General features: G+C 45.5%; 2 protein-coding genes across 2 annotated transcripts in view; one reads left to right on the forward strand and one right to left on the reverse strand.

Moving 5' to 3' along the window:
• Window positions 1-12,214, forward strand: part of Atxn1 (ataxin 1) — a 402,543-nt gene extending 390,329 nt beyond the window's left edge. Inside the window, exon 10 of the mRNA XM_013030467.1 lies at window positions 11,079-12,214. Coding sequence (XP_012885921.1) covers window positions 11,079-11,609 — 531 coding nt within the window. The 3' untranslated portion in view covers window positions 11,610-12,214. The remainder of the gene's footprint in view (window positions 1-11,078) is intronic.
• Window positions 12,215-20,295: 8,081 nt separating this feature from the next.
• On the reverse strand, window positions 20,296-59,797 carry Gmpr (guanosine monophosphate reductase). The gene is made up of 9 exons (XM_013030443.1): window positions 59,621-59,797; window positions 52,018-52,137; window positions 49,431-49,514; window positions 47,121-47,294; window positions 34,758-34,839; window positions 32,126-32,232; window positions 27,855-27,897; window positions 24,989-25,148; window positions 20,296-22,039 (listed from the first exon to the last, which is right to left on the reverse strand). Exons 1-9 carry the CDS (start codon window positions 59,705-59,707, stop codon window positions 21,859-21,861), a joined length of 1,038 nt encoding a protein of 345 aa, XP_012885897.1. The 5' UTR covers window positions 59,708-59,797; the 3' UTR covers window positions 20,296-21,858.
• Between the last annotated feature and the right edge of the window lie 12,292 nt (window positions 59,798-72,089).

The raw sequence follows: 72,089 nt of genomic DNA on the forward strand, positions 1-72,089 counted from the left end.
CTGACCCAGACCTTTTCCCAGCCTAGGGTCTCTAGGAAAATCCAGCTCTACTTGTGTTTCCCCATGGCCACCTTTCTAAGGAATGAATCTATGTCTAAACGGGACTGGGTTTCCTCTAGAACTTTTTCCTCTCAGTGTCAGGAGTTGTTTGGTCTTCTCATTGGTGAGATGGAGCCCACCCTTGCACCCACAGAATAAATTGTTGAACTTCAGTAGCCAAATTAAAAATTGGATTGGAAACATTCCAGCAAAGGTTGTCACCATGATACACCCATCTTCTCAAATCTAGGTATAGACTGCCTAAACAGTTGACAACCCACTGGGCCTGAACCATACCTCCTTCCACCCCTGCCCACCATGGCAAGTCCCAGTGTGCACTGCAGGAGTGGTGGAGAGAAGGCCAGGTAGCTGTGGGGGGACAAGTTACTTGGCCTCTTTGATCTGTCCATTCTCTCATCTCTCAAACAGGTTCCATAATCTTTTAGGGGCCCTTCTGGTCTTTTATCCTTTGCTTCTCCATCTTCTAGAACAGATTATAAAATGTATTGGCATCAGCTAATCAAGCAAGAAAGGGGCACTTGGAGAAGTCTTTACTGACCTTTCTTGAGTGATCCTCAGATCTCAGACACTTGAATAGCTAGAATCAGTCTTAAGCCACTAGAGCCTAGAACTTTTTTTTTTTCCCATCCTGGGGCTTGAACTCGGCCTGGGCACTGTCATTGAGCCAACTCTTTGTATTCACGGCTAGTGCTCTACCACTTGAGCCACAGCGCCACTTCCTGCTCTTTTTGAGTAGTTTATTGGAGATAAGAGTCTCACAGACTTTCCTAGCTGGGCTGGCTTCAAACTGTGATCCTCAGAGCTCAGCCTCCTGAGTAGCTAGGATTACAGGCATGAACCACCAGTGCCTGGCTAGCACTGGGACTAAATTTCTAATTGCTATTGTGGGAGATGCCCCAGAGCTCTCTCCAGTGATACTCCAGGTGAGGTGGAGAAAAATGCTTTCACGTGTTTACTCCTGTGTCGGTGGCTTTGCAGTACACAGCATGGCTCTACATTGGCAGAACAATTTGCCTTCCTGTTCTTTCCATGCGAGTTTTTGTTTTGTTTTGTTGGCTTGGGGGAGGGATAATAGGAAAAGTAATAGGAAGGTGTTTCCCCTTGTGGCAAACCCCTTCCTTCCTTTTCAAGTGGAGGGTAAGTAGCACACTCAGAGTTGCTGCCCCCTTTAGGCTGTGGCTCTGGCTGAAAGCCCTAAAGGCTAAAAGATTGTTTCCCTTGGACCTCCTTCCCAAGTAACATTCTCCAGGAACAACTTCATGACTGGAAAGTCCTGGGACTCCCAGGCAATTGGCCTGCCTCAACAGGAGCCAATGGGACTCCAGAAAGAAACAGTGACATCACACCATGGCTTTAGGTCATAAGCAAATTAGCTAAAGGGAAAACACTGGAGCTGAAGCCAAAAAGGACCCAAGTCTGCATGTATCTTTCACTACAGGGCAGCACCCGGACCTAGACTTACATTTACTTAATCCCATGCTTCAATGTAGGATGCAGAGAGAGGTTTGCTTCCAAAAAACTAATCCTAAGACTTCACCCTCTAAAAAGGGATTATAGAAGGAGTGGCAGTCTATTAAAAACTGCTAGGAAGGCTGATCGTTTGCAGGAGGAGCACAATAAAACGCCCCTTGCGTGACCAAGAAACACCACTATCTGCATTTCTGACAAGTGTTTCTGGCAGGAGCTGAAGATGAATGAGGGATGGAGGGATGGCTTGGTGGGTGCCTCTCCAGAACATCCAGTGAGAGCTCATGAGCTCCCCCTGTCTGCAGAGAATTGGATAGCAATATGCCAACCCTGAGAGCCTGGGCTCAAGGCACCCTATCTCCCACAAGCCCTTGTCTTTCCTGTCCTTCTATCTTAAGTTCCTGAGGCTCAGCTTTTCTGAGGACCACGTGTCTGTAAAGGGTTCTGGGCTGACTGTTTCCTTTGGCTGCTGCTTTCCTGAATGTCGAGCTCCACATGATGTTAAGGTCGTCTGTCACCAAGGTGACTGCCTCTTTTATGACTTAATGGCTGCTTAATAGGGCCATGTTCTTCTCCTCGCTGTCATGGCGTGGGCATGATATGTGCGTGTATGGCAAGACAGAATGATGTCCTTACTGTGTGTCTGCCCGTGGCTTTGCTTCCATTCCACTCATTTTGAGTTTGACTGCGGTGGACTGAGTCACTGATAGTAGCTTCTATCTTGAATGGATGAGCTGGGGCCTAAAAATAGCCAAGGCACAAATAAGCCCATCCAGTCCCTCTGCTGCCAAAGCACGCTCACAGGCAGCATTCACCGTGCAAGGCTGGGGGAACATGCATCCTGACCAATCAGAAGTCAGCACCCTGAATGCACACGTGTGCACTGGGGGCTGCACTCCAGTTGTTGGGAATCAACTTCCTATCCGTTCTCACACCAGAGACAATCCCCTAAAGAAGCCAAATCAAACCATGCTTTTGTTCCTGAATCCGTGTACCCTCTGCCCCTCTCATGCACAGAAAACCAGGTCTGCATGCCTGTAATGCCAACTATTTGAAGATCACTTGAGCCCAGGAGTTTGAGACCAATGTGGGCAACACAGAAAAACCCCATCAGGGGGGAAAAAAAGGAAGGTGACCAGATGCTGGTGGGTCATGTCATGTCTGCAGCCAGGTACTGGTAGTTCACATCTGTAATCAGGGTTCAAAGCCAGCCTGGGCAGGGCAGTCCATGAGATTCCTATCTCCAATTAAACACACATACATAGACACACAAGCTGGAAGTGGAGGTATGGATGAAATGGTAGAGCACCAGCCTGAGCAAAGAATGCTAAGGGACGGTACCCAAGCTGTGAATTCAAGCCCCAAGACTGGCACCAGTGTTGTCTTTTTTTAAAAGTAGACTTTCATGTTTAATATCATTTTACATTTATAAAACATTGAACACAAATTAGAGTTCCTGCAGTTTCCTCCATTATGAAAACTGTGGTATAATGTGTGTCCCAATCGATGAGTTAGCACCGCTACATTGTGTTTAACTAAACACCATAATTTAACCTGGTAGGTTTACTCTGTGGTACCTTCTGTGAGTTTTGCTGTTTGGGGGAGGTAGAGCTGAAGTTTGAACTCAGGGTCTCCAGGGCCTGGTACTTGCTAGGCAGGCACTCTACCACTTGAACCTCTCTGCCAGTGCTCTTTGTGTTGTTTATTTTTAAGATATGGTCTCACTTTATGTCTCACCAGCCCAGAACGTGATCCCCCTATTTGTTTCCCCAAGTTGCTGGGATGACAGGTACCCATTACTACCATGCCTAGTCCTGTGCTTTGCCCTTAGCTTTGGATAACAGGTTCACACTGCTGCACCCAGCCACTGGTCAAGATGAAGTCTCTCAAACTTTTTTTCCTGGGCTGGCTTTGAAGTGTGCTCCCTTGATCTCCATCAAGTAGCTCATGTCACAGACTGGAGCCACCACAATTGTGACCACATCTGTGAGTTTTGATAAATGTGTGATTCCTTGCACAACCAGCATTCCACAGTCATCCTGAACCCCGCGACACATACAATCTCATGCCTTAAATCCCTAGCAACCACCAGTCTTTTTTTTTTAACTGCCTAGTTTTTTTGCCTTTTTTCTAGAATGTTAATTGTTGGAGTGACACAGGATGTAGCCTTTTTTTTTTTAGACTGGCTTTTTCACTTAGTATTATGCATTTTAAGTTTCTCTGTCTTTTTCTTTCCATGATACCTTCCTTCTTTTTAATGCTGATTTGTGTGTGTGCATGCACTACTATTTTGGGTGTAAGGGGCTCATGCTCTTACTATGTCTTTTGGTTCAAGGCTGGTTCTCTGCCACACCAACTTTTTGCTGGTTAATTGGAGATAAACATTTGTTAGATTTGTCTGCCCGGGCTAGCTCTGAACCATGAGCCTCAAATCTCAGCCTCCTGAGTAGCTAGCACTATAGGTGTGAGCTGCCGCCACCTGACTAATGCTGGTTGTTCTTTACTGATGTTGTCCTGTAAGGCACATATTTTAAGACCTCTGGACAAGGAGGGCTTTGGGGAGCTGTGTGGGGACTACACTGATGGCTGCCATGGTGGGCAGTGTCCCTCTTGGGGCTAGTCCTAAGCCTGTTAAAGGGACCATCTCCCAAGAAAGCCCTGTGAACCATGTAATGGGGTGTTGATGGTGTGGCAATGTGTGATGGGGTGTGAGCAGAGCCTCCTTTGTAGTTAAGGCATTTGTGTTCAGAGATATGACTGTGCTCGGACGTGGGTTTCCTAAACAACTCTTAAACACTTCCACCGAAGGCTGAGTCACACATAGCATTAACACGATCAAATGTTTTAAATAGAATACTCCCAGATATTCTTACACTCAAAGAGTTGTGACTGCTTTTATTAATGATGTTTAAACACTGAAGTAAATCAATTTTTCCCTGTACACCCCCCTATTCATCACCCCAGGATTTTCTGGTTTGCTCCATGCAGAGAACATAGGCGTGCAAACTGCTTTCCAATGGTTTAAAAAAAAAAAGCAGGTTAGCTTTCCGCTTTCCTCTACAGATATTGCAGAATCAAGAATTTTCATTTGCAGGCAGAGTCAAGAATTCCAAATTTAGTAACTTCAGCCAAAACAAGGCATAACTAAACATGTGACTTTTGAGAGATTTCATTGCACTTCAGCTCCAGGCAGAATTCGTGGGTTTGAGATGGTGTTACACTAGAAAATGGTGTTCTGTGAGGCAGATGCCCCTCACATTTGTGGAAACAGGGACCCTGGTGAAGAAGATGAGCCATATTTAAACAACAGACATTTTGTTTTCCTTCTGTCCTGCTTTTGGTGAAGTGTTACATATGTGTGTATTTAGACATAATGCCAATCTGAAATGGAAATATCCAATCAGACAGTACAACTGCATGTGCACATAGTGTTAAGATGCTGGAGTTATTGACTGAAGAGCTCTGTTTGAATTTTTTCCCTGTAGAAAAGCTTAAATGATTCTTAGAAGTTATCTGTCAGACTAGTGGCGGTGGGGCAAGCTTTGCTTGGATTCTGCCATCCACAATGGAACTTTGAAGGGTCATTCTTGGAGTTGGGTTAGGGAGCTGGAGGTAGCAGAGTAAACAGGTTTCGCTTAAGAGCGGTGGTGAAGCCAGGTGCTGGTGGCTCACCCCTCTAACCCTAGCTACTCAGGAGGCTGAGATCTGAGAATTGTGGTTCAAAGCCAGCCCAGGCAGGAAAGTCCATGAGACTCTTATCTCCAATAAACCACTGGGAAACCAGAAGTGGTGCTGTGGCTCAAGTGGTAGAGTGCTAGCCTTGAGCTGAAGAGCTGAGGGACAGCGCCCAGACCCAGAGTTCAAGCCCCACAACCGACAAAATACAAAAGGGCTATGGTGAGCTGCCAGAAGGTATGAAACCTGCTTTGGCTGGGTATGGTCCTGTGCCTGTGAATTTGTTAGCCTTGGGTGTTTGTATTGTGTGTGTGAGTGTGTGTGTGTGTGTGTGTTGCAATACGAGGGATTGAACTCACAGTCTCATTACCACTAGGCAAGTAGTATAACACCTTGACCTATACTCCTAGCCCTTTTGTTTTTAGGGTGGCTTTCAAATAGTGTCTCCTTAACTTAGTCCAGTCTGGCTTCAAACTCATGATCTTCCTGCCTCTGCCTGGAGTAGCCGGGATTATGTGTGTACACCACCATACTCAAATGCCATTGGGTTTCAAATCAGAGACTATCCTAGAGAATGTTTAGACCCTCTATAAGATCATGAATTTGTTATTATTAGCTGAAGGAACATTACAGAAAGAAAACTGAAGTGTAATTCCATGAGATGGTAAGGAACTCAGCATCTGGCAGAGGAATGCTGAGTGAATGAGGCAGCTTTGGCCCAGCCCAGAGAGCTGCCTTGGAGTGTGGAGAGAGGGGTTAGCTACCCCCCAGGGAAGACATGTGTGTAATAGGAGAGAAAGAATGGAAGAATTCTGTGAGCAGCTTGGAGGAATGTGGTGCCAGTTACAGAGATGGTGAATAACAGGCAACCATTATTGGTGTTGGCTGGTGAAAAAAATTAACACCAGGTCAAATCTTCCCTGTGTTTTCTAAATAGTGCCCTCTGCTGACCAGTTGTGACAATGCAGTATTTTCTATATGGAAGGCAAACACAATCTGTATTATTTCTATTTTATATTTATATTTCTTTATATTCTTTCATATTTTTCCTGGGCATCTATTATGCCAAGAAGTGTTTTAGATTCTGAAGAGAAAATAGGGAGTTCATGGAAGAGGTGAAAGAGACGATATGAATTGAATTAAAAGAAAAAAAAGACATTGGAAGAAAAGAAGTTCTAGGGGAAAAATAACACAGCACCAATAAGATATGGAAACCAGGGCTGGGAGCTTATGTTTTGGTAAGTAGGATGGTCAGAGAAGCTGTCTCTGAAGAGGAGAAGAGGAGGCAACATTGCAGGGATTCAAAAGGAGTCCAAGCAGAAGCTGGGGTAGAGGAGGTGCAAGGAAACTAGAGTTATTCCTGAGGGAGAGATGCAGGCCACACCAGGCTTGTTCATGGTAAAATGCTGGCTTGGTCAGCTACTTGTTGTGGATGTAATGAAAACGTTGTCCAGTCATACCTTGAAGTATTTGCTTCTGATTTTCGATGTGTGTAATATGAGAGAAAGAATGGAAGAATTCTGTGATTCCCAGACCTGAACAGCTTGGAGGAGTGTGGTACCAGTTACAGAGATGGTGAAGAACAGTGCTCTTTGCAGGTTTGATCCTACCATGTTCAGGTTAAGTTGCTGATTAGAAATCTAAAGGGACATCTTTAGCCAACGTGATATTCAGTAGCCAAACCTAACAAGCACTTATGAATTTGCTGTGATTGTTTTTTTTTTCCATCTCATCATGGGAGTCAAGACCCTGCATCTTCAATAATATAGTTTTCGTCTAGGGCCCCTAATACTGCACAGGTTCTCATTGTGTGCTTATTGAACTTTATTGAAACTAAAGACCACTGGAACCATTTTGTGACTCTGAATCCTAGGGAAAAGACCCACATGGCTTGCAAAGTTGAGGAATTCACAGACTCACGGTTCCAGTTCAGGGTGACATCATGTCACAGAATTGCGCTGAATTTGTTTAATTTCCAAAATAGTCCCTGTTGATGAACTCTTCTCTAAGAGAGTTTCAAATAATAAAACTGAACTGCTCACTGAAAAATCCTCCAATGGGATTTCTTTATTGTCAGTGATTAGCTAACCTTTAAGAATGGTTTATGGGGGCTGGGAAGGGGGCTCAGTGGTAGAGTGCTTACCTCGCATGCATGAGGCCTTGGGTTCAATTCCTCAGCACCTCATAAACAGAAAAGGCTGGACATGGTGCTGGGGCTCAAGTGGTAGAGTGCTAGTCTTGAGCAAAAGGAACTCAGAGACAGTGCCCAGGCCCCAGAGTTCAAGCCCCACGATTGACCAAAAAAAAAAAGAATGTTTTATGTTCTTGACAGGTACTGGTAGCTCATACCTGTAATCCTAGATTCAGGAGGCTGAGATCTGAGATCATGGTTCAAAACCAACTTAGGGAGAAAAGACCATGACGCTCTGACCTCTATCCAGCAAAAGCCATAGTGGAGTGTGGCTCAAGTGGTAGAGCCTTGGGTGAGCCTTGAGTAAAAAGCCAGTTGAATGAACGGCCAGTCCACTGCCCACAGTAATCAGGTCATTGGAAGAATCAGCTCTATCTTGAGTTGCAAAGATATGTCCGGCACAAAAAAAAATGTCTGGTGGTCATCATTCCCCAAGACCCTGAAAGCTGTTCTTTTGGAAGCTAGAGAGACCAAGACAAGCCTTTGAAGTAAGGAAGAAGAACCTCCCAAGTTAAAGACTTTCTTTTAGGGCACATTTCTAATATTTCTCTTTCATTACTTTCCTTTGATGAATTTTTTGGTAGGCTGTTCTAGCTGTGGACCACACCACAGCATTTAATGATGTACTTGGCAGGTAAGCAAAGGGAATAGTGAAAGATTTCCAAACTGTCCAAAACCATTACGGTATCTTTAATGATAAGCATATTCATTAGTATTACAGCTGTTGGTGGTAATCAATTTTAAAACCTATTATGAAGACCTTGAAGCTGTTTCTCCCCTGTGAGTCTACAGATAACTTTGTTAGCATATAGAAACCACCAGCTAGATCTATGCATCTAGAGTAGATGTTATTTTCAGAAAGTAAAGTTTGGGATTTTCCGAGGACTGATCATGATATATACTGGGGCTCTGTCTAGCAGTAAGTGTTGGGATGGCTACTAGCAAAGAGTCAGACAATGCCCAACACAGGAAATCAAGCCAGGAGCATGCAGAGCACAAGAGGAGGCCAGCATGTTTGCAAATAGTGCGTCCAGTATTGATGGACAACACATTACCCTTGACTGGTATTTTTTAGGCAGGAATAAACAGTGAGGCTGGTAGTTCTTACGAGATAGTTATACGTGAGAACATTGTTCTTATGACTTGCAAATGTAACAAAACAATCCTCACTTGAACTAGGATTTGCTCCTTCTGCTCATCTTGTATTGCTAATGGCTCTAGACTTTGGGAGAAGACCTCAGGGGCCCATTCCAGCTGAGTCTTTTCACTTAAGGACATCCGTATCTTGACACCATGCTCCATACATTTCATACAGGTATATGTACAAATACAAGATGAACACTGCTAACTCAACATCCAAAACTTTTTGAGGATCAACCAAGACTTCAAGTAGTTTCAGTTTGTGAAGTATTTCAGATTTTCAGATTAGGGATATGCAACCTGTAAAGGCTCTGCACATATTCCAAAATCCACAAAACTCAAAAAGGCATAAAACTCTAAAATCTGAAATTTCAGATAGTATTTCAGATAGTAGATATTGTGTGTGCATGAGAGAGAGATAAACGTAGTTTTGAGACTGAACAGCAATTATCAATCCTGCACACACTTGCAAAGGATGACTAAAGCTGGATACAAGATTCAAACTTCTGCACCATGAAACAAATCGGTGAGCTTAGTGATTGAATCTGCTTATCTGAAATCAAATTGGCCACTACTGGTAGTAATAAGAACATTAAGTCATCTCTTTGGTGTATTATAATGTCTTTGTTCACAGAGGCGAAGATCCAGACTCACAGGGAAAAGAAAATGTGTTTGGGTCCAGAAACATGGATTAAATCTCATTTCCATCAGTGAACCAGTATGATGCCAGGAAAATGATTTAATCCCTCTGAAATGATTTGTAAATTGTATTAAAATGGAATAGCAAGACATGTCTCCCCAAAACAGTGGGTTTACCCTGAACTCTAGCCCCATCCCTTACACTCGGGATTATCAGAAACCCACATGGTTTCAACAGCTCCATTTTTCAGTGTTCAAAACAGGCCCCCAACACAGTATGCTGAGCCTTCACTTTTTCCTTCTGTGACTCAGTAACTAAGTTTTTCTTCTTTTTGGTCCAGTACCATAAGAAGAAAAATAAACTAAAATTTTTTCGAGGGTTTTTTGTTGTTGTTGTTGTTTACATGGTTTTTGTTCAAAGCTCTTTGGTGTCCTCAACAAGGCAGCCCAAATTACCAAGCCCATCACATCTAGGAGGATCATTGATAACTGGCTTTCAAAATGACTTCATTGGAACAACTGTGGTGACTTCACACCTGTAATCCCAAGCTACCCTGGAGGCAGACATAGGAGTATAGCAGTCCTAGGCTGGCTGAGCAAAAGCTCAAGACCCTATATGAAAGATAAATGAACATAAGAATGGCTGAGACATGATTCAAGTGGTAGGAGACCTGCCAAGCAAGCGTCAGGTCCTGCATTGAAACACCACTAATAATAAAGGAGTTGGAGAAATTGGATTTCCATGAGAATCAAACTGTTACAAAGCCAAAGTACATGTCAGCCTAATCTAATGGCAACAATAAAGGTTGGCCTTAGAGTTTGTATACCCTACGCACCACTTTGCTCATACATCCCTGCTTCCAGGAATCTCCCTTGTTGGTGACCACAACAACCCAGAATAGCATATTCTTACCTAAGACTTCTTGCTTGCCACTGCCCTAAACTGCTGTCTTTCCTCTGCCTAGTACCTTTATACTGTGCGGAGACTCATAATCATACCTGCTGTACTAATGGACCATCCTTATACAGATGCCTCCCATCCACTTACTGTGAACTCCAAAGGGCCACAGTTACCTTCCCCTGACATCTTAGCACCAAACCCAAGCTATAGACAATGGGCAGCTATTGAGAGAGGATTCTGGACTTAGCCTGTGTCTGCTATTTTTCCAACACAGACTGGTTTGAGTACATAAGGCTTGATTTGTGATGGACCGTGTACTTAAGTCCTCTTTATCCCAATCGTGTCAGTCCCCACCCCGCAACTCCCACCTCTCCAAATCCTGTATGTCCTCCAGCATTGTGGGAAAATCTTCCCTGGTAACCCCAGCCCTTACAGACTCAGTAAATGTTCATCAGCTTACAACCTTATGCCAAGCCCCCTTTTAAGGGTTGGGGCACACCGCTATAAACACATAGGTACCTTCCTCATGGAGCCTTTGTCTCCTGGCTCATTCTGAGTCATTTCAGTCATATATAATAATAGCCGCTGTCCAGTGAGCTAGCACAAGGCCACAGCAGGGCCCCTGGGTCGCCTGCTGAGCCTGCCTCATGGCCAAACACTCAGTGGCCATCTGGTCTGGGTTGGAGGTCCATGTCTTGTTTTAACAGAGATTTTTCTGTACAGCTAAAAGTAAGATATTTTAAATGTTGAATGGACTTTTAGACTGGACAGATTTCTCATGGGCTTCCACTCAGCATCTATCTATGGTAAGTCCGGTTATGGCAGACCATTTGGGAGCTCCTTTTGGCCTGGGAGAGGTTTGTAAATCAAGTCCTTGCAGCCTCTGTGTGTGTGTGCGTGCGTGCACGCGTGTATGCGTGTTGTTGTTGTTATTATTAAACAGAACCAGAATAAATTATTTTCCTGCATTGCCTCCTTTCCCTCTCCCTGCCTCTGTTCCCACAGGTCAGCGTTGAAGTGTTGGTAGAGTATCCATTCTTCGTGTTTGGACAGGGCTGGTCATCCTGCTGTCCAGAGAGAACGAGCCAGCTCTTTGATTTACCATGTTCCAAACTCTCAGTTGGGGACGTCTGCATCTCGCTCACCCTCAAGAACCTGAAGAATGGCTCTGTTAAAAAGAGCCAGCCCGTGGATCCTGCCAGCGTTCTGCTGAAACACGCCAAGCCCGACAGCCTGGTGGGCAGTAGACACAGGTATGCCGAGCAGGAAAACGGAATTAATCCCGGAAGTACCCAGGTACTCTCTGAGAACGGTGAACTGAAGTTTCCAGAGAGAACAGGATTGCCTGCAGCATCCTTCCTCACCAAAACAGAACCCAGCAAGCCCACAGCCACGAGGAAGAGGAGGTGGTCAGCACCCGAGACCCGCAAACTGGAGAAGTCAGAAGATGAGCCACCTTTGACTCTTCCCAAGCCTTCTCTAATTCCTCAGGAGGTTAAGATCTGCATTGAAGGCCGCTCCAACGTGGGCAAGTAGAGGCCGAGGCCTGGCAGAGGAGGTGTGGCTCCCCTCTCCATTTGTATCCAGATTACTGTACTGTAGGTTAAATAACAGTATTTCCATGTTACTCTCTTCCTTTAGGTTTCTGTTCTAACCTTGTCATTAGAGTTACAGCAGGTGTGTTTGCAGGAGGCTAGTGCATATGGTTCATCTGCAGTGTCCGTGGGGAGAAGGTGGGTGGAGGGTCTGTCAGAGCAGAGGCCACCACGCTGGCATCCAAAGTGGCATTGCGTGTGACGTCACCTGTGCCTGCCTTCCCCAGCTGCATGGAGGCATCATCCTGTGTGTACCGCCTCCCGCTAGTCTCCAGAGCGAGTTCAGTGGGAAGACACCTGCGAAGGGTTGGTGGGGGGTGCACGATGCCACGGGCAGTGAGTGAGGGTCTCTCTCTTTTCTCTGCCTCCCTCTCAGAATAGGGATTGGGGGAGGTTCAGAGCAGTGTCCCCCTGGGGTTCCCATTGTGTAAAATCAACACCAAGAACCCAGCTTCAGGGCATGAAAGGGAAAGAGGCATCAGATGGCAAGATGGAAAGCTAGCCGGTTCAAAGAACATTTTTCTCTCCAACATATTTTACAATAAAAGCAAGTTTTAATCATCCTATAGATATATATATATATATATATATTTCCCCCTATGGGGCCTGACTGCACTGATACATATATATATTTTTTAAGAGCAACTGCCACACGTGGGATTTTGTTTCTAGTCCAGTGATGGTGAATGAGGAAGGCCTTGCTCTGGTCACTGGGAGTTGGGATGGGTAGGAGTTGGGGGTTGGGGGAACAGATGGAAACACCCACGCTGATTTCTGTGCAGTGTTATTTAGACAACCAATCAGGTTATTGTATCTACTTTGTTCCCAAGAGACAGGGGCAAGCTGCCTTTCAGAGAGAGCGAGGGGAGCTCTCTTGAGTTGAGTTTGCGAAAAACCTTTTTGTCTTTGAACTCTAGTACTGTTTCTAAGTTTATGACTGTGGGCAACTGGGGTGCCATGTTTTTTCAGATTCCAGTGTGACGTGAGGAAATTAGATTCTGAAGATGCGCATCTATTACTGTTCTCTAAGCACTTAACAATGCCGTGCACATTTATGGCCACGCATCTTGGTCTGTCATTTCAACGAGTACTGTATCTCACTTTAAACTCTTTGGGAAGAGAAAAAAAATCAAAAGGAAAAAAAAACAAACCTAAGTTGCTTTCTTTCAACACTGTAACTACATGTCAGCTGTTCGGAGTTGCTTACGAGCAAGCTATTGAAAGTTTTCCATGTGGCTTAAAGGGATGAACATGAATCGTGAACTAGAATGTGACAATAAATGACCGCCACGTTACTACCTGACAGGAGGCACTTGTCACTTTTGATGTTGGAGAAAGTGAAAGGCATATGCAGAGATTGGCAGAGAAACAGAGAGAGAAAAAGGCGTGGAGAAAAGAATTCTCTTTTTTTCTTTTTTTCTGTCCAGTGTTTTTTAAGATGAACTTTTTAAAGAATCTTGCGATTTGCACATCTTGAGTTTATAATTTGTGTGATATTCCTGCAGTTTTTAATCCAATGATATTGGTGGGAAAGGTTGGGAGGAGTGAACGAGCTTAAATAAATGTAGCAAACTTATTTTCTAACCTGCCTAAACTCTAGGCCATTTTATAAGGTTATGTTTCTTTCAGAATTCATTTGGGTCTTTCACATCTGTCATGCAAAACCAGTTCTTAGCAGGACAACTCTGACAATTTTTCTTCAGATTCATTGACGTGAGCAAGTTTTTTTCTTTTTTGAAAAAAAAATGCAATTGCTTTATTATTGTTATTCATGTTATTTTCAGAATGACCTTTTTTCCCTCTCTCTTGTTTAATTTGGAAACAAATCAACATTGAATGTTTGGTACAAACCCAGAAAGTGTATTTCATAAAGTTGAAAGCTTTCATTCCCAGAGATTCATTTGTGAGTTTTGACTGTATCTTAAAAGTGCTTAAAAAAAAAGTTTTCTGAGTAGGGAGACATTTTTTAATATTCTTACTTGGAAGGCTGCAACTAACCTAAATAAATACTTACCTTGGTTTCTCTTTTGCCATTTGGAAATAGTACTTTTATTTTCCAATTTTAAAAAATCAAAATAGCATAGCAAACTACATTGACTATCTAGTATTCATTTACATTGAGCTCTTATCAGGGCTAATGATTTTTATCAACCATTTTCTGGGTGTACCAAAATCATATGAATAGGTTGAGATGAGATAGATACTCCTCATTCAAGTGGCTTGAATTCATTACCTTCTCAGCGAGCTACCAGAGCTGGGTGGGTTCATTCTTAGGGTCACACTGCTCATTTAGTGCTATGTTGTTGTTTTGTTTTAACATTTCTGTCCAGAGAACTTGCTTAATCTTCCATATATTCTGCTCAGGGCACTTGCAGTTATTAGGTTTTGTTTTCCACCTCCCCTTGCTTCCCCCAAACCCCTTTTTTGTATTTTGTTTTTAACCTTTGATGGCAAAAGGAATAAGGCTGCCACATAGATTTCAACAATACCACTATTTATAACAGCTCGGGCGGGCTCAGAATGACAAACACACACACAAACACACACACACACACACACACACACACACTCACACACACACCACTTTGAGCTTACTTTAGTATTGAACTGACGATCCACTAAAACCAACACTAAAATGGGTGGGGTTGAGGGGAACACATGGTTTCAGAGCAATAGGAAAATCGTCATTTTTGTGGTTCTATTTCAGGTATAGGAATCATAAAATCATGGGTTGTTTGGAAACATGTCTCATTTCATTCTCTTGCTTTTTTTCCCCCTTAAAACACATGCAAGAGTCTGTGCCAATGGAGTATAACCAGTGTACTATAGAGGTATATAGGTACAGCTCACATCCTAACTACTGGTGTTTTCCATGTCTGGTCCATTTTATTTGTGCTGGTTAGAGAAGGATTGGTGGGAAAGGGTCAGGAGAGAGGGAGAGGGAGGGAGAGAGAGAGAGGGAGAGAGAGAAAGAGAGAGAGAGAGAGTGTGTGTGTGTGTGTGTGTGTGTGTGTGTGTGTGTGTTGGGGGCGGGCAGGGATCCTGCCTTTCGTCTTAGCTGTGGCTGCTGGGGTAGGAACTAGTAGGAGCTTGTGTCTCTGCTGGCATGTTACAAGAGCCACAGAGGCCCCCAAAATAGTGAATGCAGAGCGTGCAACCAGGAACGGAGGCAGGTGGATTTCTTACACACTCTGGAACAACGTAGCCTGCAAACAACCCAGGTTCCATGGTCTTTTTCTGCAAGTGGGCGGGCATCTCTGGGAGGGAGGATGGTCTGTGTCCTGGAGACTCTGAGGCCTGAGTTTCTGAGCCTGCGCAGCAGGAGTGGCCTGTTGGGCATGTGTTCTAAGCATGCGGCCAATGGTGGTGGAGGGAACCAACTGCCAGCCACAGCCACCACTCCCACCCTGTGTGGCAGCTTTCTCTTCAGACTGGAAGAACACGCAGAGGGCAGCAGTCTCTTCTTGTTGGCAGACATTGTCCAGCCCTGAGGCTGGGGGCAGCTGTGGTCACCACTTCTGAGGATGACAGGGGTAGAATTTCTTCAGTGCCGTTCAGTTCTGCGTTGGATGAGCAGCCACGTGCCTCTCTGTACTGTCTTCATTGCAATATCTAGCGACAACTGTCTTTTGTTCCTCTCTCCTTCCTGTTTTCCATTTTTAAAAACTAATAACAGCAGGCCTTTTGCGTTTACAATGGAACAATCACCAAGAAATTAGTCAGGGCGGAAAAAAAAGAAAATACAATAATATTATTCATCAGAAACCAACAAACAAGAACCTCTCTTTATAGGGAATTTCTCAATATATCCAATGACTGTTCCTTTGAATGTTTCACTTGAGAATTATTTTCGGTTTGTCTGAGCCACCTTGGGGACAGAGGGGAGAGGGAGGGACACACAGATGGATGCCACTTACCTCAATCTTTTCAAAGTGGAAATCCAGGTTGTATTTTCCTTTGGACTTGGAGGATCATTTTCTATGTTGGTCCAGTTTTTCTTTGGCCCCTCTCCCCAACTCAGCCAGTTTGGTTTGGGATGACTGGAGTGGGTGGCAGTTGATCCATTGAATACCTGAATTGTGACCCTGTGTGTTTGGTCAGGTGAGTGTGTTGGGTTTGCCTCCTTCCCCCACCCCCCCCTCACCCCCAGAAATGGCAGCACCCTTCTTCCTCCCCCTGCAAGGAACTCTGCGGAAACCTTCACACCTCTTACTCAGGGATGGGCTGGTGTGTTTGGAACACTGATGTGTCCAGCTGCAGCACTTTGACTGCTCTGGAGTAGGGTTGTACAACTTTAAGGAATGTTTGGATTTCCTGCATTGTGTGGATTACTTCCTTAGCTACTGCATAGATTGCAATATAACACTGCATGTTCCAGACCCACAGTAGCTCTTCGTAATCAGAGAATCCACCTTTGCACCTAGTTTGACCTTTTCTGAAATATGTTGCCAAAACTTCTATTTTTGTTGTTAGTGTAGTTTTGGATCTTTTGTTTTCTGTTGTTTTAAGGAAACAATAGATAATCCCCCTTTAAACATCTTATGACTACTAAGGAAACCTGTTTCGTCAAGGCTTCTGAAGACACTAATGCCATGCTATTTTAGACTTGGGTGAGGAAGCAGAGCTCTTGGGACAGGCAGAAAACCAGGCTTTTTGAGCTGTGTTGTCATGGCAACTGTTTACTGAGCCAGGAGCAGTTCAACAAACTGGTCTATTCTCTCCTGAAACCCCTTGTACTTCCAATTTCCTAGCCATCCTTGATGATTCCAGGTTTAAAAACAAAACAAAACAGGGCTGGCAGTCTCCGTGGCCTAGTGGTTTCTCTTTGGTGGTTAAAATAATAATAATAATAATTAATAATAATAATAAAGAATGCTACTTTTCTGTTGTTTTGCAAAGTGGAGTGGAGGCCTTTGCTTCCACATTTGTGTTTTATAACCCAGAATTTCTGAAATAGAGAAATTAAGAACATAAGTAATAACTACACAGAGAATATACTTTTTTATAAAGTACATGCATATGCTATATTGTCTTGGGTTGGTTTCCTCTCTTTTCCACGGACAGTGTTGTGTTTCTGTTGATAGGGAAAACTCCAAAACAACTTGCACAACCCTACTTCGGAGCTGAGATTTCTTTTACATAGATGACCTCGCTTAACTATGTTACCTTACTGATAGGGTCTTTCCTTGTAGCACTATATACCTTGTGGGAAGTTCTTTTTGTTTTCTTTCATGTACACCTAATTTGAGAAGCTGAAGAAAAACAAAAATTGAAGCACTCACTTTGAGGAGTACAGGTAATGTTTTTCTAGAAAAATAATTGCACAAAAGAAAAATGAATGTCAATGATTCAGTGTTTGAAAGAGACAGATCTGTTGAACAATGCATTTCATACTTTGTAGAAGACATAAAAGCAGAAGGGTTGAAAGTTACATGTTTTTCCCCCCCTTCTACTTTTTTTTTGTATATAGAAATTTGTCATGTCTTGATGACCAGATTTGTATGGCCTGGAAGAATTAGTACATGAAAGGCTCTGAAAACTATACCTATGCTTACCTTAGGTTTATTACTCAGAACCATAGTATAAGGGAGGGGAATTCTGCATTCTGCTCTTTGAGATGAAGTTTATTTGTAGGCTGAAAATACTTTTTGAAGCTCCCTTTTTAGTTTAAACTCTTAAGTCATTGCATCTTTCTTTTCTTCAGAGAATATGTTTTAGCATTTTTTTAGCACTTCCTGTTCCTGTGAACCCAAAGAATATTAATCCTGAACATGAAGTGTTTCTAAAAGGGATCCTAGCTACCAAGAAAATAGGACTCACTGTGGGGACAAAAATGATTAATCTTCCTTTCCACCCCCACTCCCCACACACACCTCATTTAAATGGGGGTGTAAAACATGAATTGCAATCGAAATGCCTCATCTTTAGTTTTATTTGGATTTTTTTTCTTTTCCCAGAAGCCAAAATAAATGTGGAACAATTTCTCAGCAGCAGTTATATTCCTGTCTGAAGATAAATAAATAAATACCAAGCTGAACAGTACCACTGGACAGCTATGGGTCTACTAAACACACCCCCACTCTTTTAAGAGTTCTTAAATTCATAATTCCATCCCCTCCCTTCTTCTCGTAGCTAATATGCACTCATATAAAAGGGAGGAAACATCAGACTTTGATTTTTCCTGTCTCCACCCCCATGACTTGCATACACATGGTTCAACTATATTAAAAATGAAGTGCATTTGGCCAATAGGAAGTATCTATACAAGAATTGTCTCTAAGAATTCCTATCTGAAAGGACTTCAGTCTTCCACTGCAGATCAATTGGAGGCTTTCTTTCCCTTTAGTTTGTTTGCTGTCTGGATGGCCAAGGAGCCTATCTCCCTTTCCGTGGCTAGTCTGAAGGCCTGCGTGGGAAGCGCTGTTTACAGTAGTCCTTACCAAGAAATCAAACATACTGTCCTCTGGAATACCAAGTCGTGGTGACACTGGCTTTAGAGTTTTTGTCTCTAAAGATGTTACCAAGAAGGCTGGTGCATAGATTTTTGCTTTCTTTATTCCCCACCCCACCCCCTTGGTTCTTAGATGAGCCACCTACTCATTAAGTTATTCTCTGGTCCAGGAGTGGGGTAAACTCTTTGTCAGTGAATCTTGAATTTGATACCTGTGCATCCAGTTCTGTGAATTCTGCCCTCTTTGGCTGGATTTCTTCCTACCCAGCCTGAACTGGTAAAGTGTCAACCCAGGTAGTGGCAACTGAAAGGTTTCAATAGAGTCCTATCAGTATTTGTGGTGGCCTTCGGATGAGATGGAGTCCCCAATTTTAATCAGTGGGGTGCTGGCCCTAAAGCATCTGAGATTTATGCCTCTCAGTGTTTTAACACCAGATTACCCACCAAACTTCCAATCCTATGCCTCCCACAGGCCAAGGGAGAACAGCTATAAAACTTGGGCTGAGGGCACTACTGGTATGGAGGAGAACTAGGGAAGGAATGATGTTTTTGCACCTTATTGAAAAGAAATAAAAATTTAAGTGCATACATAGTTAAGAGCTTTTTATTGTGACAGGAGAACCTTTTTTTTTCCATATGCGTGCATACTCTCTGTAATTCCAGTGTAAAATATTGTACTTGCACTAGCTTTTTTAAAAACAAATATTAAAAAATGGAAGAATTCATATTCTATTTTCTAATCGTGGTGTGTCTATTTGTAGGATACACTCGAGTCTGTTTATTGAATTTTATGGTCCCTTTCTTTGATGGTGCTTGCAGGTTTTCTAGGTAGAAATTATTTCATTATTATAATAAAACAATGTTTGATTCAAAATTTGAACAAAATTGTTTTAAATAAATTGTCTGTATACCAGTACAAGTTTATTGTTTCAGTATACTCGTACTAATAAAATAACAGTGCCAATTGCAAAGGTCTCCTCCCCTTCTTTTGGCTCTATAGTGCTACTTTTTCTCCTGATCTCCGGTGCAATTACGTGATCTTGCCCTGCAGAAGTCAGCGGGGAGAGACAGGAGACATTGGTTTCCTTGCTCATTTGGGAGGGTTGGGGGCAGAGCGGGATGTATGCTTGAAATGAGGTTCTAAAGATAAAAAGGCTGAGGTCCCCATCTGTTTAGTTCATGTTTGCATTTCCTGTGTGCTGAATAGGTTATGTCTGAGGGAATTTTGTTTTCAAAAATGTGGAAGCTTCATGGAGTCATGTGGTCTTACCAGTACATCCTGTAAACTGGTTAGTGGTTTGAACATGGGAAGAACATTGACATTCCCTCACTGAGCAGGGGTCTTCTGGTACAGGTATGGGCCTCATGTTTCGTTAAAGACTGTTGCATAAAAGACTGCAAAGGGCTCAATCAAGTCTTGGAAAGATGTGGCTTAGCAGTTACACAGAACTCCAGAGAATGGAGGTCCTGAGTTTGTCTTAGGAAGTAAATGAATGGGGGCATTAAGCCCAGTGGTAACTGGGTGAATCTCAAAGACCAGCCTAGAAGGGTCATTCAATGACATGCTGGCATGTTATGGGCAATCCTGGTTTAAACCTGCTGACTCTGTCCTATTTGCTTTCATTAGATGCTAAGGGATATGACAACTACTTTGGAGTTAAATGGCTGGGCTACCTCCAGGGAAACTCATTAGGGAAAATCCATAGCTCCACCAGCCACAGTGAGGCCAACCTTGAAAACATCAGAAGCATCACCTCAGCCAGTGAGTGGATGTCAGGGATGCCTGCCTGATCTCCATCCCTGTTCAGTGTCTGAGTTGAGGCATGCTCTGACGGTAGGGGAATCGGGGGGAGACAGGATCCTCACAGCCTGTTCCTATGGGGCAGAGATAACCCAGGTAAGCCAAGGAGACTAGAACATTAGTGCTTCCCCTTCTTATGAAGCCCCTGTCTTTGATGTGAATCCGATGGGCATCTGGCAATAACTCAGTCTTTACCTCTGTAGAAACTAGACTGCAATGGAACAGCCTTTGGTCACACAGAGCCAGTTTGTAAAATCCTTTCATGTCACTCTCCTTGGCCCATGCACAGGAAGCAGAAATGGGGAAGGGAACACTGGTGGCATCTGGCTGCAAACGTAGTCTGGAGGAAAACAGGATCCTAAAAGACCATTCATCCACTTTTAATAGATTTAAACTTTACTTCTCTCCTGTACTTTATAAATAGAGTCTCATAAGAACTAAGATGCTTCAGGACTTGATTGTAGAACACAACGTCCACAGGGAGAGGAAATGCTTGACCCCTTGGCACAGCCAAGCAGAGGAAAGGCCCCATTGTCCTGCTCTACACAGAACAACCCCTTCACTCACACAGACATCCAAAACACAGCCATTCATATTTCTAAAGGGACAAGAGCAATTTCCCCATTGGTTGTAGGTGGGAAGGGGAAAAAGGAAAGGAATATTACATTGGAGTGAAAACAACTTGGGTTTGCAGATGTGTTCCTGCCAGACTAGAAATGGACCTGTATTTCCTCCACATGGTAACGTGGAGGGTCGGGGTGACATCTGTCACTGGATGCCCAGGCAATGAATTCATCCTGACTCAGCTGCTCTGCATGCCCTGCTCCACTCAGAGGGGTTATGTGCAATGATTCAAAGAAACAACAAAAAACGAACTCCTGTACCTTAAGTAAAACTTCCTGAGTGGAAGGGAACTTTCCAGGCCTCGCCTCTTCTGCTTGAGTAGCAGCCCTCAGGGGCAGCTGTAGGACAGCAGCCGCAGGCGCAGATCCTTTCTCCAAGACCAGTCACCATCGCCAGCCAATTAGTGGAGCATTCTACAGAACAATATGGTCCTCCCTGGCAAGTATTCATCACCATGTCAAGGGAACAGCTCTTACGTGTGAAGCCGATGCCTTTTACGATACCACTGGGCAGAGCATTTGCTGGGTTACAGCAGGACTCAACCTGCTAATTGCTTCACAGATAACCTTTGGATACAACACCTTGCGCAACTTCACACTACTGTATAAATTCTTTGAGAGGGGCCAGCCTGACAGGGTGGGGTCAGAGAAGGGCAGGAGGAAAAGAAAAACCACAGGCCTGGTCTAGCTTGCCAGCAGCAGTTCCAAACAAGCAGTGGTAGATGACTTGCCCAGAAAGGTAGGTGCCCTGAAGGTTGAGGAAGATGTCAGCCAGAGCCACAACCATCTTAGGTGCAGCAGCCAAGAAAACCATTCTCCATGTTCCTCTGTCCCAACAATTGCCCTTGGTCTTTTCCGACCCAGAAAAGCTGAAGGCAGTGGGTGCCAATGCTGTGGCTCTGAGCTTCAGTGGCCTCCTGGGTGTATCATGCACCAACAGTACCACACACCTGGCAAGACAGCAGCAAAAACCCCAGCACCCCGATGCAACTGGTACAAGCCCTAGCAGTCAACTCTCAGGACAACAGCAATAAAGTGAAACCATTTCACTATAAAAGGAAGGAAAGATCAGGAAACAAAAAGGGTACAAAGTTGGATTGAAGAGTGGAGCTCTGACCGCTGGCCCCCTCAGTCCCTGGCTTCTAGGTCCCAAGAAGGCACCAGAAGAGCCCCATGGCCTCCAGGTGGCAGGAGGGGGAGGGAGGACGCAGTATTTCACCAGCTCCACTCAGCAGCAGCAGCAGCCACAGGGCTGGTGAACAGTCCAGTAGGGGCATGGAAAAAGCGGCATGTGAGGCGGCTTCCTTCCGTCGAGTTAACTGAATACAGTGTTGTGCTGTTGGGTTACCCGGATGAAGGTTGCCCTCCTACTGAGCTCTTTGAGTTTGGCAGCCCCCACATAGGTGCAGGTTGACCTCAGTCCCCCGAGGATGTCCAGAATTGTGTTGGCCACATCGCCTTTGTAAGGCACTTCCACCGTCTTGCCCTCAGAGGCTCTGAAAGGGAAAAAAAAAATAGAATTTGTTTCTCCTGGAAAAACTCAACTAGAATTACTCCCAGATGTAGTTTTTTACAGTCCTCTAACCTATCTTCTACCAAGTAGGCCCTCCACTGAGAGATAGCTTGATGGATTTATAGACTTAACATAAAGATGCACATTTCCCATCCCTGCCTCTGCTCAGCCCCCATCTGTGGAGAACCAACCTCCAAATCCCCAATGAGGAAACAGATGTGACCACTGACCACCCAGAATACCTCCTATGTTAACAGAAACCCCAGAGCTTTGCTTTCCTGAGTGGTAGCCATACAATGGAACCCTGAGAGTCTTCAAAGGGAACCATTAGCATAAGGATACAGAATGAACATCTCACTGTACAAGACTATGTGGAAAACAAACTTTACAATTTGGGCCGGGGGTGGCTGAGGAGGTGGGAGGGAAGGGATGATAGGGGAAAAACAAAGGAGGAGGCAACAATGCTGGATAAGAAATGTACTCGTTACCTTGCTCATGTAATTGTAATCCCTTTGTACAGTATTTTCACAATAAAAAAAAATTTAAAAAAAGACTAAACATCTCAGGCCCTCTGGGGCTATCCAGAAAGCTCCATACCAGAGATACAAGGGCTGAACTCCACCAGCCTCGACATCAGCCCAGGGTACCCTATCCCCCAAGGCGTAAGGGTAGAGGAGTTCCTAGCACAGAGATGCTAGAGCACAGCCAAAAACTGAGTTAATACAGGGTCCTCAGGGCCTGGGACAGCATCATTCACTATTTTCAAAGGAGTCTTTAGAAAACTCAGATGTGAGGGGGCTGGGAAGGTGGCTCAGCGGCAGAGTGCTTGCCTTGCATGCATGAGGCCCTGGGTTCCATTCCTCAGCACCACATAAACAGAAAAGGCTGGAAGTGGCGCTGTGGCTCAAGTGGTAGGGCGCTAGCCTTGAACTGAAGAGCTGAGGGACAGTGCCCAGGCCCAGAGTTCAGGCCCCATAACCAACCAAAAAAAGAAAAAGAAAAAATCAGATGTGACATGCAACATATTAAGCAATATCCAACTGTCCCCATCCGGGCCTCCCTGTGCCTTAGTCAACTGGAAAAATAATATCACTTGATGAGAAACTCCTGGCCAAGAAGTTCAAAAGTTTTAAAGTTTTGTTTCCTGAATATTCAAGGCTCCCCCGCTCCCCCACCCCCTTGGGGCCTTTTTACCTCTTGGATAAAATCTAGCTGCCAAGGACAGGATCCAGGGCTGGCCTAGAAACTTCTATAGACCTGTGAAAGTTCAGTGCTCAGCCCTCTGACTACAGACTGACTCATGCACCCGTAATGGCTTCCCTTTCATTCTCTTCAGATACCCCACAGCCTTCGCAGGGCTTGCTGGAAATGACCAGAAACAGCTGTCTCTTTACTAACTGGTGATGTCACCTTTTACTCGGCATTCACTGCTGACACTGAAGTCTGCTCATGGGCAAAATGAAGATCCCTGGACATCTGCCTCCCAGGGACAGCATGAGAACAAACTGGTCAGCAAGAATGGTGCCAGACTTAAATGAATGTCAAGGGAGAGGATGATTCTCAGGATAAGACCGTGGTGGAGGCTACAGGGGCCACTCGGGCGACCCGTGCGCTGGGTACTTTCCCTCCAGAACTGATGGTTCCTGATGCTTTTCTGTGATGTTTCAGGCCTCTTAGAATCCCCCCCCCCATGGCCATCTTCTGGCTCCCTAGTGCCTGTGTGAGCTGCAGACGGCCTTGTCTTTCCCAGGAAACAACCACAACAGCCCGAAAGCAAAACAAAACTGTCCTGGAGGCAAAGCATCCTGTCAGTGCTCCACTGCGTGGCTCCACTTCTTCATCTGGGGACTGAACCCACAATGCCCAGGCCCTCAGATGGTGGCAACAACTGGAGAGCCAGGAACCCACTGAGGGAGAATCCTCCATCATTTACCATGGAGAGAAAGGCGCTCCGAGGCTACCTGGAATGTGTTCGGCTTCTGACTGATACTGATATACGTCGCAGCTCCTGCCACCCTGCCCTCCCTCCTCCCAGCTGTCTTGCCTGTTGGTGGGGAGTCCGAATGCGAACTGCATTCACCATTCCAAACATCAGAAACCTGGTTGAACACTGACCACCCGCCTTCCGATAGCTCCCAGTGGAGCCACGTGACCTCTTACCTTTTCTGAGACACCTGAACACTAAGCCCTCAAGTGAGCCTCTGGCTCTAGAACAACCGATAGGAAATAGGAGGAAATAGCCAGAGAGGGCTGAGGGTGTCCACTATCAGTGTGGAAACAGAAGCTAAAAATAGCAGTGAGAACTGAGGCTTCCAGGAGAAAGGCAGAAGAGCCCCTGGCCCCAGTGAGTCCTCAGTGCTGGCTCGGGAGGCAATCTCTTCTGCCAAGGGGCTTCTAGAGCTGCCACACGGTTCCCGTGGAAGGGGAATGGGAATGGCCATGAGATCTTAGGGGTCATGGATTTAAACAAATGTATCAGTGGACTTGAGCACGTGGGCAGTTGCTCAGCTGAGTGTGCTGCTCTACAGCTCTACAGAGCCTGGGGGCAGGGCCGGGGCCAAGAGTTGCTGCACAGCATCTTTTTAGGAAAGCCTTGGCCATGGTGCAACGGTCCAGACCACTGGGCAGTGAGAAATCCATCCTTCAACCTCAGTCCCGTAGCCTGACCTCCACTCAGGCCAGGGGGCAGGAGGAGCTCAGCAAGCACTCTCTTCAGCTAGGACAGTATTTCCACACTGACCTAGGAATCTGGGGTGCCCCTCCACCACCAGAACACACACACACCTCCAACCTGACCACAGACACCGAAGAAGCTAGTTGGGTAAAAGGCAGAGCCAAAAAAAAAATGCCAACTGATTCTCAGAGTCCCCACGTGCACACAAGAGCGCGAGTCAGAGCCGGAAGACGGGGCATTCATATGCGGCCGCCTTACCTGTACTCAGCGACTCCCCCCGCGTGTTTCTTCATGGCCGTGTCTGAGCTCATCCCGTAGAAGAGCTTGAGCTTCTGGCCGTTCCTCTCAATCACTTCCCCGGCACACTCCGTGTGGCCCGAGAACATCCCTCCCAGCATGACAAAGTCTGCTCCAGCTCCTACACGCCAGGAATGGGAAGAGAAGAACGGTGGAGTCAGAACTCATGGAAGAGGGACTCTGGCAAGATCCAAGTCTTTCCCAACTCACCCTCCCTGTCAGCCCCTAGGCCCAGCCTCTCTGCTTGCAGAAGGAGTACAGGGAGACCACCAAACTGGAAACGACTTAATGGTTATTTGGACAAGAAGACCCACACACATACAGCATCTCACAAAGTGTGTTGTCTAATCTTATACTAAACGCAGTCACGCCTTAGGATCTCCCTGCTGGCATCTGGTCAATTCAGCCCTCTGTCACTCACCAAAAGATCTTGGAGCAGGCCCCACCTCTGCACTAAGACTGGCATGGGGAGAGAGACCCCTATGCATGTCATGTGAAACTACCTGCACTCAGAGAGAACATCAGATTCCCAGAGTACATAATAAGTCCGCCTAGCCACCAAGTGATGTGACATTCCCAGGGAACTACAGAAGAGACAGGTACACTGACAGGCCCCATTTACCCTAGTTCATGGCATGCGGGAGATGCTCAATAGCCAGCTGTCCATGCAAAAGGAATACATGGAAGAAAGAAAAAGCCATCTTTCCTCAGCCTCCTCTTGATAACTAGGCAAGGAGCTCATGGTTAATTCATAAGCATGATGGCTTGACTGTGCTCATGGTATTTAGAGGTGGGGCTTTGGATGGTCATTAGGATGAGAAGAACCCAAGGGGGAGGAGGACAGCTCCCATGATGGCATTTGATCACTTTATAGAACAGGAAGAGCAACCAAGATGGCCTGGTTTTCTCTGTCTCACCGTGTGACATCCCCCACCATTTTATAAAGCAGCAAGAAGGTCCTTACCAGGGACCAAGCTGACACCCGCACCATGCTTCCTGGATTTCCCAGCCTCCTGAATCATGAGTCAAAGAAATTCCTTATCAACTATCCAGCCTCAGGTATTTTGTTAGTAAGATGTTAAGAGATTACCACAAGGTCACATTTACCACAGAACATCTAGCAGGGTCCAGACGTATTAAGTCACTAGGATCAAAGAGGAAAGGAGCAGAATGGGACTCTCAGAAGATGTCAGGCTTCCTGGGTTCTCTTACTAGCTAGTCATTTAAATACAGGAGGACCCTGGGGAGTGCATCCTCCCAGTTCACAGTGCTCCCCCAGCCAGCACGCAGGTGGGCAACGCACAGTATAAACTCCTTTGGCAACAGGAAGCCACAGACCTGCTCTCTGGGGCCCTGACACCAGTGCTAGCTCCTTGATCCTCTTGTCTAAGGGGACGGACCACAGACCTGCTGATGCCCACAACCCCAGGGAAGTCTGCAGCAGGAACAGAGAGCCCAGATCCAGATGGAGACCAGCGGGTCCTGGTTAATGATTGCCAATACTCATTTCCTTTCTGAAGCAACGCTTTCCCTGACCAGATCTCTCTCCCTCCAAGAGTCTCCACACAGCCCTGCACTCACGGGAAGGAGAGGGGAGGGAGAAGGCCAGGCACTTCCTTGATGCGCAGCTGCTTCAAGTGCTCAGCTTCTACTCTGTGCAACACATGGGTGGGAAGTCTTAGAATGGAGTCCAAGATGGAAACTTATCCAGGTTAAGTAGATTCTGATCGAACACAACAAGAATGCCCTTGGCTGGTGATCCTTAGGTAACAAGGGGTAGGAACAGGCATTAGAGGTCCCAGAGTTCCCTTGTCATTTGCCTCTGAAGCCACCATTTTTTCCATCAGAAAAAGGAGAAGCCAGCCAGGTGCTGGTGGCTCACACCTATAATCCTAGCTACTCAGGAGAGGCTGAGCTCTGAAGATCAAAGCCAGCCCAGACAGGAAAGACCACTGATCTCCAATTAATCACCAGAAACCCAGAAGTGGAGCTCAAAGTGGTAGAGTGCTAGCCTTGAGCAGAAGGGCTCAGGGACAGCATCCAAGACCTGAGTGCAAGTCCCATGACCAACAACAACAAAAAAGACAGAAAAGCTGAAACACAGAGGGTTTGTATATTTCCCTTCCCCACTAAAGTCTATGTTTATACTGGGGTTCTGTCCGATTTTTATGACTGGGTTGCTAAAAGATCTTACTGTTAAGGACATGTTCTTTCTCTATCAGAGTGCTTGTTCAAAAGACAATTAAAAAGTTTCCTACCACAAAGGAAAAAAATGCTGGTATCAGAAAAGGACAAGGAGGAGGAGCCTGGTCTCTCTATCAGCACAGCCCCAACACCAGTGTAAAGCCTCCATCCTCTGACTTGTGAATGGTATGCAAAGGTAAGCGGCCAGCGGCCGTTTGAGGGGCCTTGAACTGAGGTGGTGGACTACAGTGGGCACTGATGCCCCCTAGTGGGAAGCAAACTCCTAGCCTCGGGCAAGAAAACCAGAGCAGGGGACTCCTTGCCAGATGGAGCCAGAAGAGCATCCTGTGGTATCTCCACATCAGACCTGGCACGGGCCTCTGCCACAGACTTCCTGAGTGCTTTCCCAGTGAAGAGATCGCTCCTGGTATTCAGGACATCTGTCACCCCCAGATCCATCTCCCTTCCACAGACCAGAACCAAACTGGGGCCAGGACCTTGGCCAACTTGGAGAGGAAACTCTTCACAGGCCTAGAGCTGCCCACAGGTCCCCCTTCCTTCCTCCCTGCATTCAGCCTAAGCTGCGGGAACTCCTTCCACCCCTTTCTCCCTCCCTTCCTCCCTGGCTCATCCTTCTCCTTACCAAAGGCTTTGGCGACATCTCCTGGACATGTGCAGCCGCCGTCCTTGGGAAAGAGCAAGAACAGAGTATCAGCACTGATTGGAGCACAGGCTGGTCACACTGTGTCTCCCTGCAGAGACGGGTGACTGGGAATTCCCATCATCCTGCCCCCCAGCCAAGGACCTGGCCCAAAGAGCCCCTTGTATTCTGGCTTCATTCATTCTGCTAAAGACCACCCAGAGCTGGTTCCCCTGCATCCCCCCAGCTCAGGCATCCTGTCTAGGGAGAAGGTAGCACCAGCAGCTCAACTGTGGAGACTGAGCACCATCCTGTGCCAGCCCGTTCTGCCATCTTGGCTCATTCTGGCCACACCCTTCTCCCTCCCTGCCATGTAGGAAATGAGGTTTATTGAGTACAAAAGGCTGGATAATGTTGGGAGCTGAGGAAAGGGCAGTCACTGCATTTTGCAGGTACCCCATGGGTCTCCTGGGCTTTGTGTACTGTACCTGTTATCTTGGAAGGCTAACATTGTCCCTGACACCCACACTGCCCACCTCCTGCTCAGGCAGGGAGGTGGGGACTGGTACCTTGGGAGACAGCATGGTTCACCTGGGGGGATGGGGAGTGTGTTGCACACCAGCCACACAGTTCTGCCATGTGCAACTCCTTGTTTCCTCACCAACAAGAGACCCAAGAATGGCAGCTTCTAGCAGGGGACAGCAGCAGAGCCCACAGCTCGGTATGGGTCCCTCAGGACAGAAGCTCCTGTTCCCAGGAAGTATGACCAGGCACACTTAAGGACTGAACAGAGAACATCAGCCACCTGGGCTACCTTGGGTGCCAGTCTATAAGAAAAGTCCCATTTGCTCTGGAGCTGGAGGGTGTCTACATAGAACTGGGGTGAACCTGGAATATTTGGTTTCGGTTTCAAGAAAAACTATGTAGCTCAGACCAGCCTCCCAAGTACTGCGATTACAGGCATGCACCACCAAGCTGGGCTCTGGAAGGAACCATTTATTTTGTTTCTTTTTGCAAAAGGTGTTCCGTCCCCTACTCTGAGAACACAGGCCTCTGAGTCCTGGCTTCTTTTCTAGCAGCTTATTAGGCCTGCCACACCGGGAGTCAGAACTCAAAGCCTGCTTTATTGTTTCCTTGGAGTTCTGATCAAAGGAGAGGCACTGAAGACTTGCTCTTTTGAGTTATAAACATGCTCTTGCTGGGATTGTTTGCTCAGATGAGTGTTCTGTTCTGATGTGGCTCCCCTTACTTCCACAAGGCCATGGGTATGGAAGCATGACTGATGAGAGGCCGGCTCTCCACACAAGGTATCTAGGCAAAACCAAGCCTCTCATGTGAAGACAGCAATAGGGCCCTGGGCCCCAGACACCTCGTCACCGTTTCCTAGCTCCGGCATGCTTGTTTATTTTCTCTTTCAAAAAGACAACCTCCATCTGCCCTTCACTTGCCCTGTGAATTCATGTTCTAGGTGCTTTTCTCTTCTAAAACCAGCTCTACACAACAGGATTCCAAGTTATAACCTCAAAGAGAGAAAGTAAACACAGATACCCATTAAACATAGGTCGCTAACAGTCTGACTTGGAAATATGTGTGCTCTTCTATGCAAAGCTGACAGCTACCACGGGCATGGAGACTGGGGGAGAGGGGTTCGGAGGCTCCCAGGTGATTGTGGGTGGTGAGAAGGCCTGAATCAGAAGCCCAGTGTGACTGGGACTGAAAAGAAACCTGTCTGTCCCTCCCACAATGACCCAGAGTTAATATGAGAAGAAACTGTCTTCACAGTGTCACCTGCTGCTTGTATATGCACTGTGAAATGGACAGTGGGGGCCAAGCAAGCCAAGGACAGTGCAGCTTCGCATAGTGCCTTGCAGGGTTAGAAATCATCTAGAGAGGGCTTAAAACACATGAAGGTGCACAAGTGCTAAGCCACACGGTGACTCCCACCATGGGTCATGGAGCCAACCCTAAGGACTCCATGTGTATAAAACACTGCCTGAGAGCTGGGGGCTCATGGCTCACACCTACAATCCTAGCAATTAAGGAGGCTGAGATCTGAGGCTCGAGGTTCCAAGTCAGCCCAGGCAGGGAAGGCCATGATTCTTATCTCCAACTAACTACCAAAAAGGCAGATGTGGCACTATGGCTTAAGTGGTAGAACACCAGTCTTAAGATCAAAACAGAGCTGAGGGACAGTGCCCAGGCTCTGGGTTCAAGTCCCAGGACTGGTGCATACGTGTATAACCAAATGCATGCACGTGCGCACACACACACACACACACACACACACACACACACACACACACACACACACACACATAACCACCAGCTGAACAGAAACCAAGTGGAGCTCTAGCTGCACCACATCTGTTGTTCTGACCCATCTGGAGCCTCCCCTCACAATCACTACCCACAGGGGCCAGCAAGGGGCGTCAGATGGGTAAGTTAAGGACACAAGTAAGAGTACAGGTTTTAGGTGTGGCTCAGATAAATGACATCAGACCAGAAAGGTCAAAGTCCTGTATTCAGGGGCTGGGAATATGGTTTAGTGGTAGAGCACTTGCCTAGCATGCATGAAGCTATGGGTTCAATTTCTCAGTACCACTCTAGTGGTGCTCTAGTGGTGGAGTGCTAGCCTTGAGCAAAAGCAGCTCAGGGACAGTGCCCAGACTCTGAGTTTAAGCCCCAAGACTGGCCAAACAAACCCAGAAAAACAAAGTTCTGAGTTCAAAACTCAATACATTGATATTAACTGGAGTCCAGTAACTGACATCTATAAAAACCAGCTACTTGGAAGGCCCAGAAGATCTGAAGGACTGAGGCTCAAGGACAGCACAGGAAGAAAAGTTCATTAGATTCCATGTCCAAAAGAACCTGCAAAAAGCCTGGCAAAAAGCATGGCTCAGGTGGCAGAGCACCAGCCAAACACTGACCAAGTGAGAGGCCCTGAGTTCAAGCTATTGATATGAAAAACAACCCACAAAATCAAGGAAAGTTTTGCCTTACTAGGTGTTCATTCAATCCATAATGCCATGTCATAGCTGATGCCCATAGTGCCATCCTTCTGAAAGCCCCTGCCGGAACACTGCGTGCCCGTCCTCACCTCCAGCCTTCCCTCCCCTACCACTGGGCCTGCCTCACTAGTTTCCACTGAGCTGCTGGCAGCATCTGGTGCCCAACATGCCCCCCTCATGCTGGGCACTACCACCCCAGGGCCTGTTGCCACGGGTACCTCTGAGATCAACCACAGATTCCACTGGAGGCCCCCACAACCTAGGGGCTTTTGGTATACAAATCTCCAACCCCTACACCCAATAGGTGCCTTGAAACCAATGTGAACCTGTGGTGCCTCTCCTTCCCCATTCTCCCCCTCTTCAAACATCTCACAATTGCCCAGGCTTGCCTAATCCCCTCCCCAAACACCTGCTGGGACTGTGGATGGTTGTGAAGCGCTGCTGTCCACAGTTTAGTAGGGGGCGCTGTCGCCTCCCACCCAAAACACCTCCCTTCTTACCCAGTTCCCCAGGGAAGCCCACTTCATGTTTCTGGAAGACAAGTCCATGCACTGGGCGCTCTCCTGCTCAGCCCTGCTCAACAGCTCCCCCAGGCCCCTAGGAGAAGGCCGCAGCCACGGCTACCTCTACACTGAGGTGTTTCTTGATTCCTGCTTCCCTTCCATCTTCCACACTATCATGGACCCCAGAAAAATCCTTCCTGACTCCCCAAATCTGAACTGTGTGGCCTCCTACAGGTTGGACTATATCCTCTTAGCCCCCAAATTCCCATTCAGGGTTGTTGCAGATGGAATTAGTTAAGCCCAAGTGTCCTGGAATAGAATGGATCCCAAACCATGGGACCAGAGTCATTCTAACAAGAGGAACTGGAGTCAGACAGGGTACACGGGATCCACACCATGCCCACGGGGGCTTGGGCTGCCACGGGCTCCGGATGAGCAAGGAGTAGGAAAATGGCTGGCACAGCTCCTTCCTGCCCCCTCCACCCCCCGGCCACCGCCTGCCCTGGGATTTCCAGCCTCTGACTTGGTGTTCAGCCTGGGAACGTGCTTACAACAATCCCAGCAACCCTCCCGGATAGGCTCCCTGGGACCCCCAGAGATGGCTGGGGGACCCCCATCAGACGATCCGCCTCCCAGTTCTGTCACCAATTCCTGGGCCTTCCACCCTCTCAGCACACTGCATAGGGGGCAGAGCTGGTCTCTGCGGGGTGTCACTGTGCCCACACTGCGGCCCATCCCACCCCAGCCCTCCGAGACTCACAGAGATGATGTGGCCCTTGAGGCCGTGGGCAGAGTCTGCGCACTCGATCACGGCGCTCAGCTGGGGGTAGCCCACCCCAGTCTTGGTGCGGGTGGTGCACACTGAGCCTGGCAAAGGAAGAGATGGTTACACATGGTGGAATGAGACACAGAACCTCACCTTCCCACGGCCCATTCTAGAGATGAGGTAACCTTTCCATGGCACAGGGCATGTACCAGGTGGAGCCCTTTACCACCCCAACCTGGCCACAGGTGCCTCTGGTCCTCAAACACCCGCTCCTCATCGCTGCCCACTGCCCCGCCCACCCCTGGCATCAACTACCTCCTCTTCCTTCCTCACTCTTCCATGCACCCCAATCCCCTTCTAAGGGCCACCCAGAAACCACAGGCTTCTCCACCTTCAACTCCTGCCAAGTCACCAGGCTCTCCAACCTCCTAGCCTGGCCTGTGAGACAGAAAAGCCCCTAAGGCTGTGGCCAAGATGAAATGACCAGAGTGCTTGTCCCAGGCCTGGCCTATGGCAACCTCTGAGGAGGAGCCAGTGCAAGTAGATTACTACAGCCGCCCCCTCACCCCTACTCAACCCTGTCTCCAAAGCTGCTCAGCCATTTCTCCTTCCTGAGCCACAGTCTACCTTATACCTCATCCTCTCTGCCTCAAATTCCCACCTGGGTAAGATCCTGCTTTACAATATGTACAGCAGTACCTGGGTGCCTTCCTGACTTAGGACCTTCCTTCCCTGTCAAGCCTTATTAGGATTGTATTCTCCCAGTTAGGTCTGGGGGGGGAAGGGGGGTAGACAAGCATCTTCATCAAGTGTTCCCCATCCCCTAGAAAGAGACACCTTTGTGCTTTACTTAAATTAGCTGGATCAAGCCCTACCTGCAGCCCTCCTCCTCTCTCACCAGCTCATCTCCACCTGCTGCTTAGCAGACACCCTTCCCTTTCTTTCCTCCCTTCTTCCTTTCCTGCCTTTCCTTGCTTCCTTCCTTCCCTTCCTCCCTCTCTTCCCTCTCCCCCATCCCTCTCCCTCTATCACTCCCCTCTATAATAAACCCCCTTTATCTAGCCATTCCTTTCCCAGGCTTCATCTGAAATGCCACAGCCCCAGGGAAGTTGTTGTCACAGCATTTCTTTCAAGAAGAAGTATTTAAGCAATTATTCCTGCAACGGCTGTGAGGATCTGTTTTCTCAGCTGGATGGTAAGCTCATGGACATTCACCACCTCTTTACACAATGCCAAGAACAGAGTCTCGGACACATTAAGGTCACTATAAATAGAACTGAGAGAACACGTGGACTCAAGAATGAGTGAGTCACGAGGTCCTGTGGCCATTCCTCTGCCACTCCCTGGCCTCCTCCTGGTGTCCTGTGGCTGCCCACTGTGGGCCAGAGTGCAACTCTTGCCCAGGATTGATTAGTAATGGCCTCAAGTGAGTGCAGTGTGAGAACCACCCAACAACAGGACAGCTGGAAATTTCCCTGCATGCTGAAAGCTGGGCTACTTCCAGGCCACAAGGGCTGTGCCTCAATATTCCTTACATGCAGCCTACTCCTCAGCTCAGTCCCAACCAATGGGGCCCTCTGCCTCCAGCTGTTTCCCCTCCCAGTCTCCTCCCATTGGCTATGCTCTGCTTCCTACTCTAGCTGGTGTGTTTTGTTGTTTTGATGGGGGACGGTACTGAGGCTATCACTCCTAGCCTCCTACTGGCTAGACAGGTGCTGTACCACAGAGTCATGCCTCTAGCAGGGGCAAAATCTTGCTGGTGAAGAGTCAATGGTGATAAGCCTCATAGTCAGGATCCCACATGCAATTCCTGGGGGGGAAGGGGGAGGGGAGGGGAGGGGAATCTGCTTTCTTCTCCTAACTCAGTGGGGCACCCACGGCATGGCCCACTGACTACCCTTCCCCCAGGACAGTTTCCCAAAGTTCTTCAACCCAATCTCCAGCCCCAAATTCCACTTCCCCATCCCTACCCTCGAGGGGCAGGTGCCTGAAATTCTTAGAAGCAGGTGGGGCAGGGGACTTAAACAATAGGTTCCTGGACCTGCCAGATCTGTGCCACAACTGGGGAGACTCTTTGAACCCTTGATCTCCCTGTGGCCCCACCCCCTAACCACAAGCCTACTTACTCCCCTCCATCCCTGCCACCATTACACCAAACCTCGTGTCTCCTGATCTCCTCAGGGAACCCTGGCATCCCTCTTCAACTCGCCATCAAAGTTGATCTGCTCTGTAGAGATCATTTTCTGTACTTTCTTTAGTCTAATACCCTCATGATTCAGTTTCCCAACAGATGGTGCTGAAAATGACTTGGTTTCCTAACAGGAACTGGGGGACGGGGGAGGGGAGGGGTCCTTCAAAGACTGACATGAACTCAAGTCACTGGTGGTATGCTTACTGATTCTTCAGGAAGAGGTGTATGGGTCATTAGCAAAACTGGAACCTGCATTCATTAACATTAACCTTGGAGCCAGGATATTCTAACCAGGCCACCCAGCTCAATGCTATCTCCGGGACTCTGTCCAGAAGCTACATGCTGCTTTCTAGAAGAAATGTGAGTCCCTCATGAGTTCCCCTTCTGGCCATCTCCAGTCCTCCCAAGCCTCTGCCACGCTCCCAGGGGCTTTACCTGGCCCGACTCCCACTTTGATGATATCAGCTCCAGACAAGATGAGCTCTTCCACCATCTCTCCTGTCACCACATTCCCGGCCTGGGACAGAAAGAACACAGCTTGTGACCATGAATGCAACTTCCCACCACAACTCCAGGATGTGTGTGTGTGTCCACAAGAGGGATGCAGCACATGGAACCCAATTCCTTATCACTGGAAAGCAAATGCTTCCAAGGAAACACTAGATCATCTCCCAGCTGAGAAAATACTTGAGTGTCTGGCCCTGGGCTGGGCTTTCAAACTAGATCTGAAAGAGCAGGTGATTCTTCATAGATCTCCTGCTGTTGGCACATGCTCCAGCCACAAAACACAAAGCTTTGGTCCTAACAATAGGCTCACAAGCCAGAAAGTAGTAAAATCAACCCATCAGAACCGTGCATCTGGGTTGGAAACAGAGGAGTCTAGAACACAAAAATAACTGTTTATTACAACACTCTGCCCTGTGGATTCTTCAACTTGTACAGAATATTTGGCAAGATGCCCTATATGGAGAATTCTAGTGGTGTAATTCCTTAGAAAAGCTAGGTCACAGTCCAACAAAATGAATACCAGGAAACAGGGACTCCAAAGGTGAAGGGGTGGGAGAATGCAGTCAGAAAATTCTATGCATATCCTACAAAATGAAGAAAATTGAGGAGCGCCGTTGGGAAGGAGGGGGTGAATGGCGAAAGGGGTGACCTGGATCAAGATGCAATGTGTCCATAAACTGCTTTGTTGAATGGCAATTCTTTTGTAACAACTACTTAAAGATAGTGAAAAACCAATTTTGGGTTTTTTAACCTAGACCAAGTGACTTGAACTTCCTAGAAGGGTTATAGGAGTGATGAGGCTGGTCTAGAGCTGACAATGGAGGAAAGCCCAGTAACAGGGCTGTCTCAAAGAAGTCCCCTAAAGTCAAAAGAAAACTTGGAATACCTTCAATAACTGAAGGCAAAAAAAAACAACTCTACATAAAATATTAACTACTTGCAAGCATATAAACACACACACACATATAGTCAACAAATATAGGCTATTATATAAGAAAAATATGTGCTATTGTAACAAAGGGCCCCAACCTCACCACAAAAGGCTAGGAAGTAGCTCTGCCTGTAAATCCCAGCTATGCAGGATCAAAGTTCAAAGCCAGAGGGCTGGGAAGTTGGCTCAGTGGTAGAGCGCTTGCCTTGCAAGCCTGAGGCCCTGGGTTTGATTCCTCAGCACCATATAAGCAAAAAAAAAAAGAAAAGAAAAAGAAAAAACCGAAGTGGCACTATGGCTCAAGTGGTAGAGCGCTAGCCTTGAGCTGAAGAGCTGAGGGACAGCGCCCAGGCGCAGAGTTCAGGCCCCACAACCGGACCCCAAAAAAAAAAAAAAAAGTTCAAAGCCAGACGAGGCAGACAAAATCACAAGTGTCTTATAGCCAATTAACCAGGAGAAACAGGAAGTGGATGTATGGCTCACATGGAACAGTACCAGCCTTTAGCAAAAGAGCTAAGTAAAAGCACAAGGCCTTGAGTTCAAGCCCCCGTACTGGTGAGTGCTCTCACACTCTCTCTCATACTCTGCCTCTGTCTCTGTCTGTCTCTCTCTCTCATATGAATCCATAAGTAAAACACTGACACCTCACAGGATAATTTCCAAAAGATACAAACAATAAAAGAAAGAAAAGCAATTTAGGAAAATGGGGCATATGTCCAGCTTCAATAATGAGCACAATTAACCAACCAATGCTGGCCTGCTTGTCACTTAACAAATGATCAGTCGATATAAACAATAAATATGGAAAGACAAAACATTAGATAGACTCTTGCTGCTGGTAGAATGTTTATTTTTATCCAAGTTTTCTTGGAAGGCAATTTGTCTACATAAAAGAAATGCAAAAACAATATGCATATGCTTCGATTCATTAATTCTAAGATGCTCTCCCAATGAGATCATAAATGAGGACAGAGATTTGCAAAGATACATCGAGTCTAACCGTGTAAAACTTCATATATATTCCCATAATAGGAAAGGCCTGACAATTAATGGTCCATCCATGTGACTGGGGGAACAGGAGGTATGGGTGGGGATAGAACGCAGGGCTTCATGCTTGCTAGACAAGTGCTCTCCCACGTAAGCCAACTCCAGCTGATATTCTGAAGACTGATTTAATGGCATAGGAAAATCCTGACTGCTTTCAGTGTAATGCTGAGAGAAATGGTAAGAGTTCAAATTTTGTTTAAAATTTATGATATATATATATATATGTATATAAAAGTAATACACCAAAAACACTAGCAAGGGCTGGCAAGGTGACTTAGTGGTAGAGTAGTTGCCTAGTATTCATGAAGCCCTGGGTTCGGTTCCTCAGTACCACATAAAAAAGCCAGATGTGGCACTATGGCTCAAGTGGTAGTGTGCTAGTCTTGAGCAAAAGAAGCTCAAGGACAGTGCCTGGCCCTGAGTTCAAGCCCCAAGACTGGCAAACAACAACAACAAAAACACTAACAAATTAGGTAAAGGGATTACCTCACTTTTATAACTAAATAGGAAGTCTTTGGTTTAAGTTTTCATTTGGCTTTGGTTTTGGGTTTCATTTACTTATTTGTTTGCTCTTTTGTTTCATAATACTGGGGACTGAATTCTGAGCCTCACTTGCTAAATAAATGTAATACCACTTTGAGCCACACTTCAAGTCCTCTTGTTTTATATTTTGTTTCTGAGACAGTCTCCCTAACTTTGCCTGGACTGGCCTCAAATCTCAGAATCCCTTGCTTCCTGACTCGATGGGATTATAGGCACACAACACCAAGCCCAGCCTTGGTTTTGATTTTTGCAGTGCAAGAAACAACCTGAATTCTGTACCTGAGAAAGAGCTTAATTGAACCATGAGAAACAAGAGCTCTTCCTCATTGGCTGACTTAAATTTTTTTATTATCTTTATTTGTACAAAGGAAGTGCCATTTAACAAAGCATCTTGATCAGTGTCACCTCCTGCAAAATTCTCACCCTCCTTTGACCCACTCCTTCCCTTTTAATTTTGTGGGTATACAAATGAATCCTTGACTGCATTCCCTACTTCTTCCCCCTTTCATTCCTGTCCCCCTCTCCCCTTGGTCCCAACCCCCTCTTGCGTGCACCCATTTCCTGGTGCTGATTTTGTTTTGCTTTGACCTACTCTTTTGTTGTTGTTGGTCATGGGGCTTGAATTCTGGGCTTGGGTGCTATCCCTGCACTCTTCAGCTCAAAGCAAGTGCTCTAACACTTGAGCCACAGAGTCACTTCCAGTTTTCTAGTGGTTAATTTCAGATGAGTCTCACAACTTTTCTGCCTGGGTTAGCTTTGAACCATTATCCTCAGATCTCAGCCTCCTGAGTAGCTAGGATTACAGGCGTGAACCACCAGCGCCCGGCTGACCTAGTCTTTTGAAACATACTATCTGAGGTCACCATAAGTCAATTATATTTTAGTTCATCCATTTGTAACCACTTGGATACCACCCAATGTGTTTACTTAAAGATTTATAGGTACATTCTACCTATCACAAATGAGGGAAATCATGCAACCTTTGTTTCTCTGGGTCTGGCTTACTTCACTTAATATAATTTTCTAAGTCTTTCCATTTACTTATGAATGATATCCTAATAAATGAGTAAAAGTCCATTATGCTTATGTACCACATTTTCTTATTCCATTCATCCAGTGAGGGGCATCTGGTGGTTTCCACATCTTGGCTCTAGCAAACAATTCTGCAATGAACATGGTTGTGCTGGTGGCTTTACTGTAACCTGGTTTGTGTAACGTTGTTTTTTTTTTTTACAACTTAAAACACCACTTTCATTTTCACCATGGATTCTTCTTGCTCTAATCTGCTACTTCCTAGAAACCATTTTACTTTCTAGAACCTGTAATCCTAGTACTCAGGAAAGTGAAATCTAAAGATCATAGTTCAAAGCCAGCATGGACAGAAAAGCTCATGAGATTCTTATCTCCAATTAATCTCTAAACTGACAGAAGTAGAAGTGGGGATAGAGGGGTAACAAACCAGTTCTGGGCAAAATAGCTAAGGTACAGTGCCTAAGCCATGAGTTCAAGTCCCAGGACTGACGTACACATGGATATATGCACATATGAATACACAGATATATGCACATATGAATACATAAACACACACACACACACACTAATACAGATACACATATATGACTCAAGAGCATTCCCATCCCTTCCTCCATGTGAGAACACAGGAAAACACAGACAACTCTAAACTAGGAAGTACTTCTCACCAGACACCTAACTGGCCTTGAACTTGGACGTCTAGTTCTTCAAAAAGTAAGAAATAAATTTTTGATATTTATCAGCTCAGTTCATGCTATCTTGTGATAATAACTTCACCAGACCAAAGCTGTTTGATCTCATTTTTTTCCAGCTTTCCTTTAGGTACCCTTATCTATAATAAACAAAACTCATAAAAACCCAGGATGTACTGTAGCCCTCCTCCTCCTGGGCAGTTATGAGCAAGTCACTTCAACCCTGAGGCTCAGCTTGTCTAGCTGAGGACAGCTTGGGGACCAGCATACCTACCTGTGGTCATCATAAGCTGTCTACATAAAGCTCTACCAAACCCTAGCCCAGGGCCTGGCTCTCAGTGACCCCAGGAAATGTCAATCCCTCCTCTTAACAGTAATTTCCAGCTTTTTTCTCAGCTCTTTCCTTCTCAGTTCTTTCCCAGCTCTCTTAGCATTTTTTCCTAGCTCTCTCTTTCCCTGCTCTCTTTCCCAGTTCTCTCTCTACCTCTTTCCCAGCTCTTTCCCACCTCTTTTCCTACCTCTCTCTTTCTCAGGTCTTTCCCAGGCCTTTCCCAGCCACGTGGAGTGCCAACCTGGCCTGGTCCCTGCAGGTCTACTGAATAAACCTACCCTTTACCTGAAAAAAAAAGGAGTAATTTCCATATGCAGCTCTTCCCACACCCAGTTTTGAGATTTTGTGTATTTTTGGTCAAAGTCACAGAACAGTTCCAACTATTTTTAAGTGTACTGCTCAAGGACAGCAAGTACATTCATACAGTTGTACAACCATCACCATTATCCATTTCTAGAAGTTTTCCATGATTCAAACATATTATTCATCCATTCACCCACGTTTCACTGGCTTTTACTGGGGCCCTCTGCCAAGAGAAAACATTCTACAGGATGAAAATGGCAGGGGTCTGTCAGGAAGCAGGAAATGGGGCTGGATTTGACCCATGGACAGCCATTGCCAATCCCAGTGTAGTGTGACAGAGCATCCACCCCAGCACCCCTCCTGAACCCAGGGACCATGCTGCTCCTTAGCAAGCATGGATGCCCCGTATGCAATCACAGCACCTACATCATTTATCACATGGCTGGGTGTCACCTGAACCTCTGAGGCCCCTCCTACCTTTCAGCCACATATCTTCTTTTCTCTGAAAGCGACCAGACAAGTAAGGACCTTAGGACTCAAGAATCTTTTTCTGCCAAAATGTTCCTGAAATTGGATGCTCTTGGCTCACACCTGTAATCCTAGTTACTGAGGAGGCTGAGATCTGAGGATCACAGTTCAAAGCCAGCCAGGGCAGGAAAGTCCTGAGACTCTTCTCCAATAAACCACCAGAAAACTGGAGGCAGAATTGTGGCTCAAAGTGGTAGAGGGTTAGCCTTGAGCAAAAGAGCTCAGGGATAGTGCCCAGGCACTGAGTTCAAGCCCCATGACTGACCAGAAAAAAAAATTATTGAAAAATCCCTGAGTCCCCTCACCCTCTTCTTCATACACCCCTCCTCATCTATGGCAAGGCTGGCCTTAGGTGGTCGGTAAGAAAACATGGTAATGATGATGGATATGCCCTGGCTCTTGATGAAAAGCCCTGCAACTGCCCACTTCTGCCAGGCACTTTGGGAGCATGCCTTGTCTCCAGTGGTTCGTAACGGTCGTAATGACCATAATAACCACTCAGCATTCAGACTGTATCCTTCAGCTCCCCACCACTGGATAAATGTGAATGCATCCCCACAATACCCCTACCACAATGCCTCCAAGTGCCATGAGAGAAATTATATTTTCAAAAGCCCTAAGAACTCAGAGCAGAAACGTACAAAAGGCCTCTGAATGAATCACAGATTTCAGGGGTCAGTGCAGGCTAAGAATGGCCTAGGAATAAACATCTACCTTGCCAAATTCTCCTGTTCATTGCCGGGGAAACCAACAAGAGCATGGAAACGCCTCCCTGGAGGTGCTGGGGAGGCCCTGGCTACTACAGAAACTCTGTGTCCAGCAACCCTCAGCTCTGGTGTTGGCACCAGCATCCTCACCCTGTCCTGCCCAACCTCCCTCCTTCCTGTACCATCCTGTCTCTTCTGCCAAGGGTGGGTCAGCCAGTCCAGTTGGCTGGGAGGCAGCTTAGCATACCCCACTCTACAGCAGGGCCAGCTCTTTGGGAGCAAGCAGCAGAAGCTATGTGGGGAGTGTTTTCCTACTTCTTAAAACAGCCCCCAATTTCATCCCCATCTCTTCTTCGTCTCTGGCTCCATTCACAGAGCATATATCCGCCATAGAGCATAACACTTGACAGGCCAGGCTGGGGACAACTGCACTGGTTACAAGATAGCATCCCAGGTGAACCCCTCAATAATTCTCCAGCCTCCCTGGTTAACCTCTTTTTCACCAATGGGAAAAGCGACGTCAGAAAGCAATGTGAGTCTGCAAAATGAGGAGCCATCCTGACTTCTGGCATTCCCGACCTTCTGGTCTTGAAACCTAACCCCCATGCACTGGTATTAAGGGGCCCGGAGGGGTTGGGGATTTAGTTCAGAGGAAGAGAACTTTCCTAGCAAGTGCAAGGCCCTGAGTTCAGTCCTCTATAATATGCATGCACACATGCATGCATGCGCACACACGCATACACACACACACACACACAGAGGTGAGGCAGCCTACTAGGGATAGGGTTAGTGACTGGAAGAGACCAGGGAGTCCATGCTGTGCCTTTTGGCCATGTTGAGGGTACAGCAGGGAGGTGTCATGTATTAAAGAACCACATCCAGAACCAGAATCTGCCTACACCTCAACCTTAGACTTTCAGCCTCAGGAAGGGTGAACAATAAACACTAGTTTATGGCATTTTGACAGCCACCTGTGGGGACTACAAGAGGCAACATGTGAGTGGTTTTAACAACTCTGCAAGCAGCAGATTGTGGGACATGAAACATGCACATCACGTTAGCTGCAGGAACAGAGAATACTACACAGCCGACAAAAAAAGAGCTACCGGGAATCACAAGCCATCAAGAAAAAGCAGACACAAAAGATTCACAGGACCACAACTTACCTGAGGGTAAAAATAAAAAAAATAAGCAAAATTAGGCAGTGCCATCTAGAAACACATAAATATACAGCAAAACCAGATTGTGCGAAAGGTTACCATGCACAGTTGGGTGCTCCTGGGTGTAGGAGTGCTACTTATTAATGCACTGTTCGCAATGCTTGTCATATTTTACAATTACACAGTGACCAAAATGGAACCAAGAAACCGTGTGACTGCTGGTCATGAATCCTTTATAGTGATTTCTGATCATCAGTCCTTCATAACTAACCAGGCAGCCTGCCACCATGCCCATAAATGGGAAGAGCATCTTCCCACACTTAACTGTTGCTTACAGGAGAGCTGAACGTAGTCACGTGGCTCTCATCACTGCCCAGGCAGCCTGGGCTGGTCTTCATCTCCTAATCTAGCAAGGAATAGAAAGGACGCCTCCTGGTCCACAAGTCCTTGTTGAGCTGTCTATAGCCTCAGCACAGGGCCAGGGAAGTTGCCTTTAATCCCAAGGGCTATTTATGGGCCATCAGATCCCAGCCAGACCTTCAGCTCTCCTAGAAGTCTGGCTTTCAGTCTCCTCATTTACATGATCCAACCGAAATCTGACACAAAGGGCTGCCGGGCAGAAGGGGAAAGGCAGAAAAAAAGGTGCAACCTCATGCCTAGGGCACGGGACTGTGCCTTGATCTAGCACAAGCCCAAAGGCCAGCCTCCCCATGTGGAGAGGAGGAGGCAGGGAATTGGTTAGTGGTAGTGATGATAAGCTGTGGGGGGGGGCGGTGTCAAGTCTCCTAGGGCTGTGTAGACTTTGCCTTCTGATGGGTCAGGCTTCAAAAATGGCAGTTTTTCTGCTTAATGTTCATGTGGCCTTATAAAATTTCAAACATCTAGCCAGGCACCAAGGTCTCCGCCTGTAATCCTAAACTACAGGAGGGGATGGAGGTTTGAGGCCAGCCTGGGCTGAAGAGTTCATGAAACCCCTTCTGAACCCATAGCTGGACACAATGGCACGTGTCTGTCATTGCAGGAATGACAGAAGTTTAAAAATAGGTAGATCATGTCCATATGCATGCCTGAGCATGTTGATTTCAAAAATAGCCAGCCAAATACAAGGCTGGAGTACCAGCCCAAGGCTCTGAGTTCAAACCCAGATTCTACCCAAAGGCCAAAAATAAAAGAATAATAGGAGAAAAATATCAGCATTTAGGGTTTCTTATCTGCAGTAAGTCCAAGATAATTGTGCCAGGAATGATGGTTCACACCTGTAATTCCAACTAAGCAGAGAGGGGGATCCTAAGTTTAAGGCCAGTCCAAGCAAAGTAAAGCAAAAGCCAAAGAGCTTAGGATATAGACCAACTGGTGGATTACTTGCCTAGAAACTTAGGCCATGTATTCAATCCTCAGTACTCCTATATACACAAAGCAAATTCAGGGTAATTGCTCCTAGTTTTCACCAAAAAAAAAAAAGAAAGAAAGAAAGAAGAAGAGAGGGAATTGTCATAATGCTTCGGAAACACAGAAAGTTCCTGTTTGGATGGGGGTGGGGAGAAATACCAAGCTCTTTTTTCTTCCTATTCTTACAACATAACTCAGAACATGTCAGTAAATGAGCGGGGAGGGGTGCTTTCTCAAGTAGACACAACACAGTGTCCTACCACTAAATTCTGACACTGTCAGGAGATAGCCTAGACCCCACAGGAGAGAGCTTGGGTCCCCCTAAGTGTGTTCCCATCCAGATGCTAAGCATAAGCCGTAGGCTGCCCACAACTAACCCCAGCTTAGAGGCAAACTAGAGGTTCTCATGACTCCTTTTCCTTTCTCAAGTAATTTGTTAGAGTGGTTCACAGACTCAAGGAAACATATTTATCATTATTCTGTTAGTAAAGGATGGGGTCAGATGAAGAGCTATGCCTGGGAAGGAGTGGGGAGAGGAGACAGGGAGCTAAGAGTTCAGAAACCCAAGTTAACATCTAAATGTTAAAACAAAAGAATTCTTCCAAACCCTTTACCTACAAGGGCTTTTGAAGTTCTATCTCAGGAAGTAGAGACAGTTGTCCATGCTGGAGTTTAGATATGTCCAAAAGGCTCAGGTCCCAAAGGTCTGGTCCCCATTAGGTGGCACTACCAGGAGGGGATTGGATCTCAAGGGTGTTAACCTCATCAGTGGATTAACCCATGGATGAGGCAATCAATTAGGAGACTAGATCACTGCGGGTATGGCCTGGAAGGGTCTGTCCTTGGCTCCTGACCCCAGTTCTTTCTCAGCTGCCATAATATGAGCGAAGTATTTCCTTCTACCATGATGCTATGCTCCTCAGGCCTTCACCAAAGAATGCAACCAGCCCATGGGGGATGGGAAATGCGAGACCTTCAAGCTTCCGCCTTGAGGTTAGTTTTTATTTTAAAAAGACATTTTGTCATCACAATGAAAAGTGGCTACCACAAATACTTATATTTCACGTGTTCAACAAAACTTACTACTTAATAAAAATGAATGGATTCCCTGTGGTGAAGAATAAAGGACTTTTGCTTCCTGGCCCGCTTCTTAGCCCTGGCACAGCTGCCTGACTTGACACAATTCTTCCTCCTTTCTTCCATTGCACTGGGAGAGTGAAACAGCTTCAACTCTCAGAATTGTCATTCCATAAGACTGAACCACATAGGCAGAGAGAATTCCTCTCCCTCACCATGCTGAATGGTGAAGAGAAAGGACATTCAAAGCTTAAAGAAGGTGAGTGGTCAACCTGTGAGCCACGGTGATTCAGACAAAACTGCAATTTAGATCTTTCCAAAAACCAACTTTAGATATTCCCACTTCCTTCTGCTGCAAAACTACTCTTCGAGGAAATAAAACATGCTTAACTAAAAACTGGGTGAAAAACACACACACACACATACACACACACACACACACACACACACACACACACACACACACACACACACACACCACAAACCAAGTCAAGAAACAAACATCTTAGATCCAACACCCCACCAACCAACTTGTCATCAATGGTCCACTTTCATGAAACCTTCATGCTTTAGATTTCAACTCTTTGAGCCAAATTCTCCACTATCTGGTTTGGGCATCACATGTCAAATGGAAACCCTTTCCAATGGTTTCAATTTCAAATAATATTCTTCATTGAGTGGTAACAGAGACACCTTCTTTTTCCTTCCTTTCTTTCTTTTTTAAACAAATTTCACCTGTATGATATATAGCCAAGACCCCAGGATACGGAGCAGGGTTTTTATTTTTTACAGAGGAAGGTTTTTATTTTTTACAGATTTCCACAGTGCTTGCCCATCCTTTTCCTAATGATCCCCAACTAGTGTTTTAAAAGCAGGTACTAGAAGCAATGAAAAGGAAAAACAGTCCTTATATCACCCTGCACCAGAATCAACCCCAAATGGATCAAAGACCTCGAAGTCAAAGCAGACACCTTGAAAACATTACAGAAAGGAATAGGTGAAACTCTAGGGCTCCTTGGCACAGGCTGAAATTTTCTTAATAGAGACCCAGAAACACAACAAAGAAAGGCTGGACAAATGGGATTGCATGAAACTGCAGAGCTTCTGCATGGCAAAGGACATAGGTAGCAAGGTCAATAGAAAGCCCACAGATTGTGAGAAGATCTTTACTAGCCAAACAAGAGACAAATATATATCTCAATATATCTATCTATCTATCTTTATATATATCGCAAATATATATCTCAAATATACTTGGAACTCAAAAAATTAAATCAAATCCCTCAACAACAAATCCTCAAAGAAACAATTGCCCACTTAATAAGTGGGCTAAAGACTTACAGAGAAACTTCTTTGAACAGGAAATAAGAATGGCTAAAGACATATGAAGAAATGCTCAACTTCTCTGGCCATAAAAGAAATTCAAATCAAAACAACATTAAGATTCCACCTCACCCCAGTTAGAATGGCTATTATCAAGAAATCTAGTAACAGATGCTGGAAGGGATGTGGCCAAAAGGGAACCCTACTGCATTGTTGGTGGGAGTGTAAACTTGTTCAACCACTTTGGAAAGTAGTATGGAGGTTCCTCAAAAGACTTCACATAGAGCTCCCCTATGACCCAGCAATCCCACTTTTTTACCCAAATGATCACAAACAAGGCCATACTAAGGCTACCAGCACAACTATGTTTATCTCAGCATTATTTACCATAGCTAAGATAGGGAACCAACCCAGATGCCCCTCAGTAGATGAATGGATCAAGAAAATGTTGTATTTGTGTGTGTGTATGTATGTGTGTGAGTGTGTATATATACATACATATATATACACACACAATGGAATTCTATGCCTCCATCAAAAAGATTGACATCGCCCCATTTGTTAGGAAATGGAAAGACTTGGAAAAAATTATATTAAGTAAAGTAAGCCAGGCCCAAAGAAACATAGGTCCCATGGTTCCCTTATTTGCAATAACTAGCATATGTCTAGGACAAGCAGAAAAGCTCAAAAACTATGTACATATGACCATATATGATGATGCTAAGCGAAATGAACCCCAAGATATGGACACAAGTGGTTTTATCTTTCTTGCTGTTGATTTTAGTATATTTATAATGTACTACATGACTTTTTTGTTTCTTTTGTATGTTCTTCCCCCATGGTATAACCCGTTTTCCACTGTATTTGATTCCTGTGCCTTGCATCTTTTATATACATTTTTTCTAATTTGGGGAGCGGAAGAGAAATAACAAAATGCTTAAATAAGGATACAGGTTGACCCATTGTAACAATGAGATGTACGAGACACTATGTTGAAAACAAACTTTACAACTTGGGCAGAGGTAGATTTGGGAAGGTGGAGGAAAACAAAGGAGGTGGTAACAAATCTGGATAGGAAATGTACTCATATTACTCATGTAACTGTAACCCCTCTGTACAGTATCTTTACAATAAAAAATATATTCAAAAAAAGAAAAGGAAAAACCAGTGGCCCTCACGCACTGAACCTCCCTGCACCCCCTTCTTGAGAGCATGCAGTGGTACCTACCATGATGGTATGCTCAGGAAACTTGGCCCGGACCAGTTTCACAAATTCCACAAAATGTTCTGAATACCCATTGGCCACATCCAGGCAAATAAACTTCACCTGGGGGATGGCACCCAGGATGCTGCTCATCTTTTCCAGATCATTCTGCCCACTTCCTGAGCTCACAGCTACATGCTGTATCAAAATGAATGAGGAGAGGCATGAAGACATATTGTCAGTACATATGCTGACAAAATGACAACCCTTTGTGATTTACCCTGAGCAAACACAAGAGACCTGCTCAAAGCCAGGTGACCATAGAGGGAGAGGAGACTTAGTCCCTAAACCATCTAAACTCTGATCTGTTCTCTTTTCTACCCCTGAACCACAAAGATCCTTAAACCTGGACCCCCAACCACAAAATCTTTCAAAAAACCTTGCCCCCAACCTCTATTTCATCTTCTCAAGCTTTTGGTGTGGAACTCTGAGTCATGTAGCTAGTTGTACATAAACATCTTTGCAGAGAAACTTTGAGGACAACTGAGAAAAAGAGAAGTTTCCAGACAATATAAAGGGATGCTGGTCACTCTGAAACTGGGACCTCACCCCCAACACTACCTTATTTAGGGAGCAGCAGCTACAGATCAGATCAAAGATTTTTTTTTTTGAGGAGGGGAGATGTTCTGGCTCTGGGGCTTGAACTCAGGGCCCAAGCAATGTCTCTTAGCTTTTTCTGATTCAATGCTAGCACTCCAGCACTTGAGCCACAGCTCCACTTCTGGCTTTTTAGTGGTTAACTGGAGATAAGAATCTTGAAGATATTGTTACCCAGGCTGGTTTTAAACCACAATCCTCAGATCTCAGCCTCTTGAGTAGTGAGGATGACAGGCATGAGCCATAGCATCTGTACCCAAGAAAATTTTCTAATCACAAATGATGTGAACAGGTGCAACTCTGACTTCAGAGACCTCCGGCCAGCCTATACTACAAGGAAATTCATGGGAGTTATAACAAGGCTGTGTATTATCATATTTTCTTTTTGTCTGAGACTGGGATACAACTCAGTACCTGATGCTTTCACTCACTGGCTAGTGCTCTACCAACTGAGCCGTGCCTCCAAACCTGTGTTATCATTTTAAAACTGCTTCATTATTTGGACCCACCTTGAGATATAATGACATACAATTTACCTACAGTGCACTATCAATGGTTTTGAACATACTCAGAGCTTATAATCTTCATATCACAATTAATATTTTACAACATTTCCATAGTTTTCAAGAAGAAACTCTCACACTTTCTTTTGCCATCTCTTTCCTTCTCTTCACAGGGAACCACTAACTTATTTTACATCTCCACAGATTCTGGCTAATCTGGACAACTTAAATCGGTGAAATCATAGATTTGGCCTTCTGTATCTGGCTTCTTCCCTTAGCAAAATGTTCTCAAGATTCATCCATGTTGCAGTATGAGTCAGTACTTTATTCCTTTACATACTGAATAATATTCCATTATACAAATCCTGTTTGTCAGCTGTTGGACATTTTGTTGTTTCTACCTTTGGGTTATGATGAATCATACAGCTATGAATAATCATGAATTTTGGGCAAATACTTGTCTGCAGTTCTACTGCATCTGTATCTACAAATACATTACTGGGTCTTGTGATCATTCTGAAGTTTACCATTTTGTGGAATGGCAGCCTGGTTTCCATAGAAGCTGTACCATTTCACCTTCCCGCCTTCCATGCATGAACCTTCCAATTTCTCCACCTCCTAAAAACACTTATCTGTCTTTTTTGCCCTGGCAATCCTAGCAGCTGGATTATTAACTCAAAAACAACTTGCTAGCATTAGATCTTTTTCCTTTCTTCCTTTCCTTTCCCTTCTTTCCTTCTTTCCTTCCTTCTCTCTTTTCTTCCACCTTGCCTTCCTTCTTTCCTTCTTTCCTTTCTTAAGACTGGGTTTTATCCTAAGCCAAGGCTGGCCTGACACAATCAATTCTCCTGCCTCAAGCTACCCAGTAGTAGAATTACAGATGAGTGTTGCCATAGCTAGTATCAGATGGTTTTTTTTCTACAGCAAGAAGACACATTCATGCTGGATCCACCCTAAAACACTTGGCAGGAAACACAAGTCTTCTCCCAAGCTCTGGTAATATAACACTTCACCTTCCTCAGGAGGTTACGAAATGGAGTCCCTTTCTTCAACACTGTCCTGGCAATGGCAGAGATCCCCTGCCTGTTCTGTGTCTGTACTTCAGATGCTCTTGGAGAGCTGGGTGTCTCTTCCCCCTGGACCCCCGTCATTTCAATCTGGGCTGTGGTCTTACCTGCAGGCACTCAGGGTGATTGGTGGCAAACTGCTTCCAGTCATCCAGGGTGTAATGTTTATGGACTGCCGTAAACAAAGAATGCTAGGAAACAGAACAGTGAGGTTAGGCAGAAGCCAAGGGAGGCCTCTGCCCTCCTCCAGCTGCAGATAGGGAGAAAACAAGACAAAAGCACCTGTCCCGCCTCCTCAATTCACACTTCATTGGCTATGGGTAGGAGGCCAAAACACAAAGAGGCGTTAACTAGTAAAATCACAAAACTGTTTCCCATTCTAATCTGATTGGACAGTACAGCCTTCAGGACCCTTAAGGCTCATCCAAAAGACAAAGGAGGGCTAAAGAGGTTCTCAGAGCTCGGTCCACACCTAACTTAAGCAAAGAGCTGCATAGATGGCCCAAAAGAAAACTGGTCAGGACCTCGGCCCAGAAGGGCCATCTTAAGACAAATTTCTGCTTCAGAACCCTGAAGGATCGTGCCTATATCTTAAACCTTTTTCTTGTCTTTATAACCTAAAGACTTCTTGCTAAAAGCTACAACTACCAGGCAATTGGGGTTCTTCAAGGTGGGAATAACATAAACTATACTCATAAACCTCTGACTACTAACCTAGCCTCTACCTCCACTGTGTGCTAATGTGTGGCAAATATTATTTCATTTAATTCTCAAGAGCAACTGTGACTGGTGTTAATAGCTTCCTGGATAGGAATGGAGCTTAAGAAATTTAGCAATTACTGGTCTGAATCAGACTCAACTGACAATAGAGTTCATCTCCTTCAGATGGAGCAAGGCCTCTGTCCTGACTCCTGAGTGCCTGTTTCCTTGCACAATGTCTTATTCAAATTTCACAACTTTATTAATTTGTATGGATCCTAGAAATAGACAGTGATAGCACTCACACATGGCTGTTAGCTATGTCAGCTATCAGCACAGACTGTCTCATTCCTGGAAAACCTTTCTCATGAAAATGGAGGGTAGATGGATGAACATAGCAAGCTCTAGGTTTTTCTTCCATACGCTAACAATCTGATATCAACAAGTTATTGATCACTCTCTCTGTTAGCTTTCTGTCCTATCACAAAGTGCCCAAGATAATTCACTTCTAACAAGGAAAAATGTATTCTGGTTGGATGTTCTAGTCCATGATCAATCCAGCCCCATTCTGGGGTGAGGCGACACACCTTGGGGGACGTGTGTAGCAGAACAAAACCATTCCCTCATGAGCCAGGGGGTCAAAGAAAGCAAAGAGATGCTGGAAGGGAATGCCTTCAATGACCCAAAGAGCTCCTGTTAGGCCCTATACCTCAAGGCTCTACCACCCTCCAAAAGAACTAACCTGGTGCTTCACATATGAACCTCTAGAGGAAACCTAGCCAACCAGCATATACTACTATATAATTCACCAGCAGATGGCTGAGAATGTGGCTTAGTGGTAGAGTGCTTGCCTAGCATGTATGAAGCCCTGAGTTCAATTCCTCAGTACCACATAAACAGAAAAAGCCGGTGATGGCACTGTGGCTCAAGTGGTAGAATGCTAGCCTTGAGCAAAAGAAGCTTACGGACAGTGCCCAGGCCATGAGTTCAAGCCCCAGGACTAGCAAAAACCAAAAAACAAAAAAATAGAACAAAAAATTCACCAGTAGTGATCCAAAATTCACCAGGGCTTTAAGCCAAAAGACAATGCCACTGATTGAATAGTCAGGTGAAGTACTCCCTACTCTAATTTTTTGAGCTCCCAATTTGACAATCTTTTCCTACCAATCACTGATCAGTGCTAAGTCTCGGCACTTCCTGTGCTTAGACTTGCTGCCCACAGTAAGAAGCTCTTTCAACTAACTGATTTACCTTACACTGAATTACAACAGTTACAAAAATACATATAGCCTCTAGATCCACCAGCAGCCACTAGCTCGTCCTATCTAGAATGTGTAAGACACTCTGTGCTAGGGTAGTCAAAAGGGTTTGCCTATGAGGGGCTTATCTTCATTTTTCCAAAGGCCAAGACTAGCTTTATAAGCCAACTAGAAGTTGGCTAAAAGAACAGTAACTTGAGAGGTAAATCCCTTATCTGGGAGCAAGAAACCCTCTCTGCCTCAGTTCCTTTATCTATAAAAGGAACCTATCTAATGGTGTAAAAAACACCACTTAGGACAAGGGCTATAGCACAGGCTGCAAGTACAAAGCTACTTTTTTGGTGGTACTAGAATTTGAACTCAAGGACTTGTGCTTGTTAAGCAGGTGCTCTACTGCTGAGCCACACCTCCAGCTTTCTTGCCTTAGTTTAAAAGGCAAAGTCGCTGTTCTATAACCAGGCACTCCTCATATTGTATTTCTTCTTTACACTCTCTTTTCCCAACACAGCACTAGCATTTTGAAGGCACTTTCCTAGATCACCTCAGGGTGTTCCCAGAACCTACCCATCCTGACTGAAGAGACTAAGACAAAAATCTGTCCCCTAGCAGTAACAATCGGACTCAGGGCAAATGCAAGTTTCTGAACAAGGCTGTGGTGGATGCTTGGCAAAAACCCATCCATACTGCAAACAGTATGGGGAGGTGGGGAGGAGAGAGAAGAGAGACCGTGTCTCACCTGCGACATGACAACTGCCATCTCAAATGTCCCCACGGTGTCCATGTTGGCCACGATGATAGGAATTCCTGAGTAGGTCTGTTTTGAGTTGCGAAAGGTAAATGTACGCTCAAGATCCACCTGTTGGCAAAAAAATAAAATAAAAGCAAATGAGTTTCTGCTCTCTGCAATGACGTGTGCAGAATCCCAGTGCTCAGAGCAGCAGGAAGAACGCATCACTTGCCTCTCCAATCTCACTGTCTTCCACTGCCTGCCTGATTCCTGCTGACTCTAAACACATATGGAATGCTTCCCCTACTTTCCAAGGCCAGGAAGGCCCATTCCCTTTCCAGAAAAATCCACACCACTCTTCCTAACCAATAGTGACCCTGAAGCTGTCAGAATCCCTGCCGTCTCTCCCCTTTCACCTGGACCCACACACCAGATTTACCCTGCAGTCAGTCCCAAACCTGTAATCCTTCAGCCTTCCAACCTCCACAGCTGTTTTGTAATTCTGAGCATCTTTCAAAGAGCTGGGGAACTGCCTTCTGACCATATGTTTCTTTGACTGGCAAACAGCTGGGGGGAGGGCCTCCAATTCTACTGGAACTCTGACTCTGGGGTACTTAGGACTATCAGCTGTCAAGAATCCAGAATGCTAGCTTAGCCAGTGGATTTAGCAGAAACAGTGTGCCAGGGCTAGACACTCAAACAGTCAGCAGATGCAGAGTTACTTCTATAACCCAGACAGCAAGTCCTGGGTTGATCAGACAGGCTGCCCCCTATTGGCTCCACTTCTGGCTGTGTTTGGTCCAATGCAGGACAGATGCATGAGAGACTGCAGAGAAGATGAGAGAAAAGTCAGGCCCAGACCCCTCTCTCCCAGTCCCTTTGGTCCCAGGTAGAGTCTCCAAAGCAGCTGTGTCTCCTTCAGATCTGGGTGGTCCTAGTGAGACCAGTCCCTCTGGGAAGCATTCTTGTTCTTGCTAATCTCTGAGTCACCTGAATACCTCACTGAGTACCTTGGTGTGTTTAGTACTCCATGAAAAAGGGCAGCTTTGAGGATAAACTCTTCATTTCTAGTAATTTAATTTTTTTGGTTGGTCATGGGGCTTGAACTCTGGGCCTGGGCGCCGTCCTTGAGCTCTTCAACTCAAGGCAAGTGTCTACCACTTGAGCCACAGTGCCACTTCCAGATTTATGGTGGTTTATTAGAGATAAGAGTCTCAAAGACTTTCTGCCCGGGCTGGCTCCTGAGTAGCTCCTGAGTAACTAGGATTGCAGGCATGAGCCACTGGCACCTGGCTTCGTTTCTGGTCATTTCTATAAAGCAGATTCATGGCATAGGGAATACAGCTCAGTGGTAGATCATATTCTTGACACACATGAGCTCCTGGGTTCAATACTCAGTGCCCACCTTACCCCCAATGGTGACATAAAGTAGATTCTACACAGTATTTAATGGCCTGAATTCAATGGCCTGCTTGGAATATTCTGCTTGGTTCATTTCCTTGTCTGGACACAAGCACACAAACCATAATATAAGTGCTGGCCTCAGGTGAAACACAGGCACCTAAAATGGTCAAGAACTCACTGATGGCGTCCTAACCTACCAACCATAAACATGTCCTACTCAGGTCTATCTTGAGCTTCTATTCTTTTTCATTTGATTCAACTTGCACTGACTTGATACAACCTGCACCAAATCAGAGAGTATGGGGCAATGTCAGACTTTCACTGCTGTCACTCCCCCAGCACAGGCCATGCTGGCTGAGCCAGCAGTCAACCAGGGGAGATGAGTAGCTGCCAGAGCATGACTATGTGATAGTGTCTCACCCCCTTCTCCATCATTGTCATGATGACTCTGCCTCCACAAAAGCCAGTTCTGCTGACATTCTGCAAGATAGCTGTGGCGTCTGTTAGTTGCAACCTTCTGTGCTGCTAATGGCCTGCCTGTCTTAAGCCAATCAGAATTCCTTGGCCTAAAACTCCTCTTGCTCTCCTCCAAGACTCACAGGGAGAGTGCTGCTTCAGTCTGCGCCTAGCTGAGATCACAACAGCGTTTTCTTGGCACCCTAAGTCTTATCAGCAGTCAAAAAAAAAAGTCATCCTTGAGGATGAACCTCTCCCTTTTATTTTTCCTCTGGTAATTTCCTAAGACAGATTTTCTTGGGGGTGGTAAGATAGTTCAGTAGTAGAACACCTACTTAGTATGCAGAAGGCCCTGGGTTCAATCCCCAGTGCTCACTCACCCTCTATGATATAAGGCAGATTCTTTATAATACTTAATTCTATGAATGAGAAATGAAATTATCTTTCCCAACCTAATCTACCCAGACACACACACACACACACACACACACACACACACACACACACATCCAAACAGACCACTTGCTACTGGGAGATAAACAAGTACTCCAGCCTCCCAGGAACACAACTTGGCATTTAATCTGCCACAGCTGGTCAGTATGGCTAATACATCAGCTCAATTCCCACCCTAATAAGGCTCACTGGCAAGGTGCAAAAAGTAACAAATTTCCCTCCCTCACTGCTGCTCTTCCAGATGCTCTTCCAACATCTTGGTGTTTCAAAAGTATACACCTGAGATAAACGGCAGGGCTCGGGGTACAGACACAAAGCTTTGAGTTCAAACACCACTATTCACACACACACACACACACACACACACACACACACACACACACCAGACACCTGTCAGATATCTAAATTATTCAATGTTACAAGCTCATAAACTGCCATATAAAATGTTCTCTACTTTCCTCCTCCTAAGAAAAGCAGTGTCATTCTCCAATAGAAAAGTGCCAGAAGTTGGTGGCTGGGGAAGCCAGCCCTGGCCCTGGCCCCAATCATACTTCCTTCCCCTCCACCCAAATACTTAGGTTTGAAATATAAATAATCCAGCCTGCACATGAAGCTCTATGCACATTCACATGCATGCCCACAGACAGCTGACACTTGGCCCTATCTGGAGTGAGAGAGCTTTATCCTTCTCACTCCAGCCAGCCTTGGGGGAAACACACATGGAAAAATGACTTGTGAAGGCCTTAGAGCCAACCTGGAGCTGGACCCTGGTGTCTCACACCTGTAAACCTATCTACCTGAGGACCCTGGTGTCTCACACCTGTAAACCTATCTACCTGAGAACCTGAGACGAGGAGGATCATCATTGGAGGCCAGCCTGCACAGAAAAGTCCACAAGACTCCTTTCCAATCCAAGAGCTAGGCACATGCCTGTTACCCTCATTATGATGGGGAGCCTACAAATAGGTGGATCATGGTTCAAGTGGTTCACCTAAGCAGGAAGTGAGGCCCTATTTCAAACACAGCCAGCAGAAGACAGGGCTAGGTATGATCAGTGGTAAGAAGGTCTCCTGAGCAAGCACCAGTCCCTGAATTCAAATACCAGTATCCCGCTTGGGATACTAGGGAAGGCACTGAGGATCCCAAGCACCAGTACCACACAACTAGAAGGAATGGTGTAGCCCACTAACCATCACACCCATCACAGAGGGGCTCAGGTGGAAGTGCTTTTTTTTAGATCTATGGATGGCAGGGAGGACAATTCTTTTATCATCTCGATTGGCCAGTATCTGTCTCAGCTGTGTGAATACAGACACTTCCTTTCCTCTGCAATCCTAGTGTCCCAACAAGTAGGGAATGCGTCAGCAATTGGCCAAGATGCAATCTTAAATCTTGGCCACCGGTTTTTCTCAAGTCTGTGCCTTCTGGGCCCCAACCTAGCCCGCCGGGTGTTGATCTAATCCCTAGAAGCTTCTGTTATTTCTCAGACTCCTGAAAAACTCACATGCAGCTTGTCATCAATCCAGAAATCCTCCAAGAGGAAAAGGCAATTCAGGCTTTTTTACTGGCCAGTCCCGGGGCTTGAACTCAGGGTCTGGGCACTGTCTCTGAACTTCTCTAGCACTCTACCACTTGAGCCACAGCATCACTTCCAGCTTTTTCTGTTTATATGGTACTGAGGAATCGAACCCAGATCTTCATGCATGCTAGACAAGCATTCTACCACTAAGCCACATTCCCAGCCCTTGGGGATGACTTCTAAAAGCATGTTCAGGTCATCGGGTTTCATAAATGAAAACCTTCGTGTTGGAGACAATACGTATATTTTAGAGTTATCTCCCCTAAGAGATTCTGATGTACTCGTGACTCAGACTTAAAAGAAAAACTTACAGAGGCTGTCAAACTCAGGGAAAAACTTAACAGAGCCAAACTGGACCTCCCCAAAGTAATGCTGAAGTCCTAACCTCCAGTTCCAGTGTAACCTTATTTGGAAATAAGGACATTACAGATGACCAAGTGAAGAGAAGAGCTCATATTGGCCCCAGTCCAATATGACCAATGTTCTTACAAAAAGAGAAATTCTTGGACACACACAGCAGGAGAACAGGAATCTATAAGACAAAGATACATTTTCTGCCTCACAGCTCTCAGAAGAAACTTAACACTGGCTGAGTGCAGTGGTCTACTCTGTAATACCAGTCACTGAATACAGGGATCAGGAGGATGAAAGTTACCAGCCAGTGCTAGCAAAAAGTTAATGATACATTATCAATAGACAAAACTGGGCATGGTAGAGTATACTTGTAATCCCAGATCTTAAGGAGGCAGAGATAGGAGTGTGATCAAGAGCTGGTTCTGGGCACAAACACTAGAGTTTAACTGGAAAAAAAGAAAGAAAGAAAGCTAGAGGTATGGCTCAATTGTCTAACAACCACAAGGCTCTGAACTCAAAATCTCAGTACAAAAAAAGAAAAAAGAAAAAGAAAAAAACAGAGGGAAGGAATCCTTCAAACACTTTGAACTCGTCAACGTCTAGCCTCCTGGCCACAAGACAATATTTTTTTGCTGTTTTAGCCACCAAGTTTGTTAGGGCAGCCCCAAGAAGTTAATGCAAAGGTTAAATAATAAAATTAGTGACAGCTCAGACAAACCCAGGCCTCCTTTTCCCCAGACAGATCATCTCTCCTCTCAGACCAGCTCTCATTCCCCGGGAGCCAACCATCAAGATAGTGACAGCTAGGTTAGGTATCTCCTTACTGTGGAACCATTATCAGAATCAATGTTGGCCATGTCTTCTCGTCTCTGGACAAGTGGTGATTTTCTTCAATGAACTCTGATAGTCACTTCTCAAAACTAGAGTTTGCAGGAATATGTTTAAAAAACAGAATTCCTACTAGCTTAAGGACTAGAGTAGGATGTTAAGAGGCAGGAATGGTCCCAAGGAAGAAAACCCAAGAGTCAAGAGATGATGTAAGCCCCCTTGTGTATCAGATAAGTCCTTTCTCCATCAACGAATGTCACCTCCTCTGAAAAGATGCTCTAAATGGTCCCCACATAGCCTTGGGCCCCTTGGATCTTCTGATCTAGGGGGTAGACAACTGGCAGGAAGCAAGTCTTGCCTGTACTCTCTGCCTCTGGAAGCTGACCCCAATTCATTGTCTAGGAGGCTTTTGTAAATGGCCCTGCAGGAGGATGAAAGCTCTGAGTGGGAGTCATCCTCTCTCTCTGCATTTCCTGCCAACCACTTGATGGGTCACATCTGACCCATCACTGGGCCTGGGACTTAGCAACGCAATCAAGTCATAACTCCCTTCTCAGCCAGCCTCTGCTCCCTGATGTGCCTGTGCTCTTCTGGATCCACTCAAACCCAAGGGTGTTGGACGTTCACTGTTCAGCTTTGAATTTGCATCCAGGAATTAACTTTGACCAGAGTGCCCACATTCCAAGCGTCTGACCGGGCAATGAAAGGTTTCTATGTGCCTACAGGAAATACCAGGCATCAACAAGCAAACAGAAGAAACACTGAAAAGGGATTAGAAGGGCTCAACTAGATTCCTCCACACCACTGAGGCCAGTAGTCAGATCACTCAAGGTCACCAGGCAGCAACCTCCAGCCTCAGGCAGCGGCGCCATTAAGAGAAAGGAACACCACCACCAGTTAACTCCGGGTTACAACCCCTGGCTGGCAAACACCAGGAACCAACCCTGAAAGGCACAGATTCCGTCTGCAAGGTGTACGCGTATATTACAAGGTGCCATCACCAGCAGGGACAAGAGTGGCACCCATACAAATCACAAAACCAAGTGTTGCATGACACTCTATTGCTCCCTGGAAAGGAATAATTCATTCTATTACAGAACTGCTTAACGTTTTACCTTCTCAAGAGGTTTTCCAGGATGAAAAAAAAAAAAAGATAAAATTGTCTTAAAAATGTCTGTCTCCTAAATAAATGTGGAGCCAACAATTAAAGCACACTGAGGTCATCAAATGATTTGTCTGCTGAAAATTCTCCAGGAGGCCCAACAGCTGTCTTTCAAACTGTTTATTTCTGTTCCCGGAGTTTTTCCAGCTCTTAACACCTGGAAGGACACAATGAAGGGCAGGCACTGGGGCATCTAATCGGGAGAGATAAGGGCCCTCAATCCTTTCCCACCACTTCCACCCCTGTCTAATTCTGGCTCCAGCCGGCCAATGTGGCTTCTTAGAGAACAGGGACTTGGTTGTGCTCATTGGCTAACTGCTAGAGCCCATCGGGATCCAAACTAGTCCTCAGCTGGCTGCCCATGCTGCAGTCAGGTCTGGGCACTGGCATGGAGTCCTTAGCTGAGGGTTTTATTTATGGTCTTGTTTGCTGAGCAGGAGACCTGGAGCTCTGGGCCAGGCAGACGGGCTGGGCTGCCTGCTGTTTAAGGCTGTCTTCTTCCTCCTCAGCTCTCAACAAACCCCAAGGCCAAGCCTCCCTTACCCCCAACACAACTTAACTGCTCCTAGAGGCTCCGTTTAACCCAGGAACGACTTCACTCTTCGGGGACTGTCCTCCCTTCCCCCACGCCAGCCTATTTCCAGCAGTCTCTCCACCTGTTCCAAGGCTCTGATTCTTTTTCACTGGTACAGAACCAGCAAAGCTGGTTCAAATTCGCCCTAACCTCCACACCCTCGCGCTTTCAGCTGCGCGGTGGGAGTGGGGGGGGGGCGCGATCCAGTCGCCGCGGGGCGCCACCAGGAACTGGTCCCCCCCCCAAACTCTGCCACCAGCTTGGGCAAGGCTCCTAAACACTCGGAAAGTAAACCCTGAACTTGATTCCTGGGAGGCTCGGGGTCTGTCAGCGCTGCGGGTGCAATTCTGCCGCAGAACCTGACGCTAAAGCAAAGCCACAGTGTGCCAACCCCAAGAGGCACGGCCCCCCACCCCCACCCCCATCCCAAGGATCTGGGGTTGTTTTTCTCCCCCCCTCCCACCCGAGCTCCCCGGGGTCCCGCTGTCCCTCCACGCGCCTCCTCCCAGCTACCCGGTGCCGTCCACCTGCTCCGCTGCTCGGCCATCAAGTTCAGGGGGACGTCCGCCAGCCCAGCCAGCCGGACCCCCACATTTGGACGATGAGGCCCCAGCTGGCCGCCTTGATCTCCAGCCGGCCGGGTCCTGGCCGGGAATCGGCCGGACTTGCCGTTTCTCAGGTAGGGGAGGAGGGGCGCAGCAGCACCCCAGCCTCCGGCACGGGCCCCCCCCCATGCCATCCCCTCCGCCCACCTCCCCTGCAGCAGCGGGCCGACACGCCCAGCCCGAGGACGGCCTCCCACCTCGGCGCGGCTCTTGAGGCTGCTCCGCTTAGGTCGGAGCAGGACATCCTTGAAGTCTAGCTTGAGGTCTGCATCTATGCGGGGCATGGCGCGGGCCGAGCTCGGAAGACGCCTTCCTGCGGCAGAGGAGGCAGGGGCGGCCGGAGCGCGTGCGTGGTTCGGTGCCAGGGAAGCCGCGCGGAGGTCGGAACGACAGCGGGCCTCGTGGGCACGCCGCGCTCTTATGCGAGCCCCACGCCGCGCCCCGCCCACACCCTCGCCGACTGGGTGGCTTCACCCGGGCCTGGCCTCGCCCAGGTCTGTTCTGGCCCAGCCGGACTCGGCTCTGACTCCGCCCCGTCATGCCCTGGCCCCGCCTCACCTTGTTCTCCAGTGGCTCGGTCCTGACTCCGCCCCACCCTGTTCTGGCTCCGCCCTGCTCTTCTGTTGTCCACTCCTAACTCCGCCCCACGCTGTCTTGACCCCGCCCTTATTTAGCATGAGCCCGCCTTTCTCTGCTGACCCCCCCCTAGCCTTTCTGGCCCCGCCCCTTCTTGGTCCTGCGTCACCTGGTCCTGGGAATGCCCAGGGCTAGGGGAGAGAGGGAAGAGGTCAGTAAGCCCAAGTCTGACAGACCTTGGCTGAGTCTCTGCCCATCCCCTTGCTCTTTGAGGTGACCAAAGAGAGGAGGGAGGGGAAGTAGTGACGCACATGGTCTTTCATCAATGACCAAGATCCACTATGGGGCTGTCATAGGGTGGCTACCTTATCCAAAGGAAGGTCATCCTCAGAAGGTTTGACTTTTCCTTTCATTTCAATCCAGCGCACCCCCCAGGCACTGAGGGGACCTTCGCACTGGCCAAAGGAGAAACCTTGGTTGGTTGGATACGATTTAAAGAGAGCTAGGGTGCACTGAGCCTCAGCATTAAAAGCGGGATTATTTAGGCCTTTTTTTTTTTCTTTTTTGGATGCCCTTTGGATTTCAGGTCTGTGTTTGATCATTTACATAAAAACACCATAAGGTCTAAAGATCTTGGGTTGAGGGGAACCTGGATTCTCTCTGTGAGGTGATTTGTAACTTATTTGGACCTCTTAAACACAGGATGTGTTTAAGGCTTTGGCCTGCTCTTTCATCCATTCTCCAGAGTGCTCAGTAGAGGACTCCAGAGCTAAGGAAAACAAGGCTTAGAGAAACCCTGGCCTCAACTCCCAGCATGGCCAAAATAAATAACCTCCCTAAGGCTGCAGAAAAATTAAATATCAGTCTCTAAGTCCTTAAAAGTTACTGTAACTTTTCACTGAAGTAGCTTTGGTCCTTGGGACTCTGACTGCTTAGTATGAAAACTGGACCTGGCAGCTTTCTACCAGGGTGTGACCTTCAGAGAGCCACTCAAATTTCTCTGAAGCAGTTTTCTAATGGACTAAAAGGAAAAGCTATCTTCTCTGAGGTTTTTATGAGAATTACATTGTGTGTGTAATAACCATGTGTGTTCCCTAGTAATTGTTCAACAAATGGTGTAGCTATGTAGGGTTGCAGGTTGCATTGTGTGTCTTAGGTTACTAACCTCACAAAGGTAGGAACCATTTTCCTTTTCTTTCAGTTCTCTAGAGCCTCCAACTATTCTCTGTAACCTTTTACCTTACGTTTGGCTGACCATAGAGACTCAATGAGCATAAAATGCTTTAAAAAAATTCTTAGCTAGTCTTAGTGTTTGAATTCAATGTCTCGGGCTTGCTAGGCAGACACTCTTCCACTTGAGCCTTGTCCCCACCCCACACAAAATGCATTTTCACACAAATGTCTGCAAATGATAAAGCTCCTAACCCATTCTGCTTGCTCTCATTATCTTTACTGCACAGGAAGGTCACATCGTTTCCTGGAAGAAAAGGAAAGTTATCAGACAGAATGAAAATAACAACCATTAGTCAGCCAACAAAATGTGTATAGGCCTTTTCAAATCTTTGGAAGCTGGCCAGATGTGCCACTTATTTGCAATGTAGTGATCTTCAGTTTCCAATTAAAGATAAAAGTAAAATGTAATTACTATATGATAGGGTTATTTAAAAAGTATTCTCCCAAAAGGGAAGAGAAACTCACCTTGTTAAGTATCTGATCACAGTGAATTCCTGAGGTAGACGAGGGCTCTACCTGACTGTTGCACACATTTCCTTAAGAAAATGCTGCCTTCCTTTGTCCTTGCTTACATTACACTCTGGGATGATAGCTCAGTTCTAAGTTTCTTGTCCCTGTTCCTCTCCCCATTTCTATTGGAAGAAGATGGAAGTCCACTTTTCATATTTGATCCCCTCCCCTTCTGGAAGATTCTAGCACTATGGCCTGCTCAGACACAAAACTTACACCCCTTCTAGCATCAGTGTGAATCCTGACTCTTGCATACCCATTCTGTAATGCCTTATATCATGAATGGTCCCCAAACTCGTATGTTGAAGGCTGAGTCCCCAGCCTATGACACTGATGGGAGAGAAGTATGGCCTTAGGACCTCCCTCGAAGGGATTATTGAGACCCTGCCCCTTCCTCCTGTTGGCTTCCCAGCCACCCTGAGGTAAGTACCTTTCTGTAACACATGCTCCCACCACGGTGTGATGAGGTACCACAGGCCCAAAGGCAAGAGGCTCAACTGACCAGGGACTGTTGCTCTTTCACTGTGAGCCAAAAGAAACCTTCCTTCTCTTTAAGGTATCTCAAGTATATTTTTATAGTGATAGGAAGCGACCAGCACTGACTCCTTTACATAGCCTTAGCACCTTGCACATAATTCTGCTTCGTATTGCACTAGTAATAAATAATAAGAGGAATAGCTCCCATTCTACCACTGAGGTGTTTCGCCTGCTCTTGGTGCTTTAGCAAGCTTTCTCCCACCATCCTTCCCTCCCTCCCTCTCTCTTTGATAGCAGAGTTTGAACTCAGGGCCTTGCATTCACTCAACTTTCTTGCTCAGGGCTGATGCCTGTAATCCTAGCTACTCAGGAAGCTGAGATCTGAGGAACACGGTTCAAAGCCAGCCTGGGCAGGAAACTCGGTGAGACTCTTATCTCCAATAAACCACTAGAAAACCAGAGGTGGTGCTGTGGCTCAAGTGGTAGAGTGCAGGGAAATCGCCCAGGCCCAGAGTTCAAGCCCCACGACTGACAAAAAAAAAACTATATAGGGGCTGGGAAGGTGGCTCAGTGGTAGAGCGCTTGCCTTGTGCATGCATGAGGCCCTGGGTTCGATTCCTCAGCACCACATAAGCAAAAAGAAAAAAGCCGGAAGTGGCGCTGTGGCTCCAGTGGTAGAGCACTAGCCTTGAGCTGAAGAGCTGAGGGACAGCGCCCAGGCCCAGAGTTCAAGCCCCACAACCGGACCCAAAAAAAAAAAACTATATAGGAATATATTTCCCAAAATTATCTGAAATAAATCTCACTTGATCACTATGTACATTTTTTTTTAATGGTCCTGGCTCTTGAACTCGGCCTGGGCGCTGTCCTTCAGCTCTTCAGCTCAACGTGAGCTCTCCACCACTTGAGCCACAGCAGCACCACCTCCAGTTTTCTGGTGGATAATTGGAGATCAGAGTTTCATGGACTTTCCTGCCCAGGCTGGCTTTGAACTGTGATCCTCATACCTCAGTCTCCTGAGTAGCTAGGATTACAGGTGTGAGCCACAGGTGCCTGGCTCACTATGTACATGTTTGTATCTAGGGCCTCATTACTACAAGGCAAGTGCTTTACCACTTGAGCCATATCCCCAGACATTTTGTTTCTGAGACAGTCTAGCTAACTTCCCTGACTGACCTTGAACTTGAACTCTTGCTTCCTTCTGCTTCCTGAGTAGCTGGGATTATAGATAGTATATCACCACACCTAGCTCGTTTGTTAATATTTTGTTGAGGATTGTAAAATCTAAGTCTATAAGGGACTTGAATCTGTAGTTTTCTTCTTCTGATGTTTTTGTAGGGAGGTGGCGTGGGGGAGGGGAGGGGGGAAGCGGCGGGGTTCATAAGAATCATCTGGGAATGCTCCTTGCGCCCTGCTCTATTTGCTGAAAGAGCTTAGATAGGATTGGAATTAATTCTTTAAATAGCTGATCGAATTAACCAGTAACCTAAAACTATGAGGAATGAAAAAGTAGCCTATGTTAACAAATAAGTATTTTCTCAAAACCCCAAAATAATTAAAATTGAGTACAAATTAAAAGCTTTGAAAGCCAAGTTCTGGTGGCTTGCACCTATAATCCTAGCTACTCAGGAGGCTGACATCTGAAGATCGTGGTTCAAAGCCAGCCTGGACAGATAAATCCTGGAAACTCCAATTAACCAGCAAAATAGTTGGAACTGGAGGTGCAGCTCAAATGGTAGAGCATGAGCTATGAGTATAACAGCTGAGCAGGAGTGTAAGGTCCTGAGTTCAAACACTAGTACCAGCACACACACACACACACCAAATTTTGAGAAATTTAACGTCATAGTATTTAATAATATGGGAATAGGAATTTGTGCATATTTGATATTTTGTGTACTTGTAATGCTTGTGACCATTTGTTCCATTAGATTAAGAACAATCTAATTTAATTTTGAAATATTCAAAATGAGTATTTGAATAAGTAATTTAAACCTGGGAGGATGAGGTGAAATTCATTAAGTTTATGTCACTCTGGTGCGACATTGAAGAGAATGTCAATGGTACATGCAGAGTTTATGAGAGTTAATAAATGACTGTGGCAAACTGCTCCAGCAAGCTTACTATTTCCTGGTACCTAATAACCACTGGGAAGCTGAAGCAAATGTAAATTCTGTGTCAGCAGCTCTGGGTGGGGCCCCGGTTTGCATTTCTGACAAGGGCTTATGTGAGTCTGGATCTAAAAACCACAAAAGTTGAGGGACTGGCTTTAAAAGGGAATCTATTCCATTGTGGTATCTATTCCTTTTAAAAAATAGTCAGAAGTGAGCCAGGCCTGTAATCCAAGCTATTCAGGAGGTTGAAATCTAAGGATGGAGATTTGAAGCTATCCTGGAGAGAAAAGTTCCCAAGACCCTTATTTCCAAAGAACCATCAAAAAGGTGGAAGTGGAGATGTGGCTCAAGTGGTAGAGTCCAACCTTGACTGGAGAAAACTAAGTGAGAGCTTAAGGCTCTGAGTTCAAGTTCCATTACCATCATCAAAAAGAAAAAATATTTAAGTTTGTAAATCAAAAGTTTGTATTCAAAAGTTCATTCTCAGTTGTTACTCTGCTAAATAACCTAAACAATTTTTGTTTGGGTTCTTTTTGTTTTTTTTTTTCTGTTTTTTTGTTTGTTTTTTAGATTTTGTTGTTTGTTTACTGGGTTTTGGGGGGTTTATTTTGGACGTTATTGGGGTCTACCTTTCTGGGCCAGAACTCTACCACTTCAGTCATATCCCTAGCCCTAAGAAACAAACTTAAGTATGTGTACATTTGCCAACATTGAATGGTAATTTAAAAAACAGATAATAACAACAACAGAAAAAGAACAAGAACCAGGTTGATGATACATTCCTACCATCTCTGATACTCAGGTGATGAGAGGATCACAAGTTCAAGGTCAGCCCAGGTAAAGCTAGTATGATTCCAGCTCAACAATCCCAGTATGGCCATGCAAATCTATAATTCCAGCCATGTGACAGGCACAGGTATTTAGGACGCTGTACCTGCCAACTAGAGAAAAAAAATGAGATGAGACCCTATTTGAAAAATAACAAAAGCAAAAAGGACTAGGTGTGCCTCAAGGAGCAGAATCCTGCCTAAAATGCACAAGACCCTGAATTCAAACCATCACCGAAAGGGCGGGGGTGGGGGGTGGGAAGAATTCATATAGCCCAAATGCTAGAACATATACTTAACATGTATAAGGCCCTGGATTCTACACTGAATAGTAATAAATGAATTTTAGAAAGGAAACAGCCGCTGGGCACTGGTGGGCTCGAGTCTGTAATTCTAGCTACTAAGGATTCTGAGATCTGAGGATTGTGGTTCCAATTGGATTGTGGTTTCCAGCCCCCAGCAGGCAAGAGATTCTCATCCCCAATAAACTACTCAGAAAAGGCTGGAAGTGGTGCTTTGGCACAATGGTAGATAGTGTTGGCCTTAGTGCCCAGGCTCTGAGTTCAAGCCCCAGGACCACCAAATAAATAAATAAATAAATAGAAAAGGAAACAGCATGACTATATGCTTTGAAGCGTTTAGAGCATGATAAGAGCAGAGTGGGAGGTGAAGCCATGGCTCAAGTGGTAAAGTATCTGCCTAGTAAACATAAGGACCTGAGTTCAAACCACAGTTCTGGCAGGGGTGGAGGAAAAGGAAGAAAATCATACTAAGCACTTTTTATTTGTTTACTTTTAAATTTTTTCTTCAGTACCCAGGCTTGAACTCAGGGTCTCAAGCTCGGTGAGCTTGTTTGCTTGCTTGCTTGGCCAGCACTCTACCACTTGAGCTATGCCTCCAGCTTGACATTTTGCTGGTTAATTGGAGATAGAATCTAGCAGACTTTTCTGCCCTACTTGACTTCAAACAGTGGTCCCCCTGGTCTCAGTCTCATGAGTAGCTGGGATTACAGGCATGAGCTACCATCTCAGTTTTAGAAATTGGGAATCCTGGACTAGAGCATGCCTACCATCTACTGTAGAGTTAGTAGTGCTCCGTAATTGGGTTGACGCAAACACATACATGTAAGAACACCTCACTTTCCCCACCTCCATTTGTGCAGAGAAAGTAGACATCATTTTAATTTGATTTTCTTTGGGAGCAGGAAAATCCTGTGTGTGTGTGTGTGTGTGTGTATGAATATATGTATGTGTGTGTGTGTAAAGGTAATTAGACAACTCAATGTCAGAACAACTGAATTTTGACTACTTAATGTAGCAACAAGATAATAGTTGCCTACAGGGTATGGGGCTACCTGTGAAATACACCGGAGATTCAAACATGTGATAGAATTGTTGTTAAGGATGTTCTAACAACAGGCTAAATTAGGCTGGAGTGTAATCATTACTAATTACTAACCTGATGATCCCCCTTCTTTTTTTTAAAATCTTCTGTGTCAGAAGTAAAACACAAGTGGAGAAAATAATCACTTTGTGGTTTTTTTGTTTTTTAACTGAATTAGAACCTCTACTTCTAAATCTCATTTCCAGGCAAGACAATGAGTTGTAGTTCACATTACATTTTTTTTTTTGCTTTTTCTTGATTTTTCCCTCCACAACTCCCCCATCTGAAGACCACTGTAAAAACAAACAAAAGTCAAGTACCTTTGAAATACTGAATAAGGCTTAAGTTAAAGTGATTATATTGTCAGGCAACTCTCAGCCTCCTGAGTAGCTAGGATTACAGGTGTGAACCACTGGTACCTGGCTTTAAGGGGAAGTATTTTGCGGTCTGCCGTTTAGAGGGATATGAGAAGCCCCAGCTCCTCTTCTACCTCTGACTTTGCTTCCCCATCATGAGGTCAACAGTTTGTTCTGCTATGCACCCCTGCTGTAACATGTCTCCACAGGTCCAAAGGAATGGGGCAGTTGGTCACGGAATAAAATCTCCAAAACTGAGCCAAAGTGAAACCTTTTATCTTCAAAAATTGATCTGTCACAGGTATTCATTATAGCAATGGAAAGCTCACATGTAGATGTCTGCAGAACATATGCCAGATGTTGAATAGGAAGATCATAAGGCAATTGTAAGGACATATGCTAATATTAGCTAGCATTTGCTGAATAATTTTTCGATTCTAGGTTCTTGGAGCACAATATCTCATTTAATCCTTAATGTAATATATTGAGTTCTATTATGATACTCAATTTACAGGTGTGGAGATTAAAGCATATATATATATATATATATATATATATATATAACTTTAGCTTGCTAACATTAAATCTCACAGATCTCTCTGCTCCTGGGCAAGCTTGCCATTCTGCCTCCAGACTGTCAAGAATTTTATTAAAATGAGATCAAGGAGGAGAGGCATGGCTCACTCAAGTGGTAGAGCACCAACTGTGAACAAAAAAAGTTGACTGAGTGTGTGAGGCCCTGAGTTTAAGCCTCAGTGTCAGCAAACACACACACACACACACACACACACACACACAAATAAATAAAATGAGATCTAGGTTTTAAAAAAATATGATTGCACAGTGACCCATACTGGCCAGTAATTATTTTCTGAGTGGGCTGGGAATAGAACCCAGGGCATCACACATGCTAAAAGTAAATTCAGCCACTGAGCTGCACCTGTAGCTAGTGCCTGTGCAGTTACCTAGGTCAGTTACAATGAGATAATTTTAAGAACTAAACCATGGATTCATATCCCTGGTTTCCAGTTTGGACCTATCACTGTACAATATAGTTTACACACAAATTTTATGTGTGTGTGTTAGAGATTGAACCCAAAGATGTCTACAGGGAAAGGTGAACCTTACCTTTGAGCTATACTCCTAGGATCCATGTATTTCTTTAAGCTGCGATTCCAGTAGTTTGATACTGAGGTTTGAATTCAGGGCCTCACTCTTACTCAGCTGGCTTGCTTACTTACCTGGGTCTCTACCATCTGTGCTATGCCTTCCATCTAGTTTTTTTGCTGATTATTTTGGAGAATGAGTGTCTCAGACTTTTTTGCTCAGGCTGGCTTCGAACTATGTTCCTTCAGATCTTAGCCTCCTGAGTAGCTAGGATTCTAGGTGTGAGCCACCAAGGCTTGGTTCTCGGAGTTCTTTTTCCTTTCCTTGTACAGGCTCTGGATTGAACCACAACAAACAAAGCCAACTGGGTTGCTATTTCCAGCCAGGTTTATTCTGGGGTCCTCTCTACCCTTAAGTGTTAGTTAGCTGGGCAGAACATCCATAAAGCTTCATTGCTGACTCCACAGGCTTCTCCATTTCTCCCATATCAAATTTAGATCCCGGGTGTCAGGGAACAAGTGGATCATTGTGCCCCACCCTGCATCGTGTCTGTCCCAACTTCTCCACCCACACCAGTCAGTATCACTTCCCAATTAGGAGGTGCCTGGCAGTTCAAATTGCCAGAGTGGCGTCTGGTCTGTCACTCAAAGATGTCCTTTCCAACGACAGCTTTGCATGGGAGGAAGTTCTAGCAAGTGCCCTAAGCAGTGAATCAGCAAAGCCTGTACTCCCAATCCCAGAGGACACAAAGGGTCAGGTTTCTGAAGATTCCACGTTTCCTCAGGCAACTCAAGAGTTTGCCCTGCTCCCCACCCAGCCCCAAAGCTTAGGGAATACAGTGAGTGTTGATGGGGAAGGGGAGGGAAGATCAAAATAGAAGGTGTTCAAATACAGAGGCCACCTAGCATGAGGACTCTAAGGTCTGAGAGTCAGCTTACGGACCTGTTTCTATTTCCCCATGCTGTATTGCCTGGAGTATTACTTCATTATGCAGACTCCTAGCCATTGGCTTGGAATCCATCTGCAAACTCTAAAGCCTAGCTCTCAGTACAAGCACTCAGTACAAGATAAAAACCACCCACGCACTCCCATGCTGAGGGCCATTTGCCTATATAGACCTCTTCCCTTCCCCCGCCCAATTCTTTGTCTGTTTAAAACCATACTCTTGTCTGTACCCTGAAGATGGCTAAAGATGGGGTGAAGTGCTGTCAGCCTGTGGCTGCCGTGCAATAAGTAGACAGCCTTGACACTGTCCTTGAGCTCTTTTGCTCAAGTCCAACCTGTTGATGGTTAATTGGAGATAAGAGTCTCATGGACTTTCCTGTGATCCTTGGATCTCAATTTCCTGAATAGCTAGGCTTACAGGCATGAGTCATCAGCACCTGGCAGTGGCATGAAATTTTTTTGGTGTATCTAATGAAGTTGCTATGTTCAGTTAGTGTCTGTCTGAATGACTATTCTTCATTAGATTTAGGTGCTTTGTGACGGTTGTGTATTGGAATTCTGGCTACCATATTTTATGACTTGCCTGCAGAACTTTTCCTTAGCTTCTCCACCATTTCCCTGCTTTTTTTTTTTTCTTTTTGCACTGCAGACGCTCCTAGTCTCAACTAACTCTCAACTATTCTGCTTTTCTATTTGTTTGGATTGTATCTTTTATGTGTTAAAATCAAAGATTTTAACACATAAAATCTTTGATTTTAACACATAAAGTAAAAAGGAGGTGTGAAAAATCTTTGCATGTGATTTTTAAGAAACAAAGAAATGAGCATCAATATAAGCTCACATTTTATAAATCTGTAAAATAAACCAGGTGCTGGGGGTTCACACCTGTAATCCTAGCTATTCAGGAGACTGAGATCTGAGGACTGCGGTTCAAAGCCAGCCCAGGTAGGAAAATCCATGAAACTCTTATCTCCAATAAACCACCAGAAAACCAGAAGTGGCGCTATAGCTCAAGTGGTAGAGCATTTGCCTTGAGCTCCAGGCCCAGAGTTCAAGCCCCACGACCAAGAAAAAAATAATAATAACAAATAAATAAAAAGCCAACCAAAAGATAAAAATAAGACTATTTAAACACCTAATATAGATTAGTGATACCAATGGTTCTAAACAGGTTGTCTCTCACTTCAATAATCCATTTTCATTAAAATGAAATTGAACTAAACAAAAAAACTACTGAAAATGGTCACATATAAGATAGTCTGTGTGAGGATGAAAGGTTGGAGGCAAAGGGTGGGACTTTTGTATCATTTTGGGTTTAATACTAATTGATACTAGTTATTAAAATGTATATAATTAAGAGCTGGATGTGGTACACACCTATAATCTCAGTACTCAGGCTGAGGATTGCAAGTTCAAGACCAGCCTACAAGACTACATAACAAAATGCTATTTCAAAAAAAAAACCTGTGTATTATATATACACCACCCACACATGTATATATTATATATTACTATATATAATACATAATAATGCATATCATTATAGAATATGTTATAATAATATACTATAATATAATATTGTAGTATGTAATATTATATAGAAAGAATATAGAATAGAATAATATATACTTATATTAATATTATATATTTTATATTATATGTGTATTATGATGCATATACTTATAACATGTAATATGTTATAATACTATAATATATTATATATGTAGGCTGGGAAGGTGGCTCAGTGGTAGAGCGCTTGCCTTGCATGCTCAAGGCCCTGGGTTTGATTCCTCAGCACCACATAAGCAAAAAAAGAAAAAAGCCGGAAGTGGTGCTCTGGCTCAAGTGGTAGAGCGCTAGCCTTGAGCTGAAGAGCTAAGGGACAGAGCCCAGGCCTAGAGTTCAGGCCCCACGACCGGACCCCCCCCCCAAAAAATATATATATTATATATGTATATATTTTGTTGTTGGTGGTGGTGGTCATGGGGCTTGAACTCAGGGCCTGGGTATGATCCCTGATTCAGGATTACAGGTGTGAGTCACCAGAGCCTAGCATAGTATATATTATATATATGGTACATATATATTATATATGTGTGTGGTATATATATGTATGGTGTATGAAATATATAATATATATATACACACATATAACACACACACATACACACATATATATTACCTCCTATCTGGCCTTCTGTTAGAGTTTAGATATGAGTGTCCCCCAAAGATCCATATGTTAAAAGCTTTGTCCCTACTTTGTCACTGTTTGGAAGTAGTAGAAAGCTCAAGGCATGGAGCCTAGTGGAAGTCATGCCTTTGAAGACTATGGTGGGCCTAGTCTCTTCTTCTTCCCTTCATTCACTGCCAAGCATGAGGTGAACAGACTTCCTCTCCACACTCACCCCATAATGTGTTGTCATAGGCCCAAAGCATCAGGGTATTTGATTGTGGACTGGAACCTCCAAAAGCTTCTCTCCCTCCCTCTCCCTCTCCCTCTCCTCTTGTTCTCCCTCTCCCCCTCTCCCTCTCCCCTTCCCCCTTCTCTGGTGTACTTTGTTGTAGGGGGCTTGAATTCAGGGCCTGGGAGCTACCTCTGAGCTCTTTTTCTTAAGGCTAGAGCTTTACTTCCAGTTTTATGGTGGTTCCTTGGAGATGAGAGTCTTACCAGGACTTTTTAGTCTGGCCTGGCTTCAAACCATGATCCTCAGATCTCAGCCTCCAGAGTAGCTAGGATTATAAATGTGAGCCACCCTGCCCAGCTAAACCTTTCTCTTTCTAAGCTGATTATCTCAAGATGCTTTGTTACAGTGATGAAAAGCTGACGAACAGCTTCTCATCTCTACTTCAAGTTACAAGTCCTGCCCAGCAACTAGATATGTAATTAAGTTCTCTAAAACTAGATTCTCAGGATCACAGAGATCCATGTGGCTTCTGATTCTTTTTTTGTTTTTTGTTTTGTCAGTCCTGGGGGGCTGAACTCTGGGCCTGGGCGCTGTCCCTCAGCTCTTCAGCTCAAGGCTAGCACTCTACCACTTGAGCCACAGCGCCACTTCTGGATTTTTTCTGTTTATGTGGTGCTGAGGAATCGACTCCAGGACCTCATGCATGCAAGGCAAGCAAGCACTCTACCACTGA

This window comes from Dipodomys ordii, unplaced genomic scaffold (genome assembly GCF_000151885.1).
Source record: "Dipodomys ordii isolate 6190 unplaced genomic scaffold, Dord_2.0 Scaffold130, whole genome shotgun sequence".
Taxonomy (NCBI): Eukaryota; Metazoa; Chordata; class Mammalia; order Rodentia; family Heteromyidae; genus Dipodomys; species Dipodomys ordii.

Coding starts and splice junctions, on each gene's coding strand:
- Gmpr (XM_013030443.1), bottom strand. CDS start 59,707: ATGCCCCGCATAGATGCAGACCTCAAGCTAGACTTCAAGGATGTCCTG. Junction 49,515..52,017: donor TGGCAGTTGTCATGTCGCAG/GTGAGACACGGT, acceptor TCTGTTTCCTAG/CATTCTTTGTTTACGGCAGT. Junction 32,233..34,757: donor CAAAGTGGGAGTCGGGCCAG/GTAAAGCCCCTG, acceptor TTCCTTTGCCAG/GCTCAGTGTGCACCACCCGC.